This window comes from Hypanus sabinus, chromosome 8 (genome assembly GCF_030144855.1).
Source record: "Hypanus sabinus isolate sHypSab1 chromosome 8, sHypSab1.hap1, whole genome shotgun sequence".
NCBI lineage: Eukaryota > Metazoa > Chordata > Chondrichthyes > Myliobatiformes > Dasyatidae > Hypanus > Hypanus sabinus.
The window spans coordinates 97,028,760-97,100,848 of NC_082713.1; positions in this window are offsets into that span (position 1 = coordinate 97,028,760).

Sequence of the window (72,089 nt, forward strand, 5' to 3'; positions counted from 1 at the left end):
GACCTCAAGGCTTTCTTGTCCAATAAAATAGTACAGTCTGCACACACACACACACACACACACACACACACACACACACACACACACACACACACACACACACACACACACACACACACACACACACACACACACACACACACACACACATATTACAATATGTAAAGGCATAGAGATAGACTATAAAAGATTATTCAGCTTCTAGTCCAAGAGGCAAATAAAGTCAAAGTCATAGAACACATCAGCACAGAAACAGGCTCTTTGGCCCATCTAGTCCATGTTGAACCTAGTCCATTCAACAGATACCTGGACCATAGCCCTCCCAACTATGAACTTATTCAAACCTCTTAAATGTTGCAATCGAACATGCATTCACCACTTCCACTGGCAGAATATTCTAAAAGGCAAGATGAGCATCATTTTGAGCAAAAGCCTTATTCAGTGTCATTCAGGTATCTGCTCCGTTGTTCATCTGCAGACTCTATTAATAACCAAGTGAGATTAGTGAGCTGATTCTGACACAGTATGCAAGTACAAATGTTGATTTTATCTGACAAAATGTTTAATATCCAATTTCTAAACATGTTGCATTTCTGTATAAAATTTACATGATTTTAATATGATCTTTCATTACTTTCAAAGCCCTTTGTAAAACCCTTTAGTTTCTTTTATATAATTTGCTAGACTGAGAGCTCAAGGGAAGTAATCTAACCTAAAGTAGAAGCAAGATTAACTTTCCAACGTTATGGACACAGCACAAGTCAGCCTAGTGTGCACTGGAATAACTAATTATAGACATACAACACTTTAGCAATCCATTTGATAAGATCCAGCATGGGAGGCTGGTCAGGAAGGTTCAATCTCTTGGCATTCAAGATGAGGTAGTAAATTGGATTAGACATTGGCTTTGTGGGAGAAGCCAGGGAGTGGTAGTACATGGTTGCCCCTCTGACTGGAAGCCTGTGACTAGTGGAGTGCAGGAATTGGTGCTGGGCCTTTTGTTGATTGTCATCTATACCAATGATCTGTATGAAATGTAGCTAACTCGATCGGCAAATTTGTGGACGACACCAAGATTGAAGGTGTGGCGGACTACGAGGAAGACTATTAGCGGGATCTGGGCCAGCTAGAAAAATAGCAGATGGAATTTAATGCAGACAAATGCGAAGTGTTGCACTTTGGGAGGACCAACTAGGGTAGGACTTACACAGTGAATGGTTGGACACTGAGGAGTGCGGCAGAACAAAGGGATCTGGGAATATAAGTCCATAATTCATTGAAAGTGATGGCACTGGGTTGTAAAGAAAGCTTTTGTCACATTGGCCTTCATAAATCAAAGTATTGAGGACAGGAGATGTTGAAGTTGTATAAGACATTGGTGAGGCCTAAGTTGGAGTACTGGGTGCAGTTTTGGTCACCTACCTACAAGAAAGATGTAAATAAGTTTGAAAGAATACAGAGAAAACTTACAGGGATGTTGCTGGGACTGGAAGACCTGAGTTATAAAGAAAGATTAAACAGATTAGGACCTTTTTCCTTGGAATGTAGAAGACTGAGAGGAGATTTGGTAGAGGTATACAAAATAGTGAGGGGTATAGATAGGCTAAATGCAAGCAGGCTTTTTCCACTAAGGTCACTGATCTACAACTAGAGGTCACAGGTTAAGGGTGAAATGTGAAATGTTTAAGGGAAACATGAAGGGAAACTTCTTCACTCAGGTTTTTGAGAGTGTGGAATGAGCTGCTAGTGCAAATGGTGCATACAAGCTCGATTTCAACTTTTAAGATAAGTTTAGTTAGGTATATGGATGACAATGGTATGGAGGACGATGGTCCAGGTGCAGATCAGCAGGACATAGCTGTTTAAATGGTTCAGCACAGACTAGATGGGCTGAAGGGCCTATTTCTGTACTGACCTTTTCTATGACTCTATGAGTCATTATGAGAACAATACAGTGCATACCCTTTGGCCCATGATGTTGTACCAATCTTATTCTATGATCAATCTAACTCTTCTATTCTACATAGCCTTCCATTTTTTTTATCATCTATGCAACCCTCTTAAATGTCCCTGATTTATCTCCCTACACCACAACCTCTAGCAGGATGTTCTATGAACTCACCACTTTCTGTGTAAGGAAACATATCTCTGATATTCCCATGAGTGTGTCCTGATGAAGGGTCTCGGCCCTGAAACCAAGACTCTGTTTTGATTCTGATGCTTTGATTCAAGGTTCTTTTGAAGTCAGTAAATTTGTTGCTTCACAATTGCTTTGCTGACAGAGCAAAGGAAAAATTAAACAGATAAATGCAGGAGCAGAAGCAGAACAAATAATTCAAGATGTTGCTCAGTGTGGAGCAGCTCATTTTCTACACAGAGGTAAGAAAAACATTCAGACTTACAGCTAAGTGTCAGCCAATCACAAAGCTGTTATTTGAATAATGCAAGACCAAGAGAAGCTTCCAGAATCATAGAAATGTAACTACCATGGCACACACCATATGAGGGGTGATTGATATTTTTGTGGCCAAAGGTAGAAGGAGTCCACTTTAGAAAACCTAGCACATTTATTTTTCAACATAGTCCCCTCCTACATTTACACACTTAGTCTGGCAGTCATGGAGCTTACGGATCCTGGACCTCCAGAAAGTGCCCACAGATGAGTGATTGATAAGTTCGTGGCCCAGGGTAGGAGGTGAGTTATACAGCTCTCGTTATATGCACATGCATGTCAACTTCTTGAGTGATCATGCAACGTTTGAAGTTAATAACTCGTCTCCTTCTACCTTAGGCCACAAAATTATCAATCACCCTGCTGTGGACACTTCCTGGAGGTCCAAGATCCATATGCTCCATGGCCACTGGACTAAGTGTGTAAATGTAGGAGGAGACTATGTTGAAAAATAAATGTGCTAGGTTTCTAAAACTGACTCCTTCTACCTTAAGCCACGAATATATCAATCACCCCTTGTATACACATACAATGACCATTAGGAAGTTCAGTTGTTGTTGTTGTTGTTGTTCGGGCAAAATGTGCTCCATATTTGTGACTTTCTCTGTGGGATGGATGTTGGTACCAGAAAGGGTGGTTTGAGTATCTCAAAAACTGCTGATCTCCTAGGATTACCACTCACAACAGTCTCTAGAGTTTATAGAGAATAGTGTGAAAAACAAAAAAACATCCAGTGAGCAGCAGTTCTGTGGATGAAACTCTCTTCTCAATGAGAAAGGTCAGAGGAGAATGACCAGACTGGTTCAAGCTGACAGGAAGGTGACGGTAATGCAAATAACCACGCATTACAACAGTGGTGTGCAGAAGAGCATCTCTGAATCTTGAAGTGGACCGGCAACAGCAGCAGAAAACCAGGGGCTGAAGGAGGTAATTAATAGAATGGCCACTGCATGTAATTTACAGTTCGTTCTTCAGCTTGGACATTCAGCAGAATATTAATATCGCAAGTGCAAAATTCAATATGAAGCAATGAAGTTAAATAAAAAAGTATGGTCTTCTCTTTGGATAAAGTTTAAAGAATTATATTTTAATTTAGCAGTTCAGTTTAAGCAGAACATATGGACTTTGCCTTCAAGTCAATGAAACAGAAAGGTAAGATAACTGTAATTTGAATATGTTTCACTGCTGTCATGTGAGACAGTGATGGCATTTTGAATGTGAAATTATAAAAAGACAGGCTGTTCTTTCATAAAGAGAACATAGAAGCAATGAATATAATTCTGAAGTTTCCCCTGGGTGTTTTATTTTTCTCTTAATATCTGGGGCTGTACAGCCTTAAGGATAATAGGAATTATGCAAGTTGGAATTGAGCACAGAAAACTTGATTGAAAGGTGACATTTCAATTTTAAATCCAGCAGTACTGATATTTGATCATTCATTGAATGTGATTACATTTCAAGTATGATTTTATATGTAATGTTTCCACCAAAATATGGTGACATTTACTTGTCTTCTGTCCGATTTTAGTTTAGCAGAGGATATAAATATTGTGTTAACATTGTTATGCCTCCAGTCAGGCTGTGCTTTTAACAATAAGCAATTACAAAGGAGTATTCAAATGAGCTGAATTAAACCAATGGGGAACATAATCAAGACAGTCAAATGGGCAGAAAATTTCTGTTTGCAATTATAACCTTCTGGCCAACTGCACATTCTTAGAATGTAGTTCTTTCAGGAACAGTGCACACCCTTATGGAAAGATGGTTGAAGGAAGCTATTAAGTACTGCACTATTTTAGAGGATATTTTAGCCATCCAAAAATTAAGGTATTACAATAATCAGTCTCACGGTGGTAAACCAAATGTTCCTTTTTAAAACACTTCATCTTATTTGGCCATGAAATTGATTTGGATAAATTCAGAGATTGTAGTGGGATGATATTCAGTCCCTCTGCTCTCAGTAAGTAACATTTCAAGTGTGCTAAAGGTAAATCAAAATGCAATACAGTCTGAGCAATTTTTGATTCTTATCTGTCATTGTCTAAAGTTGATTTCTTATGTCAGAATACATTTTCATTAACAGTGCAGTCCTGTGAAGCATCTGTGTGTAACATAACCTGCCTTTCTGGGTAATGGCCTCTGATTCTGCAGATCAGCACAGCCAGCCTACATCCTGAATTCACTCACTGAGCAATTTAGGAACAGCTTCTTTCTCTCTACCATCAGTCCACAAACCCATGAACACAACCTCCCTGTTCATATTTCTGCACTATTTATTTGTTTTTGAAACTTATAGTGATTTTATGTCCTTGCACAGTCCTGCTGTTGCAAAACAACAAATCTCTTGTCCTATACGTCAGGGTTCTCATTCTGCAGGAGGATTAAAATCCATTGACATGATTTTTTTTAGTTCTTAGCAGGGTAACTCAGGAGAACTTTTATAATGGCTTCAGGGTCAGCAGACACTGATGGTGAGATGGCAACTCACTTGCTTTAATGGTACATTAATCCTCCAAAACTGCAGACTCTGCAAATCTGAAATAAAAACTGAAAATACTGGAAATACTCAATGGGCAGCATCTGTGCAACCAGAAATGTTAGGACCATATAATACAGAAGTAGAATTAGCTATTCAGCTCATCAAGTCTGCTCTACTATTCCATCATGATTCATTTCTCATCCCCATTCTCCCACCTTCGTGCCATAACCTTTAGCCCCCCCTTACCAATCTAGAATCTATCAATCTGTTATTTTCTATACATATACAGTAATATGCCTTACCTGATGAGTCTTTCCCTCGTTTATGTTTTTAGTTTATCCATTATGACCCTGATTATATCTATAACAATAATACAAAAGTTTTCAGTACAGTGCATTATAGTTAATTGGTAACAGTATATTTTGGACCAATTAAGTGGCTGTTGCAATTAGGTGAAGTTTTGTGGAAATAATTAAAATGCATAACAAGGAAAAACTACTATTTAAATGTAACAAATTATGTACTTAAATGAAATATAGAACAAATTATAACACTACCACTACTACTACTACAGTGCTATGAAACTGGGTATTAGTAATCGATGGAAGAATTCATCCAGTGTATGCCTCCGTGTTTTTTTGATTGACTGTAAATGAAAAAGATCAGTGCAGATACAGTGCAGATATTGGACTGCATTCATTGCCTTCCTGCATGAAGTAATGTCAAAAGTCACTGCTTTTTTATTCATCATCAGTCGGCCTAAATGAATGACATAACACAAGCATACACAATTGACGCTATTTAAAAAGTGTTCCCTCTAAGCAGTGTAGTGCCTAACAGCCACACAAGTGCATGCAAATGATGCTAGTTAGAAACTGTTCAGTAACAGTCTCCTGTCCCAATTAGTGGTGTAGTGTCCCAATTAAACAAAAGGAATCGTGACGATTTTCTTGATTAGTTTTTGTTCTTTTGAAGTTGTTCTAAATAAGTGGCTATCCTGATTAACTGATGGCCCAATTAAATGGAATCCACTGTATTAGATGCTGCACCGAGTTCTTGACATTTTAGTTTATAACGATGTTGACAATTCTCCATCTAAATCTGCTCCATTTTCTTTTGTGATAGATGTTTAAAGACAAAATCTAAAATAAATTCACCAGCAGTAAAGGACAGAGAGCAGCTAAGTAAACAGACACTTAAATAGTCAAGACAGAAGAATATTGAAATTCTGCAGATACTGTACTGGAACACACACACACACAGAATGCTGGAGGAGCTCAGCAGATCAGGCAGCATCTCTGGAGAGGAATAAACAGTTGACATATTATGCTGAGACACTTCATCAGGGAAAGGAAGGGGGCCAGAAGCCAGAATCCAAGATATTGGTATTTGTATTAGTTTATTATTGTCAGATATACTAAGATACAGTGAAAAGCTTGTCTTGTATGCTGTTCATACAGATCAAATCATTACACAGCATATTGAACTAGAATAAGAAAGTGGTCCTAAATGTGCACAAATTGGATAGGCAAAGATAGGGAAAAGGATGGCATGGACATGGGCTCTTTCATTGCTATACAACTCTATGACTCTATTATAGCAAACAGAAATAATTGAATTGGCTTCCAAGGAGAAAAAGGTCACTAAACAATCTAACATTTCTTGATCCTGTACCACAGAAGCTCTCTCCATATTACAGCAGGTAATATGGTTTCAATATGGTTTCAATAGTTTCAATAATTTCAATAGTTCCATTTAACATCAGAGCATTATGTGTAATCTACATCCTGAAATTTTTATTCTTCACAGACATCCACAGGAGTGTCCCAAAAGTGAGTGACAGTAAAAAATTTTAGAACTCCAAAGCTCGCACTCCCCCTCCCATGCACAAGCAGCAGCAAAGCAACGACCCTCTCCCTCCCCATTTACTTCAGCAAAAAGCATCAGCACCCTCGACCCGCCAAGCAAGCAATAGTAAAGCCCCCAAGAAAGACCATGATCTACAGTACAACAAAAACTAATCATTCACCCGACAAATTTGATATACCACAGGCTCTCTCGCTCTTTCTTTCTCTCTCTCTCTAATAAAGGGGGAGAGAAATGTCATTCAGTGAGAGGGGAGACATAAACAAAAGAACTCACTGATCTGCAATGATAAATTCTGCAGCATCGCTTGTTTTCCAGGTTCCCCGCCTCGAGAATTGGCAACAAACTCAGGGGGGGGGGAGAGGGAGAGGGGGAGAGAGGGGGAGAGAGGGGGAGAGAGGGGGAGAGGGGGAGAGAGGGGGAAGAGGGGGGTAGAGGGGGAGAGGGGGAGAGGGAGAGAGGGAGAGGGAGAGGGAGAGGGAGAGGGAGAGGGAGAGAGAGAGAGAGAGAGAGAGAGAGAGAGAGAAAGTAATTTGCCAAGTACTGTGCACCTGAGATCCGATGCACTATCCACGATGGTCTGTTTTCTCCCTTCAGTCGGTGTCACTGGCAGAGAGTCAGCTCATCCACCGGGCTGCGAAGCCTTAGAACCTTGAAGGCACGCTCGTCTTCTAGCCCGTATCCTTGGGATATCAAAAAGGGGCCCGTTGTGAGCCCTGAGAGCAGGTGCCACCACCACAAAGAACCAAAGTCTGAATGTAACCCCAGGTCAGGGTCTCTGACAGAACCCCATCCACCCTGAAAAGGAAAAAGAGAGACATCAGAGGTAGAAATAAGGTTGTTTCTGCAGATGAGCTTGGAGGGCCACCCTCCCAAGAACCATTCACTTCTTGGGTCATAAGTGATCAGCAGTGTGTGGAAAATGATCACAGAAAGGGTGTTGCCAGGGGACCAGGGGACTGAGCAGGCACAGGAGGGCATCTGCAAGCCAGTTTAACTGTGAGCCTGCTCAGTGTTTCCAGCTCTGCTTGTATTGGCCCAGCTGGCTCGAGGGAGTTAGGGAGAGGCTAGTGGGAGAGTATTGGGGGTGGGAGAGAGGACCAGGAGAAATACCCCATTCCATTCCTATCTGATAACAGCCAGTAAATTCATCCCACCAATCTTCCATATTTTGTCCATTAGCTAAGCATTCATGAGCTGGAGAGGACCTCCAGTTCACTTCAAGGAAGTTGAGCCAATATCTTTTTGAGGCCATGTAATTGGAAAGCTTCCTTAAACCCGAGAAGCACTTACAGACGCTTGTTGCTGATATTTTACCAGTCTCTATGTTAACTTCTGAGGAGAAAGTCATTGTTTTGAATTGCAAACTCCTTTGTTTTCCTTTTCAATTAAAACATCAGACAGTTGCTTCTAATCAATAGATCACAAGGTCTCTTTCAACTCAGATTGGTTTTGTTCATTGACTTAAAATGCTAATGATGCCATTGATGTAACTTGCAATAGTCCCTTCAATTTGCATAAGTTATGGCTTTATCTGTTGGAGGAGGTGGGAAGGCGCATAGTGAAAACTACTGTTCCAGGTGATTTCTGACAGTTAAAAACACATAGTTGCACAATGGCTAGGAAAGAATTTTTCATTTAGCAGCTCACTGTTTTCTCCCCAGGAAGACTTCATCATATTTGATTACAATAATGAAATTTAAATTGACCTATCTGTATAGAAGTAGGCCTTTCAGCCCAACATCCATGTCAAAGTGGCTTTCTGAGCCAATCCAATTTGCCTGCATTTAGCCCATCTCCCTCAAAACCTACTCTACCCATGCACGTATCGATATTTATTTTAAATGTTGTAATTTTCTCTCTCTGGTATCTCATTTCATCCTTTGTGTGAAATACCTATTCTTAGGTCCCTTTTAAACTTTCCTGTCTCGACTTAAATTTATGCCCTCTAGTTTTAGGCACCTTTGGGGGTAAACATGTCAATCCACTTCTATCTATTCCCATCATTATTTTATAAACTTGTATAAGGTTACCCTGCAGTCTCTTTCGCTCCAGGGAAAACTCTCCAGTCTCACTATTCAGCCTCTCCTTGCACTCTAGTCCTGGTAACATCCCTGTGAATATTTACTGCACCCTCTCAAGCTTAATTACATCCCTCCTAGAGTAAGGTGACCAGAACTGCACACCGGGAAAGTGGTAGAGGTGGGTACAATTACAACTACCAACATTCTCCTTCAAATCATTCATTTATATGACAAACAATAGTGAACCCAGAGCCAATCCTTTGTCACAATACTGTTCACAGCCCTCCAGTCTGAAAAACTACCCTCCTCTGCTTCCCTCTGGCTCCTTCTTCCAAGCCATATTTTGTAACTAATTGGCTCACACCGGATCCCAGGTGACCTCATCTTTCAGATTAATCTACCAATGTGAGACATCGTCAAAAGCCTCATAAAATTTATACAACTATTCACATTTATACACCACTGAAAAGACTGCATAGTTGAAAAAAAAGTTGCATTATGTGGTTTTTGGAGATATTAAAACTGGAGCAAAAATTTGTTCAAGAAAGTAAGTTCTAAGAATACTATAGGAGATATGGGTAAATATTCAAAGGCTGGGATAGAGCAGACATGGAGAGGATGTTTAGGGTCAGAGGCACAACCTCAGAATAGAATGATGTCCCTTTAGAAGTGAGTTGAGAAGGAATTTCTTTAGACAGAGGGCAGAAGTGTGGAATTCATTGCACAGTCAGCTGTGGAGGCCATGTCATTGGGTATATTTAAAGTGGAGGTTGATAGATACAATGGGTAAGGGTTTCAGGGTGCAGAAAGTTATGGGGAGAAGGCAGAAGAATGGGATTGAGAGGGAAAATAAATCGGACATCATCGAATGGTGGAACAGTTTTGATGGGCTGAATAGCCTGGTTTTGCTACTGGGTTTTATTGTCTTAAAGGAAGAGAAATCCATGGTCATAGAACCTCACCAACTGAAGGCAAAGGAGAATCCATGAAATTCAACATTGAATTAACCCTCAGTAATACATGTTCAGCATTTCACACCCCTTAAATATTGAAATAATGACTGAAGCTGTGGGTGGGAGGATGTCCTTGCCTGATATCAGATAAATGCTGTGGGGATGTGGTGTGAGGAGTGACTACACAGGATACTGTAAAAGCTACATGGATCCTTTGAAAGAACTCAGTCATTTCGAGTGGCAAAAGCCAATGAAAGTAAATACCTTTTATTTACATGTTGTTAGGTAATGTAGTCTGTAAATGACAGTGCATGTAGATGTAAATATGTTTTACCTTTCTTTAGTATTTAATATTTTAATATTATTTACTGAAGAATATTGCTCACTAATGACCAATATTACACATCACACACAATGGTTTCAAACCAACATGGTTCGTGTAGCCGTGTCTAACAGGCAGACCAGCTGTCAGCCTACCAGAGATTAATTGCATTTTCCATTAAATAAAAATGCACTCAAAAGTCAAAGTGCCATTTCTCTGCCAAGTATTCCAAGAGATTTCAGAGAACTGGTCTGCATTAATAAAGTACTGGGTGAAGAGATCTATGAATTTCTCCCAGTACATTAGACACAAAGCTCGTTGTAATTATCCACCTGTCACAACACTATTACTCAGCCTTCTCTCACTGGCTTGATGTCCAACAGAAGCTCATTAACATGGCCTGTCAGATCCACCACAGTTAATTCTGCATTATGATTTAACAAACAGGATCACCATGTTTGTGGCAGTTATAGTTTTTATGGAAGGTAAGCTTTTACATATTGAGTTTCTGCTATGACATGCAGTAAAATGATTGCCATCTTTCCAATTCTTCTCCAGCATCTCAATATCAGAGATTGTACACCCACCACATCAGAATCAGAATCAGGTTTAATATCAACAGCATTTGACATGAACTTTGTTAACTTAGCAACAGCTGTACAATGTAAAACATAATAAATATAGAAAAAAAGTAAATCAATTACAGTGTGTTTATTTATATATATATATATATTAAATAGATGTAAAAAAATGCAAAAACAGAAATAATATACAGTATAAGAAAAAGGTAAGGTAGTGTTCAAGGGTTCAATGCCCATTTAGGAATTGTATGACAAAGGGAAAGAAGCTGTTCCTGAATTTCTGAATGTGTGCCTTCAGGCTTCTGTACCTCCATCTTGATGGTAACAATGAGAAGAGGTTATATCCTGGGTGCTAGGAATCCTTAGTAACGGATGCCACTTTTCTGAGGCATCTTGGAAATATACAGAGGCTAGTACCCAAGATGGACATGACTAATTTTACAATTATCTGGTGTTTATTTCGATTCTGTGCATTAGCCCCCACCACCCACCCCATGTCAGAGAGTGATGCAACCTGTGAGAATGCTCTCCACAGTACATCTATAGAAGTTTTCAAGTGTTTTTGAGGACAAACCAAATCTCCTCAAACTCCTAAAGAAATATACCCCCTGTCTTGTCTTCTTTATAGCTGCATTGATATGTTGGGACTGTAACGTTCTCCTTCACGTGTAACTGATAATGCCAAATTCAACGTCGAGATAAACCAGTCAATGAGACCAGATCGCAGTAAGAATAACCATTTACTGTTCACTCTTCACATTAACATATGGTGAAAACTGTTGATAAAACAATACAAGATTGATACAGTATTTGTTCCTTCCTTAATGTCACATTTCAATTGTAAATACTTGTAAAGGTGACTATAACTACATTACACTAAGGTGCAGTATACAGGGAGAGTTTACCTGCTCCATTGACTACTTTAAATACACTTCCATGCAAACTATCCGCAACTCTTTAACTAACGAAAGCATAAACATTATCGACCGTCGTTGCTTCTAACAGGATCGGCATTAACATCTTAGTTCAATATATTGATTATCTATTAACTTACAGCGTTGCTCTCACTGTGATTTCTCATGCCTGCAAAACAACTTCTGCTCAGGTGTGCCTCGTGGTAAGCCCCCACCCTCGCGCTAATTTCAAACCGGTATTTTCCCACAAGACGCGGCGAAACCGGATGTGACGTCATCACACGCCGATATATTTTACATGCAATGAATATACTTTAAACACTTCTAATTCTAACTAGAAAATACTATCAAATGAATTACTAAGCAAAAATATTATAAACTAAATAACTGTCGTAAAGACAGCACAGGGACTATTGGAGTATAAAAGTTGCTCCAAAAGTTGCATTGTTTGCTGTGTAACCAAAACTATGTAGTCAGCTTTGAACTTGCTATTTGCTATGCATGTATCCAATTTAGTAGGAGAATGAAATCTTAAGAATGTAGAAGACAATGGTGTGTTAATGAGAGGTAGCTAAGAGATGTAGATTAGAACAGGATTAAGTCAATGGGTAGAAACAATAGTGGCGGATGTACTTGTGATACGCAACTGTAGACTGATTGGATATGCTATTGCAACTAAACCAGGAGATTGCTATAAAAATACAAGGTTCGGTGGGCAATCAGCGACTAGCTCAATGACTGTCTCAGCTTTGATTTGCGAATTAAAGTTTAACCCTTCTTGAAGAATCTTCTGCGTCTCCTGGTCGTTTGTGGGGCACGAGAAACCACGACAGGACCAGGCTAGATCCTCAGAGATCCTCAGATATCTTGATACCTGAGAATTTGGAATTGCTCACTCTCTCCAGTTCGGATCCCTCTATGACGATTGGTTTGTGTTTTCTCATCTTACCGTTCCTGAAGGCTACAATCAGCTCTTACTGACACTGAATGCAAGGTTGAGGCTGTGACACCACACAACTCACTCCTCTATGCCTTGTTATCTCCATCTGAGATTCCACCAACAATGGTTGTATCATTAGCAATGGTTGTATAGATGCCATTTGAGCTATACCCAACCACACAGTGATGGGTATAGAGCAGGGGTCGGCAACCCGCGGCTCCGGAGCTGCATGCGACTCTTTCATCTCTGTGCTGCGGCTCCCTGTGGATTTGGAAAATAAATGATGAGTATTTAATTAAAATGTATTTTATGTTAGTTTGTTAGTTTTTGAAATGTAATTCTAAATCTGAAGATTATGGTGATCTTGTACAATCTAAATAAAATGTGTTTTTTGTCGCTATTAATATACGTCACCACTGCCAATGCCTGACAACCGCCAGTGTGCGATTTCTTTAATTTTTCGATCCAAGGTAGGCGAACTATGGAGAATTCTAAAAAAAGAAAAGTGACTGAAGAAAACAGAATGCTTAATGATATGTGGGCAGATTCATTTGCTTTCACTGTTGACGAGACTGGTTTACCGGTATGCTTAATATGCAATGAGAAACTAGCAAACAACAAAAAGTCAAATGTCGCAAGACATTTCCAGAATAAACACGCAGCCTTTGCTCAAAAATATCCGGTTGGAGATGAGAGAAAAAAATCCATTTCGGAACTGATGCGGAAGGTTGATCTGAGCAAAAATCATTTCAAGAAGTGGATGAAGTCTGGAAAATCAACTACGTATGCTAGTTTTGTTGCCGCTCAGGAAATAGTCAGGCACGGGAAGCAGTTTACAGATGGTGAATATATAAAAGAATCTTTCATTAAGATTTCAGAACATCTATACACGGACTTTAAAAACAAGAGTGTGCAGAAAATCAGGGATATGCCCCTCTCTGCAAAGACTGTCAAAGACAGAACCATAAAAATGGCAGAAGACATCACAATGCAGCAAATTAAAGACATGAATTCAGCTGTGGCCTACTCGATTGCCTGTGACGAGTCTAAAGACAAAGGTGATACTGAACAAATAGCGCTGTTCTGCCGGTATGTAAACTCTGCCAGGCCACAGGAAGAAATGATTGAGTTGATACTTCTAAAAGGCTAAACATGGGGGGAGTACATCTGTGAGGCTGTTTTGAGTTGTTTAAGAGCCAAAGGAATAAAGACTACCCACCTGATGTCAGTAGCTACTGATGGGGCACCAAGTATGACAGGAGCGCAAAAGGGATTTGTGGCTTTACTGCAGAAGTCGCTGGGCAGAAAGCTGCTGACTTTTCACTGCATCTTGCACCAAGAGGCACTGTGTGCTCAAACATTTCCTCCAGAATGCACAGAAGTAATGGATGTTGTCATTCAGATTGTCAATAAAATAATGGCAAAAAGTTTAAATCAATTCCGTTTGTTACTGGACAAGCTGGAAAGCGCATATTCTGATCTCCTGCTGCACAGCAAAGTCCCGTGGCTGTCCAGAGGGGAGGTGCTGAAATGCTTTGTCGCGTGTCTGGAAGAAGTGAAAACTTTCCTGGGCAGCTAAGGGCTCACCTTTCCTGAGCTGGAACAGCCAGAGTGGCTGGAAAAGCTACACTTCATGGTAGACATGACAGCACACCTGAACATGCTGAACACAGCTCAGGGGAATGGACGCACAGCCATTAACCAAGTATGATAAATATTTTAATTGCCTATTATTTTACGTATATTCATATTTTTCATTGTTCAGTGAAATAGTCCTTTTATTTTTCAGGTTGACAGCTGGCTGACGTTATTTTTGGTTTGCTGCTGGCGGACAATTTATGTTCGGCGTTTTTCATAAATACAAGAAGAACTCAAATAGACATTGAATATTTTACTTAAAAGTAACCTTCAAACCAACGTCTTTTTTTTGGAGTTCCACAGGTTTTTGTTGCATGCAGAAGTGTAATTTCATTTTCTCTGCAGGAGTTCATCGATTTCATAAATGCAACACATTATAGTTTGTTTATACATAGCATAAAGGCAAAAAAAACATTGTATGCAGTGTTATTGCATTTTTCATTTTAAATGTCAAACGGGTATTGTGGCTCCCAGTGTTTTCTTTTCTGTGGGAAACGGGTCCAAATGGCTCTTTCAATGATAAAGGTTGCTGACCCCTGGTATAGAGAGAGTAGAGCAGTGGTCTGTGCATACATCCCTGGGGGTGCTCCAGTGTCGATTGCCAGCAAGGAGGAGATATTATTACCAATTTGCCCTGATTGTGGTCCTCCAGTTAGGAATCAAGGATCCAAATGCAGAGGGAGGTACAGGAACACAGTTTCTGTAACTTATTGATTAGGACTCTGGGAATGATGATAAACTTTGAGCTATAGTCAACAAAGACATCCAGCTCTCTCTCACATCTCAACATCAGAGATTGTGCATCCACCACATGCAAGGCCTACAAGTATCAGGATATGGACTTCTAATGAGGAAATACAATTGCAACCATCATCATATGTTTATACTCAGCCATATCTTGTCAGTTTTCTCAACTTTTGCTGGGTGATGTGGCAAATCCTGTGTTCAATGTCCAAGCAATACTGTCTTCAGGAACAGATGATGACAGAAAGTGGTTGATGCAGCCCAGTCCATTACAAGCAAAACCCTCCCCACCATTGAGTGTATTTACATGAAGCGCTGCCGCAAGAAAGCAGCATCCATCATCAAGGACCCCCACTATCCTGTCCATGGTCTTTTCTTGCTACTACCATCCTGGAGGAGGTATAGGTGCCTTCGGCCCTTCAACAACCCTATCCCGTACGCCCTATCTATACCCCTGATAATCTTGTATACCTCTACCAAATCTCTCTCAATCTTCTATATTCTAAGGAATGATGTTCTAACCTATTCAATCTTTCCTTATAATTTGGGTCCCCCAGTTCTGGCAACACTCTTGTAAATTTTCTCTGTACTCTTTCAACCTTATTTACATCTTTCCAGTAGGTAGGTGACCAAAACTGTGCATAATACTCTAAATTAAGCCTCAAGAACATGTTAGAAATTTCAACATAATATCCCATCTCCTGTATTCAATAGCAAACATGAGGAAATCTGCAGATGCTGGAAATTCAAACACACACAAAATGCTGGTGGAACACATCAGGCTAGGCAGCATCTATAGGAGAAGTGATGTCGACGTTTCAGGCCGAAACCCTTTGTCAGGACGAATGGGTCTTGGGCGGAAACATCAACAATGTTTCTCTTATAGTTGCTGCCTGGCCTGCTGTGTTCCACCAGGATTTTGTGTGTGTTGTCCTGTATTCAATATTTTGATTTATGAAGGCCAATATGCCAAAATGTTTCTCTTTTGACCCTATCTACCTGTGCTGCTATTTTCAATGAATTATGGACCTGTTTTCTCAGACCCCTTTGGTCTACCATACTCCTCAGTGCCCTACCATTCATTGCATAAGACCTACCCTGGTTGTTCCTACCAAAGTGCAACACCACACACTTGTCTGTATTAAATTCCATTTGCCATTTTTCCAGCTGGTCCAGATGCTGCTGCAGGCTCTGATAATTTTCCTTGCTGTCCACAACACCCCCATCTTGGTGTCATCTGCAAATTTGCTGATCTAGTTAACCACATTATCATTTCAGTCATTGTTACAGATGACAAACAACAATGGACCCAGCACTGATCCCTGTGGCACTCCAACAGTCACAGGCCACCAGTCAGAGAGGCAACAATCTACTACCACTCTCTGGCTTCTCTCCCAAAGCTAATGTCCAATCCAATTTACTACCTCATCTTGAATGCCAAGCAACTAAACCCTCTTGACCAGCCTCCCATGCGGGACCTTGTCAAGTGCCTTGTTAAAGCCCATGTAGACAACATCCACTGCCTTGCCTTCATCACCTTTCCTGGTAACTTCCTCAAAAAACTCTATGAGATTGGTTAGCCATGGCCTGTCAGGCACAACATCATGCTTATTATCCTAAATCAGTCCATGGTTATCCAAATACTCAGATATCCAGTCCCTTAGAATACCTTCCAATAACTTTCCCACAACTAATGTCAGGGTCACCAGCTTATAATTTCGTGGATTATTTTAGAGCATTTCTTAAACAGTAGAACAACATTAGTTATCCTCCAATCCTCCAGTACCTTACTTGTCACCAAGGATGATTTAAATATCCCTGCTAGGGCCCTTGCCATTTCTGCATTTGCCTCCCACTGGGCCCAAGGGAAAAACCTTGTCAGTCACTGGGGATTTATCCACCCCAATTTGCCTCAAGACATCAAACCCCTCTTCCTCTGTAATCTGTATAGAATCCATGACCACACTGTCACTTTGCTTTACTTCTATAGACTGCGTCCGTGTCCTGAGTAAGTACTGATGCAAAATGCTATTTAAGCTCTCTCCCATATCTTTCAGCTTCACGCAAAGATTACAATTCTGATCTTCCAGAGGACCAATTTTGTCCCTTGCAATCCTTTTGTTCCTAATATATTTGTAGAATCCTTTAGGATTCTCCTTCACCTTGTATACTAGGGCAACCTCACGCTTACTTTTAGCCCTTCTCATTTCTTTCTTAAGTGTTCTCCAGCATTTCTTACACTTCATAAGTACATTTGTTCCTATTGTCGTGGTTTTTCGTTCCCTACAAATGACCAGGAGATGCAGAAGATTCTTCAAGAAGGGTTAAACTTTAATTTGCAAATCAAGGCTGAGACAGTCATTGAGCTGGTCGCTGATTGCCCACTGATCCTTGTACATAGCATTTTTTATAGCAATCTCCTGGTTTAGTTGCATTAGCATATCCAATCGGTCTATAGTTGCGTATCATAAGTACATCCGCCACTATTGTTTCTACCCATTGACTTAATCATGTTCTAATCTACATCTCTTAGCTACCTCTCATTAACACACCATTGTCTTCTACATTCATTTGGATACATGCATAGCAAATAGCAAACTCAGACTACATAATCCACATCTCTTAGCTACCTCTCATTAACACACCATTGTCTTCTACATTCAATTGGATACATGCATAGTAAATAGCAAACTCAGACTACATAGTTTTGGTTACACAGCAAACAATGCAACTTTTATACTCCAATACTATGCACCTCTTTTTTTCAGTTGAAAACCAAAGTTCCCTAATCCTGTTATCTTGACCCTTTATTCTGATAAGCACATACAAGCTTTGTACTCTCAACATTTCACTTTTCACTTACCAGGTACACCTTTGCCAGAAAACAGCCTATCCCAATCCATACTTGCCAGATCCTTTCTGATATCATCAAAATACACGTCATTTAAATAATAAATTTTATGTTGACTTTTTCTTCTTTGCCTTACCCTGCTTGAAATTCATTATTTGAGAATGCACATCATGGATAGCATAGACAAATTTTTCAAGACTTTTCCATATTTACAGTGAATAGGAATTTGTGTCAAGTCTGTCAGAACATGCACATTTATTTTATCAGGATCCTAATGCCAGAGGTAAACGTATTGTTTCTCTGTGGTATGGAATAAGATGGTCAGCCAGTTCAGCCAACCCTTCAAAGATCTTACTTTCTGGTCTGGAAGATGCAGATTCAGTCAGCTCCATCAGGCACACAAGCCTCATCAGCAATGACGTCTTCAAAAGACGAAGCTTCAAAAAGGCAGCATCCATCGTTAAGGACCCCGATCACCCAGAATATGCCCTCTTCTCATTGCTACCATCAAGGAGGGGGTACAGGAGCCTGAAGAGATACACTCAAGACTTTAGGAACAGTTTTTTCCCTGTCCACCATTGAATTTCTGAATCAACACCATGTTCACTATCATACTACTGTTTTTTTTTGGTCCTTTTCCCACTGAGTCAGGTGTAGTGGGGAGGGCTAGCTGTGGACAGCCGGGGTTACTACAGGACCCTGAAGGAAAAGAAGCGGGGCCCTGGACAAGGGACAGGGGGCTCCGAGTTGCAGTAGGGGCATGAGTGAGAGATTGAGAGAGGAGTTGGCAAGCAGACCCGAGGTATCCCCAGTAGTGTCTGAGCCTGAAGGGTTTAGGTGAGGGGGTACGGAGGTCTCGGAGGACTAGGAAACACCCAGATAGGTTGTCCTGTGTAGTGCCTGAGGGACAGGGTGTAAGTTTTACTGTTTGGGGAGCAATGTCACTGTCTGTACCTGGATTGGGTTTTTGTGTCTGCAGGAAGGGTTGGTGAGTTATTTTGAAGTCATGAGGACATGACTAAATTTGGTGTGGGAAGAGTGTAAGCGGTTTCTTCTTTTATGTTACTGCTAAGGCTAATAAAATGGTTTCTTTGTTATGTTAACTGCTGAGAAAGTGTTTGGGTTATAATTACTGATAGAGAGAATTGTATTTATTTGCTAACCAATTGGGATAGATGTTATTCTTTCTTGTCTGTCTGTAAGCTATTGCTTTTGCGGGCTTTGGGGAAAAGGCGCGATGGGGACAGAGAGAGGAGACACAATGTTGTAAGCTGGGCGACAGAATGGACCCTGAGTGGGAGTCTGAGGCCCAGGATCTTCAGCGAGGAGAGGAGACACGGACAGAATCGAGTAGAGCGTTTGGTTGATCACCAAGGGTGGTCCCGTTCATGGGTCGGCGGCGTTTGGAGGACATCAACTAGAGGAAGAGGGACCTGGTTCTGTAAGAGCTCCAACGATGTGTGCACAAACTGGTTAATAATAATGGCACTTTTTTCTTTTTTTTAAACAGTTAAACAATTCGTATTTTGTTCCTTTACTATCTACATAGTCAAAGTAACAGTTATAAAGTGTAATCATTTAATTGCATATGGTGTACTGTCTGTTATTTGGCATGGTGGGGACATCACACAGCATCCACACAAACTTGATTACTTAGTTTGGCGGGGCCGAAGGCTGCTCCCCCTAGATGAAAGCGAGCTGAGTGAGTCTGAGGCTTACCAGGGGGCTACACAAAACTGGGCTGAGAAGTGGCAGATTAAGTTCAACCCAGATAAGTGTGAGGTGGTTCATTTTGGTAGGTCAAATATGATGGCAGAATATAGTATTAATGGTAAGACTCTTGCCAGTGTGGAAGATCAGAGGGATCTTGAGGATCCATAGGACACTCAAAGCTGCTGCGCAGGTTGACTCTGGTTAAGAAGGCATATGGTGTATTGGCCTTCATCAACCATGGGATTGATTTCAAGAGCCGAGAGGTAATCTTACAACTATATCGGACCCTGATCCGATCCCATTTGGAGTAATGTGGTCAGTTTCAATCACCTCACTACAGGAAAAAATGTGGAAACCATAGAAAGGGTGAGGAGGAGATTTACAAGGATGTTGCCTGGATTGGGGAGCATGCCTTATGAGAATAGATTGAGTTTTTTTTTCTCGGAGTGACAGAGGATGAGAGGTAACCTGATAGAGGTGTATAAGATGATGAGAGGCATTGATCATGTGGATAGTCAGAGGCTTTTTCCCAGGGCTGAAATGGTTGCCACAAGAGGACACAGGTTTTAGGTGCTGGGGAGTAGGTGCAGATGAGATGTTGGGTACGTTTTTTACAAAGAGAGTGGTGAGTGCATGGAATGGGCTGCCGGTGACAGTGGTGGAGGTGGATACGATAGGGCCTTTTAAGATACTCCTGAATAGGTACATGGATCTCAGAAGAATAGAGGGCTATGGGTAACCCTAGGTAATTTCTAAGGTAAGTACATGTTGGGCACAGCATTGTGGGCTGAAAGGCCTGTATTGGGCTGTAGGTTTTCAATGTTTCTACATACTTACACACAGATGTATGTCTGAGTCTGAGGCCTCCGTTGGTCAGAGCTGACCGTGGATGTTGCATGCTAGCTGTCTAGATATGCAAGCCTGGGCAGTACAATATGGAGAGCAAGCTATTGCCCTTGTAGCAAGCTCCCCCTCTCTATGGAACCGATGAACTCAAGGGAACGGCAGAGACCGGTACAGTTTGGTACCAGCAACATCACAGGAGTTGCCAGACATCATTGAACTCAATGTAGGACTGCCTTAGGGACTCCAGCTCCATATTTTTCCATCAGTATTTACTCCCAAAGCCTTTCCCATGAGTAGCATGCCACAAAGCAGCATGGTTTGAAATCAGAGTTTACCTTCTCCTAGGTGAGCTGCCAACCACAGCTGATGACCCCCATCTGCCCAAAGTGACTGGATTTGCTCTGCCTTTGGCCCTTCCCCTGTCAGTAGAGATGGTTCTGCTGGGCTTAGTAACAAAGCCACACGTGAAGGTCAGGAGCTGGACTTGGTTGTCAGAAGCTATTTGCGGCACACACCTTTGGGGGCATTTAATGGGTAGCGGGAGCTTATCCCCATTACCATCCCTGGATATAACAACCTTAAGGGACCAGAACACATATACATATAACACATATATCATAACAGTATATTTCACAGCATATACCAGTGATATTAAAACTGGTTCTGATTCTGGATTCTGGCTGGAGTCAACGTAGATTTTATTGATTTGGATGTCTTGGCAATTGCAGATGAAAGCAAAATGGAATCAGACACAAGCGTCTGATCCTTCCCACATCTATGGGAAAGATGGAAATAAAGTTGAAAGGGTGCAGAGAAAATTTAAATGGAAGTTGCTAGGACTGGATGACCTGGATTTTTGTTTATCTGGATGATGTCCAGTTCTTGTTGCCAGTGCATCAAAATCCGAACTCATCTCTAATCTCCGCACACTTTTCGAGCACTTAAGCCAACACAGTTGATTAATAACCCTGCTAAGTGCTAGCCTGGGTTGTTAAACATTGACTTTCTTGACCATCCCATCTCAAACCCCGCCCACAAACAGCAGCTGCAATTAAGGATTTCCCACCACCCCACACTACTAAAAAAACTGCTGGGGTTTTAGGTATGGTAAATTCCCTGAGCTGCTGAATTTATGCTCCTCCTGTATAGTGTGCTTAAAGGCAATACCCCTAATCACATGCTTGACTGGTCAACGGACATGATCTGGCATTTTGATGATACCTAACATGCTCTTTGCAACATGACCCTACTGGCTTACCTGCTCCTCAATGTACTCTTAACCATTACTACTGACTCTTTGGACTGTGGTGTGGGTGCTGTGCACCAACAGTTGGTTGGAGTTGTGTGGCAGCCACTCGCCTTCTTCAGCCTGAAAGGAAGGACAACACGTTTGACCGTGAGCTTCTCGGTCTCTATCTGGCTGTCTGCCATTTTAATGAATTGAATTGACTTTATTCAAGTCAAGTCAAGTCGCTTTTTATTGTCATTTTGACCATAAACTGTTGGTAAAAATGAACCAATGTTCCTCCAGGACCATGGTGCTACATGAAACAAAACAAAACTACACTAGACTATGTGAGACAACTCAAGGCTACACTAGACTACATAAAACAACACAAAAACTACACTAGACTGCAGACCTACACAGGACTACATAAAGTTCACAAAACAGTGCAGGGCAGTACAATAATTAATGAATCAATTAATAATTAATAAACAAGACAATAGGTATCGTGGAGGACAAATTTCAATATAATAATAAATTATGTAGATGTCAGTCTAGACTCTGGGTATTGAGGAGTCTGATGGCTTGGGGGAAGAAACTGTTGCACAGTCTGGTCGTGAGAGCCCGAATGCTTCGGTACCTTTTGCCAGATGGAAGGAGGGAGAAATGTTTGTATGAGGGGTGCGTCGGGTCCTTCACAAATCTGTTAGCTTTGCGGGTACAGTGTGTGCTGTAAATGTCTGTAATGGTGGGAAGAGAGACCCCGATGTTCTTCTCAGCTGATCTCACCATCTGCTGTAGAGTCTTATGATCTGAGACAGTGCGATTCCTGAACCAGGCAGTAATGCAGCTGCTCAGGATGCTTTTGATATATCCTCTATAGAATGTGCTGAGGATGGGGGGTGGGAGATGGAATTTACTCAGCCTTCACAGAAAGTAGAGATGCTGCTGGGCTTTCTTGGCTATGGAGCTGGTGTTGAGGGACCAGGTGAGATTCTCCACCAGGTGAACACCAACAAATTTGGTGCTTTTAATGAACTCAACGGAGGAGCCAGCAATGTTTCGTGGAGAGTGGTCACACCACATTCTCCTGCAGTCAACAACCATCTCTTTTGTTTTGTTCACATTCAGAGACATGTTGTTGGTTCGTTAGCTGCTGCACCTCCTCTCTGTATGATGACTCATTCTTCTTGCTGATGACACCCACCACGGTCGTGCCATCAGCAAACTTGATGATGTGAGTCGAGCTGTGTGTTGCTGCACAGTCATGGGTCAGCAGAGTGAACAGCAGTGGACTGAGCACACAGCCCTGGGGGGGGACTCGTGCTCTGTGTGATGGTGTTGGAGATGCTGCCTCTGATCCAGACTGACTGAGGTCTCTCAGTTAAGAAGTCTAGTATCCAGTTGTAGAGGGAGGTGTTCAGGCCCAGCAGTTTCAGCTTACAAATCAGGTGCTGAGGAATGATTGTGTTGAATGCTGAACTGAAGTCTATGAACAGCATTCGAACGTACATGTCTTTTTTGTCCAGGTGGGTGAGGGCCAGGTGGAGGGTGGTGGCGATGGTGTCGTCTTTTGAGCAGTTGGGAAGATACGCAAACTGCAGGGGGTCCAGTGAGGGGGGCAGCAGGATCTTGATGTGCCTCATGATGAGCTTCTCGAAACACTTCATGATGATGGATGTGAGTGCAAAGGGATGGTAGTCATTGAGGCAGGACACTGAAGACTTCTTTGGCATGGGGACAATGGTGGCGGCCTTGAAGCACGTTGGATTGAGGGCACTGCTCAGGGAAATGTTGAAGATGTCAGTGAGAACATCTGCCAGTTGGTTTGCACATGCTCTAAGCACTTGGCCAGGAATATTGTCTGGTTCAGCAGCCTTCTGTGTGTTGAACCTGCACAGAGTTTTCCTCACATCAACCACTGTAAGACACAGCACCTGGTCTTTGGGAGGAGGAGTGGTCTTCCTCACCACCATGACATGTTCTGACTCAAAACAAGGGTAGATGTTGTTCAGCGCATCTGGGAGGGAGGTATCACCAGCACAGGCAGGTGATGTTGTCCTGTAGTTGGTGATGTCCTGAATGCACCCTTCACATATATGAGGAGTAAAAATCTTTATGTTACGTCTCCATCTAAATGTGCAATGTACAATTTATAGTAATTTATAACAAATAGTATGTACAACAGGACAGTCAATATATCATACAAAGTAGAAATACAATTGTTCTTCTAGTGGGTTGCCATTTCACAGCATTTGTTAACCACAAATCCCTCATGCAAGCAATAGCCAAAATGTCAGCCCCTTGGTATGCATGGCAGCAACACCACCTGCTCGACATATCCGAGTTCACAACTGACATACAACATATCAAGGGGAAAAACAATGCCATGACTGATTGCCTCTCACGGCCAGCCATTGATGCCATACACATACGGGTTGACTATGTTGGCCCAAAGGTCCAGCCTTACTGAACAGCTGTCACAGGCCTGTAATTAGCTGACATTAATTTCAGGGAAGCTGGGGTTTTCTCCCCAGAACTGGAGGCAGACTATTTTTGACTCTATATATGGCAGCTTTCATCCAGGCTCACAGAAACTGGATTCACTGAAGTTTGTGTGGCATGACCTTAGAAAGGACATGTGTTGGACTGCAGCCTGTGTGGAGTTTCAGTGGACAAAAATGAATCATCATGTTCAGGTGCCATTGGCACCTTTTTAGGCCCAGGAGCAACAGTTTGACCATGTCAATGTGGACCTTGTTGGTCCTTCTCACCCTCCTGGGGTTTCATGCACCTTCTTACCATGGTGAACTATACTACCAGCTGGCCAGACCCTCTGCCTTTGACAATGACCACAGATGTGGCTCAGGTGTTCATCAGTACCTGGGTTGCTGGTTTGGCACCCCATCTGATATTTCCTCTGACCACGGTCCCTAATTCATTTCAGATCTCTGGGTAGCGATGGCTCAGAACCATAATGGGTGTCGGCATGATCGTCTCCCTTGGGTCATGTTGGGGCTCAGAACTGCTCCAAGTGAGGATCGGCAGCCGTCCCTGTCTGAGTTGGCAATGCAGCCATTATGAGTATGGTGACTCCATTTATTCCTGACGCCATCACCACATTGTCAGCCTCTCATCAGCATTCCACCCTCCTCAGTAAATTCAATTCCTTTTCATCCATTCCTATTTCTCATCATGGAGTACAGCATTCTTGGGTTCCTGTTGACCTATATTCCATTTGTTTGTTTTTGTCCACCATGATGCACACCAACATCCCCTTGGGCCCTTTTACAATGGCTTGCTCCGGATTTTGGAATAGAGAGATAAAACATTTATCTTAGATAATAGGGGTAAAGCTGAATGTATTTTGATAGATTGTCTTAAACCAGTCCACCAAGATTTGGAGGATTCCGCTGCCATGGACTTGCTATCACAACATGACCACGTGTAGGGTCAACACACCTCTGGACGAGCCAGAGACCTCTGCTTTTCCTTTACCCATTGAACATAGGACGTAAGCTGGGTGGCATATCCAAGTTTGCAGTCAGGTTCACAATGCCATTTTTAGTGAATTCTGGGTGGGCCTGCATAGAGTAATGTAACTGGGAGAAATGTACATTCACAACTACTGACATTGAGTTGGGGTTCATTTAAGAGGCTAATCTGCGCGACAACGTAATTACGTAAAGTACTGTTACTGTGCTTTTGTATTCAATATTTGGAGTACAATACATGTGCTGCTACGATTTTTCTAAAACATAAAATGCCTCATGTTGCTTCTTTTGCGAAAACCTACTTTCAGGCTTTTGTATCTTCTGCTAATGGGAATGAGGAGGAGAGACCATGCCCAGGGTATGTGGGGTCTTTGAGTATGCTGGCTGCTTTACTGAAGCAGTATCCATGGAGGGGAGGCTGGTTCCTGTGATGTGCCAGGCTGTATGTGCAATTCTCTGCAGCTTCTTCTGACCTGGATATGTGACTCCACTCACACAGTATCTGGTTGACTATCAATTACCTCACTAGCCAGTCAGTTTACAGACAACCAGGAATGGCCAATGAATGCTAATCTTGCAATGTACTTGTGAAAAACTGCGAAAATAATCCTCACTCAAATGCTATATTGGTCACCTGCTCCCTTCTTCCACAGAGAACTTCCTACACTGTATCCCCACTTCATCTGTTTGTTTGGTTGGTTTGGATTCTCAGCAACGATGTCCCGGCAATCCATTGTTCATCTCTCTGCATTCTTATTTTCATTGACTTTGATGGAAGTAATATCAAACAGCATAGACCATCACACAAAGCCATCAGAGTCCCCACTGTGTTCAACACCTACTGAATACTTTGTAAGAATAATTTGGATTTTCAGTATATTTTTGACAGCCATTGAAATTCCTATGTAGATAGTAGAAGTGTTTTTAAATAGAAAATCTGTGAACTGAAGCATTGTAGCTGAGGAGATCCTACTGAGACACCCGGAGAGAAAGTCATTGTAAATGTTTCGAGCAGAAGGGAAAGACATTTAAAATAAGACAAATCAACTTGAAGTGAGAAACACGTACTTCTAATGACTAAGATGTGTTGGAGTGAAATGTAAGCACTTTCAAACCGTGTGTGCATTGCTTTCAGCGTTGAATACCAACACTGCAACCTGCTATAAACATTCAGAAGGTGCCAAACAAATCTTAATTTGCACACATTGTCAACACAATCTGTGAAAAGGTTTTATTTATCCATAGACAGACAAGCAGGAGTCAAAGAGGTCACCTGAACATCTGGTTCATTTAATGGAATTCCTGTCAAGTAAATCTATCGATTGTGGAGAAATGGGTGAAGCCGCTCTCTGGATCCTCACAGTCAGCATGTCTGATTTTTACCTCCTATAGCTTAGCTGTTCTTTTTGAGGGTTGAAGGTACATATTCTAATATGCCCGGAAGTTCATTGTTTTGGAATTCACTCGATTGAAACAAAGGGAAATCTTTCATGACGCATCCTTCATTTACAGACTGAGCATTGTGAATATCATTGGAATACAATGCCTTGGCCCCTGTTGAGGGAAGATGTTATTCTAAAAGGTTTAAAGGTTCATTATTCAAATAACTGCTGCAACCCAAAGCTAGTTTATTACAAGCCTCATAAGACATTTATCATGAAATATGAACTCATCCAGAGATAAGACTAGAGACCAGAACAAGGAGAACACAAAACAAATATACATAAACAGGTGGTAGAGAGGGAACAGAAATTACACATGTCAAACCTGTCAACAACAGCTCTAGATCTAACTTAATAGCTATCACTCTGTAAATTGGTTCACCTTGAACAGTATTTGGTTAGTTAACACAAGGCACTGGTTTGTGGGCCAAAGAGCCTGTATTGTGCTGTAGATTTTCTATGTTTTTTCTAAACCTTTCACAAACAAGACAAAATTACTAAACCTGCTGAGTTTTGAAATACACTTGGTGAGCACTTTATTCGGCACACCTGTACACCTACTCGTTAATACAAATATCTAATCAGCCAATCACGTGGCAGCAACTCAAGGCATAAAAGCATGTTGACATGGTCAAGAGGTTCAGTTGTTCTTCAGACCAAACATCAGAAAGGGGAAGAAATTTGATTAAGTGATTTTTGACCATGGAATGATTGTTTGTGCCAGCCAGACTGGGTTGTTTGAGTACCTCAGAAAAAGGTGATCTCCTGGAATTTTCCCACAAATCAGTTTCTAGAGCTTGCAAAAAAACAAAAAGAAATCCAGTGGTTTTCAGTTCTGTGGGCAAAAACACCTCATTAATGGAAGAGGTTAGAGGAGAATGGCCAGATTGACTCATGCACATCACAGGCCCTTCCCCTACAGTACATTACAGGCCTTTTGGCCCACAATGTTGTGCCGACCTTGTAAGCTACTTTAGAAACTGCCCAGAATTCCCCTACCACATAGCCCTCTATTTTTCTAAGCTCCATGTACTTACCTAAGAGTATCTTAAAAGACACTATTGTATCCACCTCCACCACCTTCACTGGCAGTGCATTCCACACACCCACCACTCTCTCTGTGAAAGACTTATCTCTGACATCCCCCTTGTACCTACTTCCAAGCACCTTAAAACTATGACCCTTGTATTAGCCATTTCAGCCCTGGGAAAAAGCCTCTGACTATCCACACGATCAATACCTCTCATCATCTTGTACACCTCTATCGGGTCATCTCTCATTCTCCATGGCTTCAAGGAGAAAAGCCCAAGTTCACTCAACCTAATCTAGTAAGGAATGCTCTCCAATCCAGGCAACATCCTTGTAAATCTCCTTTGCACTCTCTATAGTATCCACATCCTTCCTGTAGTGAGGTGACCAGAACAGAACACAGTACTCCAAGTGGAGTCTAACAAAGGTTTTATAGAGCTGTAACATTACCTTACAGCTCTTGAACTCAGTCCCACAGTTGATGAAGGCCAACTCACTTAACACCTTCTTAACAGCACTGCTAACCTGCACAGCAGTTTTGAGTGCCCTATGGACATGGACCCCAAGATCTCACTGATCCTCCATACTACAGTTGTACCATTAATATTATATTCTATCTTCAAATTTGACCAACAAAAATGAATCACTTCACACTTATCTGAGTTGAACTCCATCTGCCACTTCCTAGCCCAGTTCTGCATCCTATCGATGTTCCAGTATAACCTCAGGTAACCCTCCAGACTATCCAAAACAACCCCAACCTTTGTGTCATCAGCAAACTTACTAACCCAGCTTTCTACTTCTTCATCCAGCTCATTTATAATAATCACAAAGCGGAGGGGTCCCAGAACAGATCCCTGTGGAACACCATGGGTTACCATCCTCCATGAAGAATATGAACCATCTACAATGACCATTTGCCTTCTGTGGGCAAGCCAATTCTGGATCCACAAATCAAGATCTCCTTGTATCCCATGCCTCATTACTTTCTGAATGAGCCTTGTATGGGGAACTTTATCCATTGCCTTACTAAAAACCATGTACACTAAATCCACTGCACTACCTTCATCACTGTGTTTTTTTACATCCTCCAAGAATTCAATCAGGTTCGTAAGGCACGACCTGCTCTTGTTGACTATCCCTAACCAGATTATGTCTCTCCAAGTGCCAAATTCCACCTCTCAGGATCTTTGACAACATGGCTACCACTAAAATAAGACTCACTGGTCTATAATTTCCAGGGTTATCTCTACTCCCTTTCTTGAACAAAGGAACAATGTTTGCAACCTTTCAATCCTCTGGTACTTCTCCTGTCCCTATTGGTGATGCAAAGATCATCACCAGAGGCTCATTAATCTCCTCCCTCGCTTACCACAGTAGCCTGGGGTATATCTCGTCTGGTCCCAGCAACTTACCTATGTCGCAAGGACATGGCTGGGGATGAACCCAAGTGCAGGCCACAGGTGCTGAGGCAGAGTCGTTAGGCATTATCACCACTGCGAAAGGAGAGCCGGTATCTTGGAGAATATTTATACAAAGACAAGGTTCACGTGGAGAATCCAGGAGATGATGTAGAACTTAGAACTGACAGTCCTAAATAACCATGAACCAAGGTTACTCATACATGAGTTGACCAATGCACTGGTTTGTTGTGATTCCAGGGTTTCTATGCTGCAGTTACTGATGGGAAGCAGTTGTGTGTAATTTGTGAACTGGGAATGATTGGAAATCAAGCAAGGGGGTTAGGGCCCAATTAAAGAGGAAATGGGGAATTGCCAGACAGGACCATGACAGTACTCCCCCCTCAACAGGAGCCTCCAGGCTTGTCCGGATGGTCCTGATGGAAGTCTTGAATGAGGGAAGGGTCTAGGATGAAGGAGTGGGAAAGCCAGGAACGTTCTTCTGGACTATACCCTTCCCCAGTCTACCAGGTGTTGGAAACCCCTGCCCCGACGGCGCACATCCAGTAGTGGTTGGACGGTGTATGCCGGATGGCTGTCGATGATCCAGGTGCATAGGGGAGTCTCAGTTGGAGGACATAAGGGGCTGAAGGAAACTGGCTTTAATTGGGAAACATGAAAGCTAAGGTGGATGTGCATAGATCTTGGTGGTTTAAGCTGCACTGTTGTGGGATTGATTACCCTTTCAACCTTGAAAGGTCCCAGGAAGCAAGGGGCGAGCTTCCTAGGCTCATTTTTGAGCAGGATGTCCTTGGATGAAAGCTACAACATCTGCCCAGGTCAGTACTCATGCACCGGAATCCAGTGTTGGTCGGCAGTCTTCTTATTGCGATCTGCTGATCTGAGTAGGTGCCATGCGTGTCTCCTCTCAAACTTTAAGGCACCGATCAATATGGTCCTGAATAGATGGCACTGAAATCTCCCCTTCTTGCACGGGGAACAGCGGGGGTTGGTACCCAAGGGAGCACTTGAAGGGAGACCTTCCAATGGCAGAACTCACCAGAGACTTGTGGACGTACACAACCCACAGGAGGTGGTCACTCCAAGTAGACAGGTTGTTGGTTGTTATACAATGTACCATTGCCTCCAAGTCCTGGTTGACCCATTCCATCTGTCCATTTGTCTGGGGGTGGAAGCTGGATGACAGGCTGACTGATGCTCCTAAGGCTTGACAGAAGGCCTTCCATAACTGCAAGATGAACTGGGGACCTCAATCAGAGTAGGTGTCCACGGGGATTCTGTGGAGTTGGAAGACGTGGCCATCAAGAAGGTCTGAGGTTTCCTGAGCAGAAGGGAGTTTAGGGAGGGCTACAAAGTGCACCGCCTTGGAGAACCGGTCTACCACAATGAGGACAGTGGTGTTTTCACAGGAAGGGGGTAGACCGATGATGAAGTCTAGGGCAATGTGCGACCAGGGATGACCAGGGACAGGTAAAGGATGAAGTAACCCCGCAAGTGGCTGGCGAGAGGCTTTTCCACGGGCACAGTTATGCAGAGATATAGGAACGGGTATCCGCCTCCATGGAAGGCCACCAAAAGCATCTTTTCAGGAGAGCCAGGGTCCGATCACTCCCAGGGTGCCAGGCGAACCGAGATGTGTGCCCCACTGGAAAACCTGAGATCTGATGGAATCAGGCACATACAGGCGATCACCGGGTCCATTGCCGGGGTTAGGGTCATCCCGTTGGACTTCCTTTACTTTGGATTTGATCTCCCAAGTGAGGGTTGTCACCAAGCAAGATGGTGGAAGGATAGTCTCTGGGCTGGAAGTGTCCTCCTTGGAGTCGTATTGGCGGGAAAACATGTCCAGCTTCCTGTTTTTGGACCCTGGACGGTATGCGAGGGAAAACTTGAACATTCCAAAAAATAATGCCCAACAGGCCTGGCAGGAGTTCAAATGTTTGGTGGTCTGAATATAACCCAAGTTCTTATGATCAGGCCACACAACAAATGGATGTTCTGCCCCCTCCAGCCAATGCCTCCATTCTTCCAACGCTAGTTTGTCTGTCAGTAGCTCCTGATTCCCCATGTCGTAATTCCGCTCGGTGGGGGACAGTCGGTGAGAAAAGAAGGCACAAGGGTTGAAGCTTTTCGACCGAACTTGATCATTGAGTCAATTCTGACCCTTTCCCAGAGACAGAGGCGTCTACCTCAACAATGAATTGGTGGGAAGGGTCCGGATGGACCAGGATGGGAGCAGTTGTGAAACATCTCTTCAGGCCAGTGAATGCCGAGTCAGCTTCAGAGTCCCAACAAAAAGGTGTGGTAGGTGAGGTAAGCCGGGTAAGCCACTCAACTGTAGTCCCTGATAAATCAGTAGTAGAAGTTCGCAAACCCCAGGAACCGCTGAAGTTGCTTGTGGGCCGTGGGTCTGGGCCATTCCTCCACTGTCCGAATCTTCTCGGGATCTGCCCTCACCTGCCCGCTCTCGATGATGTAGCCCAGCAAGCTGACTGAAGGAATGTGGAACTCACATTTCTCTGCCTTCGCAAATAACTGGTTTTCCCACAGTCTCTGGAGGACTCGACAGACATGGTGAATGTGTTCCCGGAGGCTGCTAGAAAATATCAAGATATCATCAAGGTAAATGAATACAAAGCGAATAATAAAGTCCCTCAGCACATCATTGATTAGGGCTTGAAAAACGGCGGGAGCATTGGTGAGGCTAAATGGCATGACCAAGTATTCGAAGTGGCCCAGAGATGTATTGAAGGCCATCTTCCACTCATCCCCCTCCCTTATCCTGACTAGATGGTATGCATTACAAAGGTCTAACTTTGAGAATATGGTGGCTCATGCAGTGGTTCAAATACCGAACTAATGAGGGGTAGTAGGTACTTATTCTTAACTGTTATATTGTTTAGTCCTTGGTAATCAATACAAGGATGAAGCGACCCATCCTTTTCTACAAAGAAAAAACCAGTGCCTACTGGGGAGGATGAAGGTCTAATTATGCCCGCTGCGAGGGACTCGCTAATATATTTCTCCATGGCCTCTCTCTCCGGTCGGAATAGGTTATAAAGACGACTGGTGGGTAATTAGGCCCCATGGAGAAGGTTGATGGTACAATCATACGGGCGGTGCGGAGGCAGGGAAAGAGCCCGTTGTTTACTGAACACCTGTCCCAGGTCATGGTATTCTGTGGGAACTCTGGACGTCAAGGGTTCCACAACAGGCGGGGTCGCGGTAGCCTCCCTGGGCGATGGGGCCAACTACAGTCAGATGGTGAGGCAAAACGGGCTCCAGCTGGCTATCCTCCTGGTAGACCAGTCGATGTGGGGATTGTAGTGGTTCAGCCATGAGTATCCGAGTACTACAGGGGCTTGAGGCGAATGAATAAGATTGAACTGTACTTCTTCCTGAGGGATTCTGGAGAGAAACAAAGTCAGGGGCGGTGTACAGTGGGTCACCCGAGCCAGCAGTTTTCAATTCTGTGCTCAGGCCTCCAGAGAGTTATTTAGCAGTTCACAAGGTATTCCAGCCTGGGAGGCTATGTCTCTGTCCATCAGATTGCCTTCGGCACCAGAATCCACCAAGGCAGATGGAGACAGGGACTGTTGTTGATAAGTCACGGTAGCCGGGATCTGCATCTGGGTTTGGGGAACAGAAGGAAGTGTCGTCTGACTCACCAGAACAGCAGGAGAGGGAGCTCTGTGAGGAATAGAGGGGATAGAGAGGTTAATGCTGGTAGAAGATGGTAAGGTGGGACATGGGCTGTCCCAAGGAGCGGGGCGACTGGTCTTTTCTCTCAGACGCTCTCAAAGTTGATTATCTAGCCTGGTGGCTAAAGAGGTCAGAGAGGCCAGGCTGTCCGTGTCATCCCTCGCTGCCAGTTCATCTTTTATCTTATCTGAGAGGCCCTGTCGGAACACCTCCTGATGGAACACCATCATTCCACCCTGAGTCGGCTGCTAAGGTTCAAGACTTGATGGAATACTTCGCTACATTCCAAGAACCCTGACAAAGAGTCAGCAAGCGCCTTGCGGCATCCTTACCATGAATGGGCTGTTTGAAGACCTTTCTCATTTCAGAGATGAAGGAGGAACAAACTTCTGGTCGGTTATCCCATATCGCAATGGCCCATGTCAAGGCATGTAGCAGCCCCATGATGTACGCGATCTTTGATCTATCTGAAGCGTACATACGTGGCTGTAGCTCAAAGACCAAGAAGCATTGTAATAAGAAAGCTCGGCACCTCCCTAGGTCCCCAGCGTAGGATTCAGGTTCGGGTACGTATGGCTCTCAAGGGGATTCTGTGACCGATTCCAGGGATGAAGCCATCCCTGGCTGTGTGGTTTGGGCAGTCGTGATTCTTGGAGGGGATAGAGTAAGGGAAGCAATTAGCTGGTCCACCTGCTCACTGACCTTCCTCACAGTTGTGGATAGCGTACGAAGGCTTTCCGTGACCTCCTTGAGCAGTTGGTCGGGGGAGCCCAGTAAGTAGCCCTAGCTGGCGAGGGCCTGTTGCATGGGGTCCATGTCCACTGGGTTCATTCTTTGCCAGTTTGTTCTGTTGCAAGGACGTGGCTGGGGATGAACCCAAGTGCAGGACACAGGCACTGAGACAGAGTCGTTAGGCATTATCACCACTGCAAAAGGAGAGCCGGTATCTTGGAGAGTATTTATATAAAGATAAGGTTCACGTGGAGAACCCAGGAAATGATGCGGAACTTAGTCCTAAATAACCATGAACCCAGGTTACTCATACATGAGCTGACCAACGAACTGGCAGTTCCTTGGTATGATTCCAGGGTTTTTATCCTGCAGGTACTGATGGGAAGCAGGTGTGTGTAATTTGCTGAACAGGGAATGTTTGGAAATCAGGTAAGGAGATGGGACCATGACAATCTAACAATGACTTTCAAAAGCTCCAGCACATCCTCTTTCTTAATTTCTTTACACACAAGAAAGTAATCCCCACAATTGCCATGGTCCTTTTTGCTGGTGAAACTGGAGGATTATGTGCAGTTTTGATAGTTGCACGATAGGAAGGATGCAGTTTCATCGAAGAAGGCACAGAGAAGATTCATTCGAATGATGCCTGGATGGAGCACTATAGTAATAAGGACAGACCAAATAAACTGGACTTGTTTTCCCTGGAGTGGAGAAGGCTGGTGTGACCTTACAGAGTTACGTAAAGGGGATAACTAGGAGAAATTGTTTCCCATTGCAGGATGTCAAAGATGAGTTTAAGGTGAGATATAAAGGTTTAGAAGAATAGTGGAGTAGATTTCTTTCCACTCAGAGGGTGGTTGAAGTCTAGAAAGTGTTGCCAAAGAGGTTTTGGAGGCAGAAGCTTTTAGAACATTTTAGACAAGTACTCTACCCTGAACTGTCCGAAAACCAGTGTAGAGAGAGGGTTGAGCAATGGACTAGCAACCCATCCCATAAAAACCTAGAACTGCAGAAACACCAACAGAAGCTCCAAAGACCTCATCCCTGTGAGAGGAGGGATATTTGAAATGAACTACACCTGGGTACAACTTGGAAGATTGGCCCAGGACAGAGAACTCTGGTGAGCTGCAATCGACAGCCTATACCCAACATGGGTCATGGGCTTAAGTAAGTAAGTTCATTCACTAAGACATGGAAATCTACAGATCTATTGCAGGGAAATGGGACTTGTATAAATGGGTAAAATGTGTGATGGGGATAGTAAGAGCCAATGGGTCTTTTTTTGTGCTCTACAACTTTGTAACTTTAACTGTTAATTTATAAAGTGGCCACTGAGTTATGTTTGTGGTCTTCTGCTGCTGTAGCCCATCCACTTTAAGGCTTGATGTGTTGTGCGTTCAGAGATGCTCTTCTGCACACAACTGCAGAACTGTGGTTATCTGAATTACTAACATGTGTTTATCTGAGTTACTATTGCCTTCCTGTCAGCTTGAATCAGTCTGATCATTCTCCTCTGACCTCTGTCATTAACAATGTGTTTTCACCCACAGAACTGCTGCTCACAGGATGTCTTTTTGGTTTTCACACCATTCTCTGTAAACTCTAGAGACTGTTGTGTATGAGAATCCCAGGAGATCAGCAGGTTCTGAGATACTCAAACCATCCCATCTGACAACAACAATCATTCCATGGTCAAAGTCACTTAGATCACATTTCTTCCCCATTCTGATGTTTGGTTTGAACAACTGAATCTCTTGACCACGTCTGCATGCTTTTATGTATTCAGTATCAGTATCAGCCATGATTGGCTGATAGCTATTTTCAATTTATAAGCAAGTCTACAGATGTACCTAATAAAGTGGCCTCTGAGTGTATGGTCTCAGGGAGTAGTTATTGGAGAATGCATCTTCTGTTTTCTGATGTGGATGTAAGAAATCCTAAGACATGAGGGGAGAATGGCTGCAGTAAATCTGTGTTAGCTAAGGTGTTCTATCTAATATTTATCCTGTTTATAATGTTTGTAAATAACGGATTATTCCTACATTTCTGTTTGTGGGAGCTCATTGTGTTCTGCTGGCTGCTGCCCATTTCCCACATTACAACAGTGACTACAATTCAAAAGTGCTTCATTAGCAGTAAATTTCTTCAGTGGTCTTCAAAGGAATATGATTGTTGGTGCCAGAATGTGTGGCGACAGTTGCGGGCAGCCTCTAGCACACACTTGGATGTGTTGGTTGTTAACGCAAACAACACATTTCACTGTACAGTATGATTTGATGTACATATGATAAATAAGCTTGAATCTTGAACCTTTTGAGTTTTTGTGGTTGTTTTGTTTTACATATGGGAATTATATTATCACTGAAAGGATCTGGCAGGAGATGTTTTAAAAATGTATTCTGTCTAAATTTTATGTCAAGACTTCCATCTTTGAGATCTTCAATGCAGAAGCCTGGGATTTGAATGTATACAGGCAGTTCCAGTCAGAACCACCAGCAATAGATGATAAGATACTGTTTCCAGCTGGTACACCCTACATACATGCCAGTGATATTCGACTACTAATAAAGGTAGCGATGAGGTGTCCTAGGGAACAGACAGCACTCTTAAGTCAAGTAAACATGTGATGTGAATTCTTTCAACAAAATTAGTACACATGAAAAGCACTAAAGATTTAGAAAATCTTCTGCATAATAATAACATTAACAGCCAGATAATGCAAATAAGTGTCATTTTAAAAACTAAAACTGCTATTTCATGGCACACCAGCAATAAAAACCAATATTAAAGGCTTTAAAAGTCCTCTATAAATAAAATATTTTTTTCAGATTTGTTATCAAGGTGTTATTGATAAAAACTATTTCAGATATTTCAAAGCTGCTTTGAAAATTACAAGCTCTGCTAAGGTTGTGCCTCTTGCTTTGGTGATTGAGTCTTGAAAGAGAAATCACAAGATGTATATATTTATGTTCGTATGATGGAAATTTTCTGAAAGTACTCACAATTGATCTGTGGTGCAACGTGATCAGGGAGTCATTTATCTGCTGAATTCACTCATCACTTCAATGGCTGAGTATAATGAAAGTACTACCAGCAAGGAGCAGTCAAGGGACTTAAGATATTTACATTCACATAATCTCCAGTGTGCGGGTATTAATGTTGCGAAATGCTGATGTGCCAGTGCAAAGGTGCTAGGATTTTCCAGCAAGTTCAAACAAGCTCTATAAGCACAAAACAGCTTGAAGTTGTTGGTTGCCAATGCTTGCCTAGCCTAAACAAAAGTCAGACAAATCCAGAGAATTAGATTTATTTCTCATATGTACATTGAAAATTACAATGGAAATGCACCATTTGTGTCAATGACCAACACAGTCTAAGGATGTCCTGGGGGCAGCTTGCAAGTGCCGCCATGTTTCCGGTGCCAACATAGCATGCCCAGAATTTACTAACCCTATCCTGTGAGTCTTTAGTGTGTGGAAAGAAATTAGGGCACCCAGAAGAATCTCAAGCAATTATGGGGAGAATGTACATACAGACAGTGGTAGAATTGAACCTGGATCGCTGGCATTCAGGAGCATTGTGCTAACCACTGATAGTAGTATAATGATCTTCTAAGAGGTTGACTAGTGGTAGGAACTTCATCAGGAATATTAGGGAAGATTCCCTTAGTGGAGAATGCCTGTGACTGATTACGCTTAACGTGGGGAGGCTGATGCACAGGCAGCCACCATACGGTCCTTGACAGATCGGGGTCAGGGTCCAGTGGCCTGAAGTGCAGGATGACTGGGGCACTTCACTGCTGCAGTCTTCCTCTGTCTTCACTGCTGTTGTGATGTATCATTGTCTTCCACCAGCTCTGCCACTGAGGTCTTGGTTTGATCATTTTCTTGCCTGGAAACTCCCCCTTGACATATTGCCATGGGTGAGCTTACCAGAAGCTAAGTGGCAGATGGCTAAAGTTCAGACAGCATCACCCTCAGGATCTCAGGAAGTCAAGCCTCTCCACCATGAAGGTGATGATTCTAATCACTCTTTTATTGTGATTCCCACATGCACTGACTGAGTTCTACAATCATAGGCTGCATTTGACTAGACTAGATGCCTCTATGGTCTTACTGCCACCTGAATCTTATTTTGTGATTATGAAAATGTATCATAACCAGGGGCTAACAGCACAGACATCAGATATTTGCTAAGCCAACCATTGGTGCTTATACTTCACTTTCAGGTCCCTTCATTCATGCACCATACTGATTTAAACTTATGTATGGGTGACATAATAAAGGAATTCACATGGCCATGTGGTTGACCATGATAAGGAAAACTTAAGACTTCAGGGAGGTATAGATCAACTGGGAAAATGGGCCAATGAAATCTTGGTGCAATTTAACTTGGACAAATGCAAACTATTTCATTTTGATAAGTTAAAGTACTGCAGTAAGAGGACAGTAGTGTAAGCGTAGGATTTGCAAGTAAAATGAAGTGAGGCATTTTGTTTTTAATGAAACCTGTAGCATGTTTTAGGTTGCACTAAAAATCTTTACGTATTGTAATCATGTCAGACTTACCTCTTAAAATGAAACCCCAACTCAATGTCAGTGTTGGTGAATTATGTACATTTCTCCCAATTACGTTACCCTATATAGGCCCCCTTCTGCAGAATTCAACAAAAGCAGTTTTGTGAGCCTGACTGGAGCTCAGGTGAGCAGCCCAGCTCGGGTCCGTTGTTCAGTGTGTGGAGAGATCACAGGTGCCTCTGGCTCATCCAGAGGTCAGTTGACATGGTCATGCTGGGATGCAGGGTCATGGTAGCAGAATCCTCCGAATCTTGATGGGCTGGTTTAAGGTGATCTACTGAAACACATTCAGGTTTACCCCTCTTACTTATGATAAAAGTCTTTTCGCCCGATTCCAAATGTGGAACAGACTATCGTGGGTGGGGGGGGGGGGGCTAAGGGGATATTGGTGTGCGTCATGGCAGATGAATAGAAATGAGGTGGAATGTAGGTCAACAGGAATCCAAGAGTGCTGTACGCCATGATGGGAGGTAGGAGGCAGTACAAAGGAATTTAATTTACTGAGCAGGGTGGAATGCTGTTAAGAAGCCAACCAGCCATTAGGAATGAAACCACCTGGCACTTGTAATGGCTGCCCATATACCAGCTCTGCCACAGATGACTCAGGTCTTCACGATTGTGCCAACACTCATTGGTTAGGGAAGCCCTCAGAGCAGCCTTTAAGGAAAGGTGAAACCACTCCCATAGGCCATTGGACTGTAGGTGATACTGTGTGGTGTGATGTAGCTAATGCCTAGTTTCTGGGCCATTGCAGCTCAGAAGGCTGAAATGAATTGAGGACTGGGGTCAGAGAAAATATCAGTTGGGGTGCCAACCACAGCCACCCAGGTGGTGATGAACGCCCGGGCCACGTTTGCAGCCTTTGTCGATGCTGGAGGGATGACTTCTGGACACCAGGTAGTACGGTTCAATATGGTAAGGAGTTGCATGAAACTGCGGGGAGTTTGTGGGCGGGGGGGGGGGGGGGTAAGAGGACCAATGAAGTACACGTTGACATTGTCAAACCATCGCTTAGGGACCTCAAAAAGTGCCAATGACCCCAGAATATGACTGTTGATTTTTGCCCACAGGCACTTCACACAAGTTCATGACTGCTGCTCAGCAAGCCTGGACCTCTGGGTCAGTAACGTGGTTGACCGCCATGCTGGCATAGTCAACTCCATTGGACAATCCACAGCAGGGAGCTATTTTTAATCAGGATGGTGATCGAGATTTTAAAGGCAGAGCTTCACAACAAATTAAGAAAAATAGCTTTGACCAGCAACCAATCAGCATTTGGGATTGATTAGTAAGAGCAAATTAAAGGAAGTGCTGGAGCAAGCACAGCGGCCATCGTTGAAACAACCATCATCTGTGCAGAGTGGTGATCTTGAGACTTAAGCTCTTCCAACTTCAGTGAAGAGAGGCTTCAGTCAGAGAAAGCAAAGGAAAGAAAAGCTCAAGGTTAAGTTTATTTTCCCTTCCCTTTTTCATATCAGCTCAGTTAGGACACTAGAGATGCCAGGCAGGGTAGTTGAATGCTCTTCTTTCAGGATGTGGGAAGGCAAGGAGATGTCCAGTGTCCCTGACGAATACAACTGAGAGAAGTGCATCCAGCTGCAGCTTCTGACAAACCACGTTAAGAAGTTGGAGGTGGAACTGGATGGACTCTGGATCATTTGGGAGGCTGAATGGATGTCAGATAGAACATATAGAGGATAGTTACACACCAGGACCCAGGAAACCGGGTGACAGTCAGGAAGGGGAAAGGGATTAAGGAGCCAGTGCCGAGTACCCTAGGCCATCCCCCTCAACAACAGATGTATCTCTTTGGATACTGTCATGGGGGGTGGGGGGGGGGAGGTAAAAATGACCTAACAGAGGAAATTCACAGTGGCTGGGTCTCTGGCACTGAGTTGGCCTCTGTGACACAGAAGGGAAGGGGGGAGAAGAGGCACATGTGGTGATCGGGCATTTGTTAGTTAGGTGAATGGACAGAAAGTGCTGTGGGTGAGAATGGGATTTCCAGATGGTATGCTGCTTCCTGGTTGCCAGGGTCGAGATAACTCAGATTGAGTCGTCAGCACTCTTAAATGGGAGGATGAACAGCCAGAAGTCATGGTCCATGTAGGTACCAATGACAGGGGTAGGATGAGTGTCGAGGTTTTGCAGAGGGAGTTCAGTTAGTTAGGTGCTAAGTTAAAATGGCAGGACCTCCAGGGTTGTGATCTCAGGATTGCTACCCGTGCCACGCGCTAGTGAAGCCAGAAATAGGAAGATTATACAGTTTAATATGCAGTTAAGGAGTTGGTGTGGGAGGGAGGGCATCTGATTTTTTATCATTGGGCTCCCTTCCAGGGAAGGTGGGATCTGTACAGAAGGGACAGATTGCACCAGAACTGGAAGGGGACTAATATCCTAGCAGGAATGTTGCACGGTGGGGTTTAAACGTGAATTGCAGGGGGTTGGAACCACAAAACTAGTGAAGAGGTTACGAAGGCAGATGCTGGTAAGACCAAAGACAAAGAAAGGAATCAAAAGATTGAGCATGGTGTGACTCGTGTCCTGAATTGCATATATTTCAGTGCAAGAAGTATCATAGGCAAGGTGACTGATAGTGCTAAAGATGAGGTAGCTGGTTTGCAAACAGAGGCAATGTGGAGTGAGGAGAAGCTGTAGATATGACAAAATTGCAGTCAACAGAATGAGTTGGAACATAAAAGGCAAACAAAATTGAAAAGGGTGAATACAGGACAGAAGGTGTTGTATTTGAATGTGTGCAGTATATAGAATAAGGTAGATGAACTTGCAGCACAGTTACATAATGGCAGGGATTATGTTGTAGACATCATTGAATCATGATTGAAAGATTATAGCTGGAAGCTTAACGTCCAAGGATACACATTGTATCGAAAGGACAGGCAGGAAGGGAGAGGGCCAGGTGTTGCTCTGTTGGTAAAAAATGAAATCAAATCATTGGGGAGAGGTGACAAAGGGTCAGAAGGTGTTGAATCATTGTGGACAGAGCTAAGAACCTGCAATGGTAAAAAGACCCTGATGGGAGTTGTATACAAACCCCCAAATAATAGTAAGGATGTAGCCTACAAATTACTATGGGAGATAGAAAATGCATGCCAAAGGGGCAACATTACAATAGTCATGGGGGACTTCAATATGCAAAAATCAAGTTGGTGCTGTAATCTAGGAAGACAAATTTCTAGATGCCTACAAGATGGGTTTTTAGAGCAGCTTGTGATTAAAACCACAAGGGAGCAGCCATTCTGGATTGGGTGATGTGCAATGAACCAGAACTGATTAGAGACCTTAAGGTAAAAGAACTCTTAGGGGAAAGTGATCATAATATGATCAAATTCACCCTAAAATTTGACAAGGAGAAAGTGAAGTCAGATTATACAGTTTAATATGCAGCTAAGGAGTAGGTGTGGGAGGGAAGGCATCAGATTTTTTATCATTGGACTCGCTTCCAGGGAAAGTGGGATCTGTACAGAAGGGACAGATTGCACCAGAACTGGAAAGGGACATGTGGCATGTGGACACTGGACAGAGGCATGTGAGAGGAGTTGGCCGGAATTGATAGGAAAAGAATACTGGCAGGTATGATGGCAGAAGGATATGGGGAGAAGGCAAAAGATTGGGGCTGGAAGGAAAATTAGATCAGCTGTGATGAAATGGTAGAGCAGTCTGGCTGGACTAAATGGCCTAATTCTGCCCCTATATCTTATAGTCTTATGTGTATGGCTTCAATGGCTAGTCATAAGAATTGGCATTAATTTTCCCCTTGATATACTGTATATCAGTTGTGAACAGATATGTAGGCCAGGTGTCGTTACTGCCGTGCAGACCAAAGTCAGATATTTTGGCACGTGGTCCATGAATACTGAGAAATAACAACCGTCTAGAAGAAAACAAAAATGGTGGAGAGCCAGAAGGAAACTGAGAAACTCACAGTCAGACATGCTGTACTTCCTTTTGTGCGGTAGGATGTGGAAATGCCATCTGAAGAGGGCCAGTGGCTACCACACACCTCCAACCAGCTGTTCATGCACAGCACCCATATTCTGAAGTGTCAGCAGTAATGACTATGGGCAGAGGGCATATCAGTAGGATCACATTAGAAAGAGCATGGTTGGTATGAGCAAGTGCCCTGGTCATGTGTGAAGCAGATGATTAGAGGTACTTCCTTTAAGTTCACTCTACAGCGGAAGCATCAGTTCAGCACCTCATGGAATGAAGCAGTGATACAAGTTCAACACACCTGAAAACTCCTGTAGTTTTTTATTAGAATGGGGTGGTGGGAAATCCATAATAACAGATACTTTTGATGGAAGAGGTTTTGCATCTACTGTGGAGAAAGTCAATGGTTGACAACCCAAACTGGCATTTAGCAGGTTTAATAATCAACCTGTGTTGGCTTAAGAGTTCGAAAAGTGTGTGGAGATGAGATAGGTGTTTGGATTTGGACGTACTAGCAACAAGTGTGTCATCCAGGTGAACAGAAAGAAAATCTAAGCTTTTTAATACAGAGTCCATCTGCCATTGGAAAGACTTCGTTGCATTTTCGTCCAAACAGCATGTGCAGAAACTCAAAAACGGCAAACAGGGCTATGACAACTGTTTTGGGAATATCCTCCAAGCACACAGGCAACTGATGGTAGATCAACTTTGAAAAAGTTAACTTTTTGGCTAAATGTGCCAAAAAATTTTGGATGTGTGGGACCAGGAAATGATCGGGGGTGGTGGCTTCATTAAGGTATCAGTAATCACTACGTGGGCGGCAACCACCATCACACTTAGCAACCATGTGGTGGCATAAAGCCTTGGGGCTATTCAATCTTTCCACGTTGACAAACTCAGTCTTCACACAGGCCAGCTTTGAGAATGTGGTGCTTGACCCCCTGTTTTGTGACTGTAGTGGAGAACGCGGGCTTGGTGAGGTTTGGGAATTCACCCAGCGATCAAGTAAACTTTCATGTGGTGGTGCATGTGTTTGACAGAGTTGTTATGGGCAACATACTTGGGAAGCAGGGTAAAGACCCAAAAACCTTGACATCTACAAGTTGGCAATTCTTAATATCAACAACAGTCCTTGGGCACACAGGATATCTGCACCAAGCACAGGTCTAGCCACTTTAGCCAGGAAGAAGTACCATGTGCAACATTACCCACTGAAGCAGACCGTTACCTGTTGTGTGCTGATCTTACTGCTGTTGGCAGCCTCCAGTGAGGTTTCGTTGCTCATTGCCTTCTGATCAATAGATGATGCTGGCAGAACATTCACTTGAGCACCTGTGTCACACAGGAAGCATCACCTGAAAGGGTACCCATAGGGAACAGTAGATGACCCTGGCAACTGGAACCCCTGGCGCAGACACTATTGAAGCTGCAAGGGGGGGTTGGCACTTCCTAGCACTCGTAGTAAAGCAAACATAGTAAAAGCACAAGCCTGGTGTAATCTGTTTCACAGCCACGGGCTTCCTTACGTTGGGGGCCTTGCTGATCAGGCTTCTTGAGGTAGAGAAAGGAGGAATGATGCACCACTGCCTGGCTGAGTGTAGACTATCAGCCATTTAACAAGCTTCCTGTAATCCTTTACGGGTGCATTAACAGGGGCTAAATGAAGTGGATCAGGCATTTGCTGCATGAAGAATTCTTTAAAAATAAAACTAGGATGGTGAGACTGCATGTGGTCTATTAGCTCTGAAGGCCTAGCATCATCAGGACTGGGTAAGGAGAGCAACTATTTGACACTCAGACTCTGAAACTCCAAAAGGTGTCTTTACAGCGATCAGTATTTACCGTTCCAGGCAGGTGTTCAAGCAGACTCACCACTCTCACAACAGTGGAATTATTGTGCAATGCTACCACCTAGTAGAATTTGGTGTTGTCCACAGAGATTTCCCGCAGACTGACTTGGGTCTCAGCTTGTACAACCCAAGCAATTGCATTTCACTCCCAAATTCCAGAATGTGGTGTGTGCTTTCAAGCAGACCGTGGGTGCAGCGTGCGAGTAAAAAGGACAACTTCAAGATGAGCTCCAATTTTATGTGCACATTTGGACTGGGGTAACTGTAATGGTCCCTTTTATTTTTTATCCCTTTTTTCCTACTAACTGTTCAATAAAGCTGAAATTTGTAGATATACTTTCTGATTACTTTTTGCGGTGTATGATCTGTTACTTCTTATGTACCAACTATTATGTATGGACAGTATTTACACAGCATTCACTCAAATTGCAGCCTAATTCTGCTCCTTTGTCTAATGGTACTGTTGTCTGAATGCTTTACACCATAGCTTTGTTGAGTGTGCTCATTCAGCTTTGTTAGACGCTGATATCCTTTCTCAGTATATTTGAAAACTCATAAAACTATGCCTGATGATATTAACCAAAGGACTGAAAAATTCACTGCTGCCCCTTTTTGTTTTTACATTTCTATGTTTGCCTCAGCATGAAAGAAATGCATATCCAGAATTGAAGTGTTCTCAGTAATATGAAACCAGTACCGAAATGGTTATTTCTAGAAAACTATGAGAACTACCCTTGACATTTCTCTCTGTTTTGTTGCTATGCTGTTGATATTCTGTTCTTTTTTCAACCTTTCTTTGGAATGGATGAGTTTATAGGCAGGATATTGTATTTCTAATTCAAATCAAAGGAAATTCAAAACCAGATCATATTAAGCACATTTACATCTGTATTTTGCAGAAAAATTAATTTCATATTTTATTCACAGCTTTAGGATTAAGAAAATTAATAGGGCAATCATTTCATTTCAATCTTCTCCTTATGAAGAACTACATATTTTAGAATAGCTCTGTTTATTTTTAATTCAGTAATCCTATCAAAGATTTCTCCAGCAATTCATTTGCTTTAAATTTGTAATGATATAAACATAATTAAGAATGAACCATCTGCCTACACATACTTTATTCTTGGGTCTGCAAGCAACTTGACAAATAATTTCCACCAATACAAAAGCATTTTTTAAGGAGATACAACAGGAGACCATAGATTATAAATTAAAATGTGGCAATTACTAATGAATTGAACCTTTGAGAAAGGACAAGAATGCATGAATTCACTGCTTGCATATCATAAATTGTGGAACTATGAACATATTACAATGGTGAACAGAAAACAGTTGAATATATTGGGCCTGGGCTTTAGCTTTAATTACTCATGCGGGTGCTTCTTTGCAACTTAAAGCTAACTTGCTTTTCACTTTGGATGAAATCTATGACCAGAATCATTAACTCTCTCTCATTTTTACTGATGCACCCGACTTGTTAGCTCACATGTCTGCCTTCTTTTGCACATTGGTCATTTATCCATCTTTGTTTCTGTGTATTTTTCATTCAATCTGTTGTGTTTCTTTGTACCTACTGTCATTGCCACAAGAAAATGAATCTCTGAGTTGTATATACGGTGAAATACACCTACTTAGATAATAAATTTACTTGGAACTTTGTGACTGTTGACTTCAGTTAGGAAGCCCAGTACCCATCAGTACATGGTGATATTCAAAAGTCATGGCTTTCTCAATGGGTGCAATTTGCTGGAGCAGAGGGTCTTTTAAGAGACTCCTGGACAGGTATATGGAGCTCAGAAAAATAGAGGGCTATGGGTAACTCTGGGTAATTTCTAAGGTAAGGACATGTTCGGCACAGCTTTGTGAGCCGAAAGGCCTGTACTGTGCTGTAGGTTTTCTATTTTTCTCTGTTTCTATGAAAGCCCATGTGTTAAACATAAGCATGGGATGAACCAGTAGTTTAGTTACTCATTAGAGTGTTATGGTGGCATACTGGGGGGGTTAAAAATCTGTAATGGAGAACAGCAAAGATGGTTCAGAAAATCTTCTGACTATCTAGAACTAGATGTCGTGACAGGTAGTTCACTATAAGATTTCAGTATGACATTTAACAACAGGGATTATTATGCTTAAGAATGCTTAAGAACAGGGACGTCAGAATTGATGGACATAATCTACTTCAGTAATAAAGTATCAACATTGCAGTCTCTGGCCTGTCTTCGAAAACTGAACAACTGCTTATGATGGGCACTAACTAAGAATACACATTAAGTGGTTGGTTTGCCCATTTGAGAAATGGGAAACTAATCCAGTCTGGCTAATTGCCATCTCATTGGTTTAGTTTTCATCAACAGCGGGTGAAGCAAGGAGTTATCAACAGTGTTGGCACTGCCTTACTCTCTAATGCCCAGCTTGGGTTTTACCAGGGCTTCTCTGCTCCAGATATTATCACCAACTCAGTCCAAATATACTGAAATCTAGAGATGAGTTGAGTGTGACTTTCTTTGCCTCCAGGTCAACATTTGACAAATGGTATTTTGGAGCTCTGGCAAAGAGAAACCATGTTAGTTTAAAATGGTAGAGAGTTTGGAAGATCTGAAAAATTAACTGTTTCTTCCTTCAAAACCTGTTGCCTCATTTACTGAATGTTTCAAACATTTCATTTTTTGGTTTATAAACTCAAGAGTATACACTTCTTTATTACCTTCATTTAAATATATGAATGAAATACTTTAACCCTGTAAAACATTCTAAGGGATTTCAAAGTGTGTTGAAAACAGGTCACTAAAATGAGATGTTGGAACAGAACAATGAAGATTTCATCAAAGAAGCAAGTTTAAGAGCATAACAGAAGGAGAGGAGTTGGCCGTGTGGCGTTAAAGCTTGCTTTGATATTCAGTACGATAAGAGTCTGACATCGGCAGTATCAAACACCCATCTACACAAGGACCAATTACACTTCGCCCAGATTCTCATTAATTCCTGAAATTCAAACCCTATCACAAACTCATGACTACCTCCAACTCTCCCACAAACCTCCAACTCACCCGTCACCCACCAACTCACTCACTCCTTCAAATTGTCCCACAATCCACCAACTCGCCCACTACCTCCCTTAACCCAACCCTTCAAATCATACCCTATCTCCAACTCATCCGCACCCATCCAACTCACCCACTACCTCCAATTCAATCCTACCTCCAACTCTTCCATAATGTCCAACTAACCCCTTCTCTCAAATTCACCCCACCCTTCAACTCACCAGCTACCCTCCAACTCACCTCTACCTCCAATTCACTGCCTAATCTCCAACTACACTCCAACTCTCACCCTTCCCTCCAACTCTGCTTAACCTCCAACTCACACTCTACATCCAACTATCCCTCAACCTCCAACTCACTCCCTATAATTCAATTTACCTCCTCCCTCAAACCCACTCCTAATTCTAACTCACCCCATTCCTTCCAACTCATCCTCTACCTGTAATTCATCCTGAACATCCAACACACCTTTGCCCTTGAACTCAAACCTATCTCCAACTCACCCCCACCACCCAACTCACCTCTACCTACAACTCACCCCACATCCACCAACTCACCTCTTACAATCCAACTCACCCCCTTCCTCCAACACATCCACTTTCTCCAATTCACCCCTACCTCCAACATACCCTCCACCTCCAACCACTCTCTACATCCAATACACCCCCACTTCCAACTCACTCTCTAGCCTCCCTTAACCCATACCACCAACTCAGCCCCTCTCCAACTCACACCCTCCTTTCAACTCTCCCAGATCTCCAGCTCACCCCTAACATCCAACACACCCACTACTTCCAATACAACCCCTACCTCCAACACACCAACTTACCCCCACCCAACTCAGCCCATCTCCAACTCATTCTCTACCTCCAACACACCCTCTACCTCCAACACACCCTCTATCTCCAACACACCCTCTACCTCCAACACACCCGCTATCTCCAACATACCCCTTACCTCCAACACATATCCTGCCTACAATACACCCTCTACCTCCAACATAACCCCTACCTCCAACACACCCCTAAAATCCAACATAACCCCTACCTCCAATACACCCCTAAAATCCAACATACCCCCTACCCCAACACATATCCTGTCTACAACACACCCTCTACTTCTAACACACCCTCTACCTCCAACACACCCTCTATCTCCAACATACCCCCTACCTCCAACATAACCCCTATCTCCAACACACCCCTAAAATCCAACATACCCCTACCTCCAACATAACCCCTACCTCCAGTACACCCTCTACATCCAACACACCCTCTACCTCCAACATACCCCTACCTCCAACACACCCCTGACCTCCAACACATCCTTTACAACCAACAAACCCCCTACCTCTATCACAACCCTTACCACCACTCTCCAAATCACCCCACCCTGCAACTCGTCCTAATCTCTAACTCACCACCAACCCTCCAACTCATTCCCTACCTCCATCACATCCCCTCTTTCCAACAGCACCTCTACCTTCATACATCCCCTACCTCCAATAAACCCCCTACCTCAACTCACACCCTCCCCTCCAACTTCCTCCCTACTTTCCAACTCACATCCTATCTCCCAACTCCCTCTCTCCACTCCATCTCACTGCCTAACCTCCAACTCACACTCTTCATCCAACTACCCCTCAACCTCCAACTCATTCCCTGCACTCTAACTCACCCTCTACCCTCCAACTCATCCCTACCTCCAACTCTTCCCCAACGTCCAACTAACTCCGCTTTCCTCCAACTCACCCCTACCCACTAGCTCACCCTCTAACTGCAAATCATCCCCTACCCTCCAACTTACCCTACCTCCAACTCATCTCTACCTCCAGCTCACACACTTCACACCATTGCATATCCTCTCAAATTTACCATCAAACTCCCTCCAACTCAACCTCTCCCTCCAAAACTTCCTCAAATGTGAAATTACAACCTTGCTCCACCTCTCCACTAATCTCTAAGCACACCCATCCTCCAACTGACCACCTACCCTCCAACTCACCCCCTAGCCTCCAACTCACCCCTACATTGAACTCAGACCCTACCTGCAACTCACCTCCAGGAGATGGTACAGGAGCCTGAAGACCCACACTAAATGATTCAGGAAGAGCTTCTTCCAGTCCACCATCAGATTTCTGAAAGTTCTGTGAACACATGAGCACAATCCCATCTTTTCTCTTTCACATTATTTAGTTTTTAATCTTAACTTACATAACTTTTATGGTCTGCACGGTACTGCTGCCACAAAACAATGAATTTCACAGCAATAATCAGTGATAATAAAGTTGATCCTGATTCTGAGATACAATAGACCAGGCGGTCTACACTTGGTTCAATGTTCTATGAATACACTACATTACACCAACTACACACCTGGCCGCTGGAGTCACAGAAATTGGTGACTTCTAAAAAGATCAGAGAATAGAATTAAAAATTGCAAGGTAAAATACCAAAAATTAAACCATTTTGCCTTTTGAATCCAATCTGGAGGCTGGGAGTGTCCATTGAAACCAATGGGGTCTCCGGTCCTTGGAGTTTAGCAGCTGAGTGAAGCAACAGAGTTGATACCGCAGGCCTGGACCACTCATTTGATCTAAACACAAGAGAATCTACAGATGCTGGAAATTCATAGCAACACACACAAAATGCTGGAGGAACTCAGCAAATCTGGCAGCATCTATGGAGAGGAATAAGCAGTTACCAATTCAGGCCAAGACTCTTCATCAGAACTCAGTTGAGTTTGACTTAGTTAATCTTTTGTGTCTGGTGGGCATGAGTAGAAATCCAAGACCAACCTAAGTTTAAGTAGTTAAATGCCACTTAAGGTGCTCTAAGTAGAACCATCATCACCACCAGCAAGATTCACACATGTGGTTTTACATCATGCACTGTTTATTAAATCATATTGAAATATTAATTCAACTATATAAAAACAAAGAATGATATAATTTTTCCTTGCAGGCTCCTCAATTGTGGTAGCCCTCACAATTCAATACAGTTGTGACCCAAACTGATGTTGCCACAATACATTCTCACTTTAAGTCACTCAATATGGGGAGCTCAGGGAATGAGGTTCTAAGTTAAAGGGCAGGACCTCCAGAGTTGTGATCTCAAGATCTCTACTCATGCCATCTGCTAGTGAGGTCAGAACAAGGAAAATTATACAATTTGTACGTGGCTAAGGAGTGTAGGAGGGAGGACATTAGATTTTTGGATCACTGGACTTTCTTCCAGGGAAGATGGGATCTGTACAGAAAAGATGGTTTGCACCTGAACTGGAGGGGGTCTAACATCCTAGTGGGAAGGCTTGTTAATGCTACTCAATGGGTTTAAACTAGAGTTACAGGGGGATAGGAACCAGAGTGCCAGAACAGTTAGTGGAGAGGTTGTGGAGGCAGATGTTGGTAACCTCAGTCATGTTAGGAATCAAATAGGTTGAGCATGATGTCACTAGAGTCTTGAACTGCTTATATTTCAATGCAAGAAGTATCATTGGAAAGGCAGATTATAGTGTTGAAGATGAATTAGCTGGTTTACAAACAGAGGGAAGGTGTGGTGAGGAGAAGCTGTTGATAGGGCAAAATTGCAGTCAACAGGATGAGTTGTAATGTAAAAGTGGACAAAATTGAACAGGGCAAATACTGGACTGAAGGTCTTATATTTGAATGCATGCAGTTATGGAATAAGGTAGATGAACTTGCAGCACAGTTGCAGATTGGGATGCGTGATGTTGTAGGCATCACTGAATCATGGCTGAAAGAAGATTATAGCTGTGTGTTTAATGTCCAAGGATTCACATTGTATCTAAAAGACAGACAGGAAGGCAGAGGAAGTGGCATTGCTCTGTTGTTAAAAAATGAAATCAAGTCATTAAAAGGTGTTGAATCATTGTGGATAGAGCTAAGGAACTGCAAGGGTAAGAAGAGCCTGGCTGGAGTTGTATGCAGACCTCCAAACAGTAGAAAGGATGTGGCCTGCAAATTACATGGGAGATAGAAAGTGCATGTCAAAAGGACAATATTACAAAGGTCATTGGAGATTTCAATATGCTGCTATATTGGGAAAATCAGGTTGGTGCTGGATTCCAGAATGGGGAATTTCTAAAGTGCCTATGAGATGATTTTTTTAGAGCAGCTTGTGGTTGAACCCATTACAGGATCAGCTATTCTGGACTGGATGTTCTGCAGAACCAGAATTGATTAGAGAGCTTAAGGTAAAATAACCCTTAGGGGATAAGTGATCACAATATGATCAAATTCGTTGTGAAATTTGAGAAGGAAAAGGTGAAGTCAGATGTACTAGTATTACAGTGGAGTAAAGGGAATAACAGAGGCATGAGAGAAGAGTTGGCCAGAATTGATTGGAAAAGAACACTGGCAGGGATGATGGCAGAACAGCGAGGACTGGAATTTCTGGAAGCAATTCAGAAGGCACAGGATATATACAACCCAAAGAGGAAAAAGAATTCTAAAGGAAAGGTGACACAACTGTGGCTAACAAGAGCAGCCAAAGCCAACAGAAAACCCAAGAGAAGAGATATAATAGAGCAAAAATTACTGGGAAGTTATAGTAAAGCTTTTGAACAGCAACAGAAAGCAATTAAAAAAGTCATTAAGAAGATGAATATGGAATAAAAAAGTAAGCAAGCCAATAATATTAAAGAGGACACCAAATATTTCTTCAGATATATTAAAATGTAAAAGAGAGGCAAGAGTGGATATCAGACTGCTGGAAAATCATGCTGAAGAGGTAAGAATGGGGAACAATGACAAGCTGAATGAATTAAATAGGTGTTTTGCATTAGCCTTCACTATGGGAGACACTAGCAGAATGGTGGAAGTTCCTGTTGTCGGGGGCATGAAATGTGTGAAGTTGCCATAATTAGAGAGAAAGTTTTGGGAAACTGAAAGGTCTGAAGGTAGATAAGACACCTGGACCTAATGGTGTACATCCCAGAGTTCTGAAAGAGATGGCCAAAGAGAGTGTGTTGGCCTTAGTTGTTGGGACTGATTAATTTTAACATTATATGCCAATGATTTGGATGATGGAATTGATGACTTTGTTGCAAAGTTTACAGGCGATATGAAGATAGGTGGAGGGGCAGGTAGTTTTGAGGAAGTAGAGAGACTACTGATGGATGTAGACAGATTAGGAGAATGGGCAAAGAAGTGGCAGATGGAATACAGTATCATGCACTTCAGTAGAAGAAATGAAAGGGTTAACTATTTTCTAAATAGAGAGAAAATACAAAAAACTGAGATGCAAAGGGACTTGGAAGTCCTTGAGCAGGATTCCCTAAAGGTTAATTTGCAGATTTAGTCTGTGGTGAGGAAGCTAAATGTGATATTAGCATTCATTTCAAGAGGACTAAAATATAAAGGCAAGGATGAAATGTTGAGGCTTTATAAAGCACTGATAAAGCTTCACTTGGAGTATTCTGAGCAGTTTTGGCCTCTTATCTTAAAAAGAATGTGCTGAAACTGGAGAGGGATTAAAGGAAGTTTATGAAAATGATTCCAGGATTGAATAGCTTGTCATATGAAGAGTGTTTATTGGCTTTGGGCCTGTATTCACTGAAATTCAGAAGAATGAAGGGTGACCTCATTGAAACCTGTCGAATGGTGAAAGGCCTTGATAGAGTGGATGTGGATAGGATGTTTCCTATAGTGGGAGAGTCTAAGACCAGAGGACATAGTCTCAGAATTGGGGGGTGTCTTTTTAGAATGGACATTGAAATCTACTGCACATTACAGGCTCTTCAGCCCACAATGTTACGCTGACCATGTAACCTATTCTAGAACACAAATTACATTGCAGATGCTGGGGTCAAAACAACATGTACAACACACTGAAGGAACTCAGCAGGTTGGGCAGCATCCGTGGAAATGAGCAGTCAACGTTTCGGGCAGAGACCTTTCGTCAGGACTGAAGAGGGAGGTGGCAGGGGCCCTATAAAGAAGTTGGGGAGAGGATGGGAAGGAGAAGGCTGGTAGGTGTCAGGTGAAAAGCCAATCAGAGGAAAGATCAAGGGGTGGGGAAGGGGAAGCAGGGAGTGGATAAGCAGGAAAGGTGAAGAAGGAATGTAAGGGGAAAGCACTATGGGTAGTAGAAGAAGGCAGAATCATGAGAGAGGTGATAGGCAGCTGGAGGAGGAGGCAGAGTGAAACTGGGATGCGGGAAGGGAGAGGGAGGGAATTATCGGCCTCCAACTTCGGGTTATTCCCTCCCTCTCCCTTCCCCCATCCCAGTTTCACTCTGCCTTCTCCTCCAGTTGGCACCTACCAGCCTTCTCCTTCCCACCCTCCTCCTACCTTCTTTATAAGGCACCTGCACCCTCCCTCTTCAGTCCTGATGAAGGGTCTTGGCCCGAAACATTGACTGCTCATTTCCACGGATGCTGCCTGAACTTCTGAGTTCTAGAAACTGCCTAGAATTTCCCGACCACATAGCTCTTATTTTTCTAAGCTCCAGTCTCTTAAAATACCCTATTGTATCCAACTCCACGACCATTGCTGGCAGTGCATTCTACACACCCACCACTCTCTCTGTGAAAAACTTACCTCTGACATCCCCTTCTATCTACTTCCAAGCATATTAGCCATTTCAGCCCCGGGAAAAAACCTCTGGCTATCCACACGATCGATGCCCCTCATCATCTTACACATCTTTGTCAGGTCATCTTTCATCCTTTGTCGCTCCAAGGAGAAAAGGCCAAGATCACTCAACCTATTGGAGTCAATAACTCTACTGGGTGTTTTTTATAGACCACCCAATAGTAACAGGGACATCAAGGAGCAGATAGGGAGACAGATTCTGGAACTGTGCAGTAATAATGTTGTTGTGATGGGAGGTTTCAATTTCCCCAATATCGATTGGCATCTCCCTAGAGCAAGGGGTTTAGATGGGGTGGAGTTTGTTAGGTGTGTTCAGGAAGATTTTCTGACACAATATGGAAATAAGCCTTCAAGAGGAGAGGCTGTACTTGATCTGGTATTTGGAAAAGAACCTGGTCAGGTGTCAGGTCTCTCAATGGGAGAGCATTTTGGAGATAGTGATCACAATTCTATCTCCTTTACCATTACATTGGAGAGGGATAGGAACAGACAAATTAGGAAAACGCTTAATTGGAGAAAGGAGAAATATGAAGCTATCAGGCAGGAACTCGGAAGCATAAATTGGGAGTAGATATTCTTAGGGAAATGTACGACAGAAATGTGGCAAATGTTCAGGGGATACAGTATTTGCATGGCATTCTGCATAGGTATGTTCTAGTGAGACAGGAAAAGGATGGTAGGGTACAGGAACTATGGCGTACAAAAGCTGTTGAAAATCTAGTCAAGGAGAAAAGACAGCTTAAGAAAGGTTCAAAAATTATGTAATAACAAAGATCTAGAAAATTATAAGGCTAGCAGGAAGGAGCTTAAGAATGAAAACACAAACACGAGGAAATCTGCAGATGCTGGAAATTCAAACAACCCACACAAAATGTTGGTGGAACGCAGAAGGCCAGGCAGCATCTATAGGGAGAAGTACTCTTGACATTTCGGGCTGAGACCCTTCATCAGGACTAACTGAAAGATAGTAACAGATTTGGAAGTAGGAGGGGGAGGGGGAAATTCGAAATGATAAGAGAAGGCAGGAGGGGGTGAGGTGAAGCTAAGAGCTGGAAAGGTGATTGGCTAAAGGGATGCAGAGCTGGAGAAGGGAAAGGATCATGGGGTGGGAGGCCTAGGGAGAAAGAAAGGGGGAGGAGCGTACCAGTGGGAGATGGAGAACAGGCAAAGAGTGATGGGCAGAGAGAGAGAAAAAAAGGGAAAATAAGGAAAAAGGGAGGGGAGGGAAAATAAATAAAACAGGGATGGGGTAAGAAGGGGAGGAGGGGCATTAACAGAAGTTAAGGAAATCAATGTTCATGCCATCAGGTTGGAGGCTACCCAGATGGAAGGATGAAATTAGGAGAGCCAGAAGGGGCCATGAGAGGGCCTTGGTGAGTAGGATGAAGGAAAACCTCAAGGTATTCTACAAGTATGTTAGGAGCAACAGGATAAGATGTGAGAGAATAGGACCAATCAAGTGTGACAGTGGAAAAGTGTGTACAGAACTGGAGGAGATAGTAGAGGTATTTAATGAATACTTTGCTTTAGCATTCACTACGGAAAAGGAACTTGGTGATTGTAGGGATGGCTTTCAGTGAAAAGCTTGAGCGTATAAGTGTTAAGAAAGAGGATGTGATGGAACTTTTGGAAAGCATCAAGTTGGATAAGTCACTGGGACAGGACAAGATGTACCCCAAGCTGCTGCCAGAGGTCAGGAAGGAGTTTGCTGAGCCTCTGGCAATGATCTTTGCATCATCAATGGGGATGGCAGAGATTCCAGAGGGTTGGAGGGCTGTAGAAGTTGTTTCCTTATTCAAGAGGGGGAGTAGAGATAGCCCAGGAAATTATAGACTAGTGAGTCTTTCTTCAGTGGTTGTTAAGTTGTTGGGGAAGATCCTGAGAGGCAGGATTTATGAACATTTGGAAAAGCATAGCATGATTAGGAATAGTCAGCATGGCTTTGTCAAAGGCAAGTCATGCCCTACAAGCCTGACTGAATTTTTTTAGGATGTGACTAAACACATTGATAAGGTAGAGCTGTAGATGTAGTGCATATGAATTTCAACAAGGCCTATTGAGAAATTAAGGAGGCATGGGATCCAAGGGCACCTTGCTTTGTGGATACAGAATTGGCTTGCTTACAGAAGGCAAAGAGTGGTTGTAGATGGGTTATATTCTGCATGGAGGTTGGTGACCAGTGGTGTGCCTCAGGGATCTGTTCTGGGACCCCTTCTCTTTGTGATTTTTAGAAATGACCTGGATGAGGAAGTGGAGGGATGTGTTAGTAAATTTGCTGATGACACAAAAGTTGTGGGTGTTGTGGATAGTGTGGAGGGCTGTCAGAGGTTACAGCAGGAAATTGATAGGATGCAAAACTGGGCTGAGAAGTGGCAGATGGTGTTCAACCCAGATAAATGTGTGGTGATTCATTTTGGTAGGTCAAAAATGATGGCAGAATATAGTATTAATGGTAAGACTCTTGATAGTGTGGAGGATCAGAGGGATCTTGGGGTCCGAGTACATAGGACATTTAAATCTGCTGCGCAGGTTGACTCTGTGGTTAAGAAGGCATACGGTGCATTGGCCTTCATCAATCATGAGACTGAGTTCAAGAACCAAGAAGTAATGTTACAGCGAGATCCTGGTCAGACACCACTTGGAGTACTGTGCTCAGTTCTGGTCACCTCACTACAAGAACGATATGGAAACTATAGAAAGGGTGCAAAGGAGACTTACTAGGATGTTGCTTGGATTGGGGAGCATGCCTTATGTGAATAGGTTGGGTGAACTTGGCCTTTCCTCCTTGGAGCAACGGAGGATGAGAGGTGACCTGATAGAGGTGTATAAGATGATGAGAGGCTGATTATGTTGTTACGGATTCAAGCAACAATAAATATATGAGTTAGGCAGGGGTTTTTATAACAAACAACACATTTATTAAACATTGAAAACAAACCCCCCAAAAGTAAACAAATCACCAACGTAACCGGAAATCAGCTGCTATGCGGCAGCTTAAATAGTTCTTAAGGCAATGAAGCTTAAACAGTTCTTCAAAGTGGTATTGCAAAAGTTCAAAATGCTTACAGTCCATTTAAGCAGAGACTTTTTAAGATGATTTAAATTCTCTTTCACGTCGTTTTGTTTCGGTTCCCAAATTGAACTTTTCCCACGAAGAATTTTACGAAATGAAACGGCTTAAAGGCACTGACCTTTCCTTTACAGAACTGTTCCCAATCCTTTCTGCTATTTCACAGGGATTAACATGAGAACAGTCAACGAATTCCTTCCGAATAAGGATCAAACAAGGTTGAACCTGTTTCACAGTCGAAATCGATTCTCCTCGATTTTTTATCTCCCGAACTCCGATCTTCACTCTCCACTGATTCTCAACTAGCAGTATTATAAAGAAACTGCTGGCAATGATTTTTAAACTTTAGGCATTAGATAAAACTTCATCTTTCAACCACACTGCGTCATAACATTAAATCATGCAGTGGCATGAAGTCAACATGGCAAATCCAGCCATGAACTGCCCCTCCTCACAGGGAGGGGTCCTCCTTTTATACCCTGTAAAAAAACCTGTCTCATGACCTCTACTGGCGGGAAAATGACGTCATTCCACCATCACAAGACCATTACCTCAAGTCCAGTACAGCTTCAACCCCAGTCACGTGTCACGTGTACGTAACACCTCCCTCCAAAAAAAACATTTTTGGTCTGTCAAGAACAAAAATTTTAACAATAATTTACAAGAAAAACAAATGTATAAATTTTATAACATACACAATATACAATACAGTATCATCATATAACATCTTACAACTCACAATACAGTAGGAGTGTTACAATTGTAAAAAAAAAACACTCCATAAAAAAAATTACATTGGACATTCAACATCGAGATAGACAATCAGCAACCACATTATCTTTAATTTTAATATGAGTTATCACAAAATTGTACTCTTGTAACATCAAACTCCAATTTAATAATCTTCTGTTCTTGTTTTTCATCTTACTCAGAAACACTAACGGATTATGATCAGTGTAAACAATAAGTGGTTTTTGAGTTATACCAACATATACCTCAAAATATTCTAAAGCTAAAGCAAGAGATAACAATTCCTTCTCTATTGTTGAAAAGTTTCTTTGATGCTTATTAAATTTCTTAGAAAAGTAAGCTACTGGATGATTGACCTTATCACCCTCATTCCTTTATATTAATACTGCTCCTGCAGCCACATCACTAGCATCTACAGCTAATGAAAAAAGTTTTTCAAAGTCAGGTGCCTTAAGCACAGGTTGTTGACATATCATAGTTTTCAATTTTTCAAATGGTTCTTGACAAGGCACTGTCCACACAAACTTCACATTCTTCTGCAAAAGGTTAGTTAATGGAAGGGCAATATTAGCAAAATTTTTACAAAATTTTGGATAATATCCTACCATTCCCAAGAACCTTCTGAGAGTTTTTTTCCCTGTTGGAGTGGGAATCTCTAAAATTGCCCAAATTTTTGCCTGAACAGGAGCTACCTTACCTTGATCCACAACATAACTAAGGTAAATCACAGTGGCATGTCCAAATTCACTCTTAGCTAAATTTATAGTTAAGTTAGCTTTTGAAAGCCTTTCAAACAATTTCTCCACCGCAATAATGTGTGCTTCCCAAGTATCATTTCCTGTCACTAAATCATTAATATAAGCATCAGCATCTTTCTATCCCTGAATCACAGAGTTAATCATCCTCTGAAAAGTACCTGGGGCATTCTTCATCCCAAATGGAAGAACATTATATTCATATAGCCCAGATGGAGTTACAAATGCAGAAATCTCTCTACCTCTGTCCGTTAATGGAACACATCAACACCCTTTCAATAAATCAATCTTTGTAAGGAACTTTGCTTTTCCAACTTTATCTACACAATCATCTACTCTAGGAATTGGATATGCATCTGATTTCATTACAGCATTCACCTTCCTATAGTCAGTACAAAACCTAGTACTACCATCTGGCTTTGGCACCATAACACAGGGTGAAATCCAATTCGAGTTAGAATGCCTAATAATATTATTCTCTAACATATATTTAATTTCTTCCCCAGCAAGTTCACATTTTTCTATGTTCATCCTATATGGGTGTTGTTTGATAGGTTTAGCATCTCCAACATCTACATCATGTGAAGCTATAGTAGTCCTTCTTGGAACATCTGGAAACAAATCCTTATATTTAAAAAGTAATTCCTTCATCTGCTGTTTCTGCTCTAGCTGTAAATGTGCAAATTTCTCATCAATATTTTCCAGAATGGTTGAATTTGGTAACCTGACAGAAACAATGTTGGATTTAGAATGAAATTCAGATGAATCATCTATCATGTTCCTTGTTAAATCAAACTCATTCTCATTAACCACAACAGTCACAGTATCAGATTGTTTCCCAAAATATGGTTTAATCATATTTATATGGCAAAGTTGTGTTGACCTTCTACGATCTGGAGTTTTTATCACATAATCCACATCATTGATTTTAGACACAATTTCATAAGGACCATGAAATCTAGCTTGTAAAGGATTCGTTTGCACTGGGAAAAGAACCAATACCTTATCTCCAGGCTTAAACATCGTCATCCTAACTTCTTTATCATACCAAGTTTTCATTTTCTCCTGAGCCAATTTTAAATTTTCCTTGGCTAAGCTAGAAGCTTTATGTAACCTGTCCTTAAATTTCAAAACATGGTCCAACAAATTAGTGTGTACTTCCTTACTAATCCGCTGTTTTTTTTTAATAAAGCTAAAGGTCCTCTTATTCTATGCACAAATACAAGTTCAAATAGACTGAAACATAAAGATTCTTGTACCGATTCCCTTTCTGCAAATAAAAGTAAGTTTATACCCTCATCCCAATCATTTTCGTTTTCCACACAGTATGTCCTAATCATATTCTTGAGGGTAGAATGAAACCTCTCCAAGGCACCTTGAGATTCTGGATAGTATGCAGACGAAGTAATTTGCTTAGCTCCTAATTTATAAACTATCTGTTGAAACAATCCAGAGATAAAATTACTGCCTTGATCAGTTTGTATTTCTTTAGGTAATCCAAAATAAGTAAAGAATTTTATAAGAGCCTTTGTCACAGTTCTAGCTTTTATATTCCGAAGTGGTACTGCCTCTGGAAACCTAGACAAAGTACACGATAGTCATCAAATACTGATAACCAGTTTTTGTCTTTGGTAATGGACCAACACAATCTACAATAACTTTAGAAAATGGTTCACCAAATGCTGGAATAGGTTGTAATGGAGCCACTGGTGTAACTTGACTTGGTTTACCCACAATTTGACAAGTATGGCACGTTTTACATAACACCACCACATCTTTTCTTAGACCAGGCCAGTAAAAATGTTTTAAAATCTTGTCCACAGTTTTCCTTACCCCTTGATGTCCACCTAAAGGCACACTATGAGCTAAAGTCAAAATCTAATTTCAATAAACTTTAGGGACAACTACCTGGTAACAATATTCCATTCCTCACTTGCAGGAATTGTAGGTGATCTCCACTTCCTCATCAAAACTCCTTTTTCCAAGTAATATCCTACTGGCACCTTCTCAATTTCACTATCTAGTAGAGCTTGTTCTCTTAATTTTATAATCTCAGGGTCTCTATTCTGCTCTGCTATCATCTCCTTCCGAGACAGAGATAAATCTTCATAGTCAGACTTACTCCAAGAATCTTGTTCAAGCAACAAAGGTAAGAAAGTCTCTGACACATCCTCAAAACTCGAATCCTGAGTTGAACAGTCATGAGTAACAACCTCATTCTGCGCATCAATCTTTTTAGCCATTGCTCTAGTCACAACACAGGAAGAATCTGTGTTAGAATTCATCTCTGGTTCCTCTGACTCCATTGTCAAATGCACTTCAGGAAAAACTTGTCCACCTGCCAAGTCATTACCTAACAATACAGAATTATCCTTCACAGGTAAGCTATGCTGTAATCCTACTTTAACAAATCCTGTAACTAACCCTGAATTTAAATTTACTTTATGCAAATGTACAAGCATAAAATCACTCCCAACACCTCTTATATAGTTTACCTCACCAGTATCAGACTCTTCATTAAACTTCAATACACTGTCTAACATCAGTGATTGAGAAGCTCCAGTATCCCTAAGGATTTTTATTGGCACCAGAGCAGATCCTTCTTTCAAGGATACAAACCCTTCAGTTATAAAATGATCATATCCCTTTCTAACTTGTTCAGACCCTAACATAACCTCACTTGTGTTTATCAAACCCCGTAATTTTACAGGTGCTTCAGTATGTTGCACACAAGCATCTGGAACTGCTTCCTTCTCTTTCTTTTTCAATCTGAAACAGTTAGCTATTACATGGCCAGGCTTCTTACAATAGTTACAAATAAGACCAAACTGTCTTTCCTTCACAGGTTTTCCTTCCTCCTTACCTTTCTCATTAACTTCTGATTTAATTTCTGATTTACCTTGAGTCTCTGTGTTATTTTTCCTCTTAAAAATTCTGCCCTGAGGAAATTTATTCTCATGGATTAAAACATACTCATCGGCTAATCTAGCACAGTGCTGCAATTTATCAGTATCCCTCTCATTTAAGTAGGTCCTTACTTCAACAGGAAGGCTTCTTTTAAATTCCTCCATTAAAATCAGCTCTTTCAATGTATCATAGTCCTCATTTACATTTTTAGAAGAAACCCATCTCTCAAAACACACAGCTTTATCATAGACAAATTCCACATAAGTTTTTTCCACAGACTTCTTCAAACTTCTGAATCTTTCTCTAGACGCTTCTGGGACTAATTCGTATGCTTTTAAAATATGTATTTTCACAATATCATAATCAAGTGTTTGCACAGCAGTTAAAACTGTATAAACTTGTTGTGCTTTACCTTTAATTACACTTTGCAACAACACTGACCATTTTGGCCGCTTTTGGCCACTCTGAAATTTGAGCAATCGTTTCAAAATGTTGGAAATATCTTTCCACTTCTGTTTCACTAAATGGTGGGACCAATTTAATTTCTTGACTAGCAACAAACGGTTTTCTAGAACCAGAAGACTGATTCTCAGACCTTAATTCCGTCATCGCATATTCAAATTCCCTTTGTTTCTGATCAGCTTCTAACTTACAACGCTCCAACTTCATTTGTTCGATGTGCAACTGCATCTCTATATTACTCATTGGAAACGACGCTAAAATCGATGAATCAAAATCACCCAAATCCACATAGTGTGACGTGATTTTTCTCTGTATTACAGCCTTTGATGTAGACCTCAAAATACCTTTAAGTTTCAATCTACTGGCTATCTCAGACACCTCGGTTTTTTTCGCCTTAGCTAATAACTCCGTGCCTGGCGAAGCCAGAAACTCATCAATAATCATTGTTGTCAAATACCACTCACAAGCCAATCAAGCAAAAGAATTGAGTATTCCCCTTTTCCAAAACACCGATTCAAAATTTAATAAGCATTTAAACTCAAATGATCCAATCTGGACTCAGCCCCCATATTTATGTTACGGATTCAAGCAACAATAAATATATGAGTTAGGCAGGGGTTTTTATAATAAACAACACATTTATTAAACACTGAAAACAAACCCCCCAAAAGTAAACAAATCACCAACGTCACCGGAAATCAGCTGCTGTGCGGCAGCTTAAACAGTTCTTAAAGCAATGAAGCTTAAACAGTTCTTCAACGTGGTATTGCAAAAGTTCAAAATGCTTACAGTCCATTTAAGGAGACACTTTTTAAGATGATTTAAATTCTCTTTCACGTCGTTTTGTTTCGGTTCCCAAATCAAACTTTTCCCACGAAGAATTTTACGAAACGAAACGGCTTAAAGGCACTGACCTTTCCTTTACAGAACTGTTCCCAATCCTTTTTGCTATTTCACAGGGATTAACATGAGAACAGTCAACGAATTCCTTCTGAATAAGGATCAAACAAGGTTGAACCTGTTTCACAGTCGAAATCGATTCTCCTCGATCTTTTAACTCCTGAACTCCGATCTTCACTCTCCACTGATTCTCAACTAGCAGTATTATAAAGAAACTGCTGGCAATGACTTTTAAACTTTAGGCATTAGATAAAACTTCATCTTTCAACCACACTGCATCATAACATTAAATCATGCAGTGGCATAAAGTCAACATGGCAAATCTAGCCACGAACTGCCCCTCCTCACAGGGAGGGGGTCCTCCTTTTATACCCTGTAAAAAAAACTGTCACATGACCTCTACTGGTGGGAAAATGATGTCACTCCACCATCACAAGACCATTACCTCAAGTCCAGTATAGCTTCAACCCCAGTCACGTGTCACGTGTATATAACAATGTGGATAGTCAGAGGGGTTTTCCTAAGGCTGAAATGGCTATCACAAGAGGGCACAGTTTGAAAGTGCTTGGAAGCAGGTACAGAGGAGATGTCAGGGGTTGTTTTTTAACACAGGGAGTAGCGAGTGTGTGGAATGGGCTGCCGTGACAGTGGTGGAAGTGGATATGACAGGGTCTTTTAAGAGACTCCTGGATAGGTACATGGAGCTTAGAAAGATGGATGGCTATGGATAACCCTAGGTAATTTCTGAAGTATATACATGTTCAACACAGCATTTTGGGCCAAAGGGCCTGTATTGTGCTATAGGTTTTCTATGTTTCCATGTTTCTATTCTCTGGAGGCATGCTCTCAAATCCAGAGAACATCCTTGTAAATCTCAAACAGTAAAGAAAACAGTATTCCAAGTGTGGTCGAACTAAGGTCTTATATAAGCTGTAACATTATTTCACGGTTCTTGAACTCAATCCCAAGGTTGATGAAGGCTAAGATGCCATACACCTTCTTAACAATACTGTCAACCTGCGCAGCAGCTTTGGACACAGACCCTAAATCTCTATGTTCCTCCACACTGCCAAAAGTCTCTACGATCTGTTCAACCATGATGAAATGGCAGAGCAGACTCAAAGGGTCAAATTGCCTAATTCTGCTCCTATATCTTATGGTCTTATGATCCAATATTATTTGAAAGGAAGGTCACTGAACAATGTTTCTTCCCTGGATAAGGTTAAAATGGTGTTTGCATCAAAGGTATGTAAATGCAGCTGACATCAGCAGAGACCAAAATGTTCAACCTTCTTGGTCAGAATGGACCAGATCTGAGGAATTTACCTTTTTAACTTTATTGTGTTTTTCATTATGTGAAGCAGATTAAAAACAGATGCTTCATGTGCATATTTCATACTTTTATTAAAGAATTCAATAGCCATTCATCAGACAGATCTTAAATTCAATAGCATTTTTAATAAAGCTTTCTATTACACTAACTGTTTTGTTCTTGTTTCATATTAATGCCACTGGTTCTGTTCATTCTAATAATGAGGCATGAAAGAAAAATCTAATGAAAGGTGATGATTCTCTGGACATGCACTGTACATTCCCACATCTCCGAATCCGACAGAACTGTGTTAACATATTCAAGCCTGCATTGGGACAGCAATCAAAACTCATCTGTAAACCTTAGAAGTCAAAAAGCATTGTCCTGACTGACTTCAGAAATGAGGTTTCCTGATCTCTGACCAACCTTTTGTCAGTACTGCCCTTTAAGATGCAAAATAGTTGAGGAACGCTGTGGGCCCTGCAATCACCATCAAGGTACAGTACATTGTACATCACAAACATTACAACTGCTTCACCCCTGGGATATTGTTAATGGAAGGCATGGAGATGAGATTTCTAACATTGAAAATATATTCATTAGCGGGGTGACAGGATGAAATCATACTTGGATTAATGCCCTGTGCACCAACTATAAATTGAACAAGAGTATTGTTATATTTTCCCCCTAATAAACAGAAAACACAGTAATGCATACAAAACAAAGCATGCTTTCACTGAGGGAAATGGTCTGCAAAAGTCCAAAGAGATCTTTTTTATTATAAAGTATGTTAGCTATTTCCATTTTCTCTTCCATAATTGATTGAAAATTGATGATTAGTAATAAAAGATACCGCATTTATATATTGAACATAGAACAGTACAACACAGGAACAGGCCCTTCAGCCCATGATGTTGTGCTGAACCAATTAAGACTGTAATCAAATGCCCATCCAATGGTCATTGATCATATTTTGATGTACATGTGTTAATCTGGGTCTGAATCAGTCCTACTACACAATGTCCATTTCCTTCCATTTCCCACACATCTCTGTTCCTCTTGAACACCTTTATTGTATTTGCCTCCAACAGCATGCCCAGCGGTACATTCCAAGCAAACAGCATTTTGTGTAAAAAAACTTGCCCCATGCTTCATCTTTCATCTTAATCACTAACACCTTAAATACATGCCCCTCGGAACTAAACATTCCAACCCTGAGAAAATGATACTGCCTGTCTACTGTACCAATGCCTCTCATAAAGGTATAAACCTCTGTCAGATCTCCTCTCAGCACTTGCCACTTAAGTTTGTCAAGACAACCCAAAATGTTCTATACTGTCCCTACAGCAAATTTAGGCAGCACTCTGATAATTCCTTTCTGCACCTGCTCGAATGCCTCAACATCTTTTCTATAGTGGTATGTCCAGGACTGAATGCACACTCCAGATGTGACCTAACTAGAGTTTTACTGACTATCAATCTCAGTTCCTCAACTAATAAAGGTAAGAATTCCATCTGCCTTCTTAGTCACCCTGTGTAGGTGTGTAGGTCCCTGTGTAGGTTCCTAAAGGTTGTCATAGCTACAGCTGGTGGTGGGGATAAGCTCCCACTGTCTACTAATGCTCCCAATGGTGTGCACATCTCAAATAACCTCTGACAACCAAGGCCTTCCCATGTGCCTTAGCTACTAAGCCTAGTGGAACCATTTCTGCTGACAGGAGAAGGTGTATAGGCAGGTTACTGGTGCATCAAAACTATTTGCTTCAGGCAGATGGAGCTTGTCAGCCAAGGTCGGCAGCTCCTCTAGAAGGAAAACTATGGTTTCAAACCTCCACTCCTTTGAGGTAATACCCCTTCATGGAGAAGGCTACGGGAGAAAACCCCAAGATAAAATCCAGATTTGGAGTCTCTAAGGCAGTGCTATGTCGAGTTCAATGCTGACTGGCAAACTCCTGCAATGCTGTTGGTACCAGGCAATATTGGTTTATGTTGTTCCATTGCATTCATAGGCTACATGAAGAGGAGGAGCCTGCCGCATGGGTGAAAGCTAGCTCTCCATATTGCACTACCCTGGCTTGCATATCACATAGGTAGCTGGGACACAACGTCCATGGTCAACCCTGAAAAACAGGGCTTCTAACCTGCGTAACTAATTCCAGGGAGACATGAACTTGGATCCCCAGAGCATTCTGCTTACCAACACCATAAGACCATAAGACAGGAGCAGAATTAGGCCATTCAGCTCATCATGTCTGCTTTGCCATGCCATAATGGCTGATTTATCACCCCTCTCAACTCAATTCACTGGCCTCCCTATAGTCTTTGACACCCTGTTTAATCAATTAAACCTCTGCTTTAAATAGACCCAAGGACTTGGCCTCTATGGCCATCTGTGGCAATTAATTCCACAGATTTGCCACTCTCTGGTGAAAGAAATTTCTCCTCATCTCTGTTCTAAAGGTATATCCTTCTGTTGTGTGGTGGTGCCCTCTGGGCTTAGACTCCACCGCTATAAGAAACATCCTCTCCATTTCTACCCTATCTGGGCTTTTCCTTATTCGATACTGATGAATAGCTGTATAGTTGACCATCAGAAGCTTTAGTATCGAAAGGAGGCAGTGAACAGAAAGCACACACTTCCAGTGGTAAATTTTGTTTATGAAAAAATAGCATGAGTAAGAACAATTCAAAATTCTGTTTAGGTTCCAAATTTCAGATATTAAATGAAAACCAAATTCCTTTTTTGGTTAAAATCAGTGAGATTTATTAGAATAACCTTTATTACTCCAAGTTCTCTAACTACGTAGATCTAGTGTTATTCCCTATTTAAAGGTTTACAGACAAACATTTGTTTTGTTACTTATCCCTAGTTAGTTAGGAAACTAATTGAGTTCCTTGTTTTAAGAATTATAGTCAACCTCAGTTTCAGTTTCAGGTCAGTATGTCTACAAATTCAATCTCCCCAAAAATATCTGTACAGCCTAACTCCTTTCACAACAAATTCTCCAACATCACAACTTTTAAACAAAGTAAATCTCATTCTGTCACTTAGCAAAGTCCTTGCAAAAACAGTTTTTCCAAAAAAAAATTCAGATTCTTTGAATGAAAAGTAAATTTCTGCATTGAACCGTATTAATTCTCTTTGTCTTGAAACATTTCGTTCCAGTGCTAGTTTCTCGATCTTGGGTGGCTCACCATCTTGTTTCGTGTTTCATTGGATGAAATAGTTGATCATCCATGGAAAGTCGATTCACAACACTTACATAAAAAGTACTTGACTAAATCCCTTGGTGTGATTTAACAGAACTAATTCTTGGTTTCACAGTAGAGATCCTGGATACTACTCTGCCAATACCGTCTCGCTATAGCAGGTACTCATTAAATCTTCAATAAATCTTTCATCAATATTGTCACTTCTCTGGGGTTTCGTCCCAAGAATTTCCAGTAAGTAGGGTAGAGATACTATCTACTAATTCTACTTTTATAAGTTTATAACTTTTGTTAGTTTGTTATAGTTTGCTGCATTTCTGTCGCTTGCCCATGCCTGTGTCATCCACGCCTCATTCTTGCATAGCTATTTTTTTTCAAGTTTTCTTTTCATTTCATCCTTCCACAGGTGGAGCTTTCTAATATTACATCTTTGGGTTTAATTAACCTGGGTTACAATAGATTTCAATGAGATCACACCTCATCATTCTAAACTCCAGTGACTACAGTCCCAGAGCCATCAAACGCTCCTTGTATGCTAACCTTTTATTCCTGGGATCATTCTCGTGAACCTCATCTGGCCCTTTTCCAATGCTAGCACACCTTTTCTAACATAAGAAGCCCAAAACTGCTCACAATACTCCAAGTACAGAAAACCAATGCTTTATAAAGTTCCAGCATTACATCCCTGCTTTTATATTCTAGACATCTAGAAATTAATACTAACATTGCATTTGTCTTCCTCACCACAAACTCAGTTTATAAGCTGACCTTTCAGTAATCCTGCATGAGAACTCTCAAGTCCCTTTGTACCTCAGATTTCTGAATTTGCTTCCTGTTTTGAAACTTCATTTACCTCCAGTGATTGTTCCAATGATAAGGAAGCACAGATTTAAAATTTTGTCTGTGTATTAGGGAGGAGAAGCAGGGTGGGAATAGCATTTTCTTATAGATATTAGTTTAGATCTGGAACATACTATTTAGAGGTTTTGGGCACAGATCAATCAGGGATTTCATGGAGAAATTGTACAAAGGCTTGATAGAGAGTAATTTCAATGGCTCTCGGAATCGAGCAGAGAAATACGAAAAGTAGAAATGATTTTCTAGGATGTTGTTCAGTCGTCAGGTTGAGTCTGACTCTTCGTGACCTCATGGACTCCTGCACACCAAGCCTTCTTGTTGGAAACTGCCTCTCTAACATCCCCCAAGGTCATACACATTGTCTGAGTAATACTATCTATCCGTCGTAGCCTCTGATGTCCTCTCCTTCTTTTACCTTCTGTTATACCTAACAAGAAAGTCTTCTCCAAGGAATCCTGTCTTCTCATGATGTGGCCAAAATATTTGAGTTTTTGTCTCATAATCAAATATTGACTTGTTGGATCTTCTTGCTGTCCAAAACACTCTTAACACTTTCCTCCAGCATCCCAAGTTCAAAAGTGTCCATTCTTTTGTATTCAGCCTTACAGCTGTACATCACAACTGGAAATGCCATAGACTTGACTATATGAGATCTCCATAGACAATGTCATGTCTCTGCTCTTGAGTATTTTATCTAAATTTGCCATTGCTGCCCTCTCCAGAAGTAAGGTCGTTTAATTTCATGGCAGCAGATTTTCTAAGTTCTGACATAAATTAATCTGCCTGTGGCCATCCTTCTGTGCTAGAACACTCTACAATGGTTTTCTGATGATGCAGCACTTCCTCAATACAAGAATGGAATTTTGGTGTCCACTATCTGGCTGTGAATATTGTGTAATTGAGTGTAACTTGTTAATAAGCTGCATTTAGAGTGCTATGGATTTTTGATTGCTCAGAAGTTTTCAAAGATGCATTTGGGAAGGATAATGAAATTCCAGTAATTTATATCGTTAATCGCTTTGATTGAAAGCTAAATAATGACATGTAGCATCAAATGACATGGCAGATGCAAAGCTCTTCAATATCTGAAAAAGCACAATGACTGATTACTTAAATTTTAGATTGATAACAGTTTCATTATAGTACTACATGGTGCCTATTTTGAATTTGATGCTTCAAAATAAATTGGTCACTTTGAAAATTACTGGGAGTGTGGTAAATGACCCAGTCTAACTGGAAATGATGTTTAAATGGTCTCAACAACTAACCTTGGAGAAACTAAATTACACACCTGCCATAATCTGCTGACCCAGCTTTGAAAATCCAAATAGTTCAGCATTTGGCTCACCAGCAAGTTAATTCCAGAGCTCCCTTTAAATACACTGGTCTTATCTTAACTGTCTCCAATTAAACTCACCGGGACCCTGTTCTTTGTGCTCCCCTTAAACTCACCACAATCACTGCCAAAACAAATGATTTAGAAGTGAGCTAGGTATATTCATAGAACTAATATCTAATAGTCTGGAAAATTTGCTATTCCAATGCCAAAGTTCAAAGTTCAAATGTATTACCAACGTGCATTCATGACCTTATCTATAACCCTGGGATTAATTTTTTGTAGGCATTCACAGTAAATAGAATCAATGAAAGCAGTGTATTACAACAGTTGTAGACGAGTGTGTCCCCACAAGACCATTCAGAGTCTTCCCCAATCAGAAGCCCTGGATGAACTGCACTGCATCGAGTTGTGGTTCGTGTGTTTTATATTCTGTGTTTTTGATTGTTTTTTTTGTTGCTGTTTTTACACTACAGTATCTTTTTCACGCGGAGGGCAGTGGGTTTGATGTTTGATGCTTTTCTTTGCACAAGCTGGTTGCATGGTTCCTTTTTGTTTCATAACTGTGGGGAAGATGGATTTCAGGGTTGTACACCACATGCACTCTTTGGTAATAAATGTACTTTAAACTTGGAACTTTGAACAATGAGATCTGCAATCTGCTGAGAGCCAGATCAGAGGCACTCAAATCTGGTGACCAAGGAAGTTCCGAGAGGTCCAGGTATGATCTCTGGTAAACCATCTCACAGACAAAGGGGTAATTCCGGGCTGCATTGGAATCAATGAAGGAGACTGAATGACAGTTGTGGCAGGGCTTTTATACAATCACCGCTTATAAAGTAAGTGCACTTACAAAGAAACCATTGTGGTACCTTTACTTCCTTAGGAGTTTGTAGAGATTTGGCATGATAACTAAAACTTTGCCAAGTTTCAATAGGTGTGTAGTGAGAGTATATTGGTCAGCTGCATCATTCCCTGCATCAGAGCCGGGTATGGAAATATCAGTGCCTTTGACCAGTAAAGTAGTGGAAATGGCCCATTCCTTCATAGGTAAATCCCTCCCCACCACCAAACGCATCTACATGAAGTACTTTTGCAGCAAAGTAGCATCCATCATCAGGGAACCTCACCATACAGGGCATGCTCTTTTCTCACAGGAGTTAAGTACAGAAACCTCAGGACTTACACCGTCTGGTTCAGGAACAGTTATTACCCCTCAATCATCAGACTCTTGAAACAATGGGATAACTTCACTTGCCCATCATTGTAATATTCCCAGAACCTATGAACTCATGCTTTCAATATTTATTGCTTATTCATTTAATACTATTATTATCTTTCTTTTTGCACAGTTCACTGTGTTTTGCACATTGGTTGAATGCCAAAGTTGTTCCAGTATTTCATTGGTTCTGTTATAGTTACTATTCTCTAGATTTATTGAATATTTCAACAAGATAATGAATCTCAGGGTTGTATATGGTGACATATATGTAGTTTGATAATAAATTTTCTTTGAACTTTGAAAACCTGTTTCATATGAGTTAATTTGACCTCTTCCGGACCTTTTCTCTTTTTATCTTTGTTCTGGTATGGAGTTCCGGAGTTCTTGGCACTATCATGTATATATAAACTATTATTATTGCCCATGTTAGTTTAGGTTTATTGTTTTTTTCCAATATATATTTTTTCTTGTATTTTTTTTCTCGCTTTTAGTGATTATCCTTTTTCATGTATAATCAATATAGGTTTGACTATTGTATGATGTTTTTTTGCTGTTATTTTAATAAGATATTGATATCTTATTACTAATTTAACTTCAACCCTAGTGTATTTGCAACCTATTCAATATTATGTTATGTTATTTTTTTATATATGAAACTCAATAAAAAGATTGAAAAAGAAAAGAAAGAAAGAAAGAAAGAAAGAAAGAAAGAAAGAAAGAAAGAAAGAAAGAAAGAAAGAAAGAAAGAAAGAAAGAAAGAAAGAAAGAAAACCTGTACACTACAAAAATGGACAAACAATTAACAGACTAAAGACAACTAAGTGTGGCGCAAATGCGAAAAAAAAATAATAACTAAAAAAGTAATAAGTATTGAGAACATGAGTTGTAGAGTCCTTGGAAGTGAGTCAACGCCTGTGGAGTCATTTCAGAGTTGGGGTGAATGAAGTTATCCACACTGGTTCTGGAGCCTGATGGTTGATGGTTTAGTTACCACTAAAACTCCTGATGTTGATGAATTATTAGAGTTTTACTATATACTGTGTGCTTTAAGTCCAAACTGGTATCAATCAAGTAAATCATTCTTTAATGGAGGATGATGAAAATCACCAGGCAGTCCACAAAATTCCCAAAATGTTACTGTTTTGTAACTCCAAAGCATGGAAAGTAATTGAAAGATAAACACAGAGCCAGGATAACTTGTGTACATAATTAGTTTTACTTTGAACAGAAAATGAACATGTGCATATGGCGTGGTGGTATGATTACTTATGCCATTCATGTAGATTTATATATAACCCATAATGAATTATGTAAACAAAACTAAGAATGCTCAGTCAGGAAATGCATCTACAATATTACTCAAATATAAATTATGCCTCCAGATTTAACAGCTGTGGAGGCTTCCTTCCTCTTTGGGGGACAAGGTCTTTCCTGTCAAGGGGCTGTGAGAGTCTGACAGCTTGGGGGAAGAAACTGTTACATAGTCTGGTCATGAGAGCCCGAATGCTTCGGATCCTTTTCCCAGATGGCAGGAGGGAGAAGAGATTGTATGAGGGGTGCAAGGGGTCCTTCATAATGATGTTTCCTTTGCGGATGCAGCGTGTAGTGTAAATGTCTGTGATGGCAGGAAGAGAGACCCTGATGATCTTCTCAGCTGACCTCACTAGCAAGGTCTTGCGATCCGAGATGGTGCAATTTCCAAACCAGGCAGTGATGCAGCTGCTCAGGATGCTCTCAATACAGCTCCTGTAGAATGTGATGAGGATGGGGGATGGGAGATGGACTTTCCTCAGCCTTCACAGAAAGTAGAGGCGCTGCTGGGCTTTCTTTGCTATGGAACTGGTGTTGAGGGACCAGGTGAGATTCTCTGTCAGGTGAACACCAAGAAATTTGGTGAT